The sequence below is a fragment of the Dipteris shenzhenensis genome, chromosome 30, assembly GCF_047967505.1.
Source record: "Dipteris shenzhenensis isolate YYH24624 ecotype China chromosome 30, Dip_SZ_1.0, whole genome shotgun sequence".
NCBI lineage: Eukaryota > Viridiplantae > Streptophyta > Polypodiopsida > Gleicheniales > Dipteridaceae > Dipteris > Dipteris shenzhenensis.
Window position 1 is genome coordinate 42068721 of NC_141625.1, and position 72089 is coordinate 42140809.

The following is a 72089-nucleotide window of genomic DNA, read 5'->3' on the forward strand; positions in this document are numbered from 1 at the left end:
TCGTATGTCGTGACCCCTTTGTGAGCCCTAGTCTAGGGACGAGTCAGGCATGAGCTATGCTGGTCCAGTCCTAGCCTCCACAGTCACAGGCCATGGCAAAGTAGTTCAGGTCACCAAGGCAAAGCGTTGCAAGGTATCCACCTAGCAACAAGTTGAGAAAAGGAGAATGTCACATGCACTAGAGTCAAGCCCAGGGTGCAGTGACAACTAGCTACCTTGTCAACCAATCGCAGCTCCCTATGCAGCGTATTTTGCAGGGTTTTTGGGGCATTCCAAGAGTTCATTGGTAGGCCCACCGACACGCCCAGGGTCAGCCTTCATGGCTGACTAAGTCTGGTCAATTGACCCGACCAAACAGGTCGGTCAACTGATTGGTCAGTCAGTCAAACCAACCTGCCAGGTCAGCCTGGTTCCAGCCCTATATAGGAGGAGGGGGGGGGGGGGGGGGGCTTGCCCCTCATTTGAGCATTCAGTCAGCCAGCTTCCAGGATAGCTAAAGCCCCCACAGTCATAGATAAGGGGAGTCTCTCAGCTCAATTTTGTATGCCGATTTGGCAATCATGTACAATAGTAGTCAGGGCATTTATGCGATTAGTATAAATAAAGCGATGTACTATAGTTAGGTAAATCTCTAGTGTCTCTCATGCTTGAGTTTGCCTTATATATTCATCTATTTTCCGTACAGCAAGTCCCCACATGTTACAAGTAGAGGGGGACTTCAATATGGTAGGGCAGCCTATTAACAACATGAGAGTGAAAGGAAGGTGGCATCTTTCCTTCTAAGAGAGCGACGTGGGAGGAATTAATCCTTAGGATCAAAGGCAGAGGCAGTTGGTTCGAGAATGAGCTTCAAATTAGCGAGGCTAGTCTCAAAAACTTAGGGGGACTATTTATGCAAGGATTGACCGCAATGACTGGGCTCTAAACAAAGGAGGTTGTACTTCCATTTCAGCAAGTACCACTATATCCAATCTCCTTCTCTAGTGCAGCCAAGACTTCACTATTGGAATGGTTCCATAGGTCTCACTACAGCACTTCCAACTTACTAATGATATTTACCATCAGATAGCAACAAAGAAGAGAGATGCGGTTCTTCATGCTCTTTAAGAGGAGGAGAAGCACCATGTAGATCCCTGGATACATGAGAGTCTCATTGTGACATGCTAGGAGCGGCAATATCTATTTAACCATTAGAGTATGAGAACTATCTTCAAGAGTCCTTTTTGACCTGAACTGGGGGAAGATGCAATAAACACTTAATTCTTCATCATGGGACAGAGACATGGTAGGGAGGGTATTAGGCAGCTTTAGGATCCTCATGAAGTTATTCAGAATACCCATTGATAGTCAAACGGATTGCTATGGATTTCTACTCTCTTTATGTGCCCAAGGTCTCCTCCCTAGCCAAATGCAGGGCTCAGTACAGAGTGTGGAAGTACATGGCCAGCCTAGTCATTGGACATCAATCCTTACCTTTCCAAAATGCAAGTGTCCACACGATGATGGCGGGATGGGGGGGGGGGGGGTGCATGGGTGCAAGGGGGGATGAGGGAAGGGGGAGGGAGGCATGCACACAAGGGGGGATGAGGGAAGGGGGGGGGGGGGGTGCATGCACAGAAGGGGGGATGAGGGAAAGGGGGGGGGGGGTGCATGCGCACAAGGGGGGATGAGGGAAGGGGGAGGGGGGGCGACAATGGGGGATGGGGTGCGGGCGGGAGGGGGGGGGGGGGGGGGGGTGCACAGGCGCACAAGGGGGGGAGGGAAGGGGGGGATGCGCACAAGGGGGGGGTGGGGGGGTACGCATGCGCACAAGGGGGGGTTGTTGGGGGAGGGGGGGGGAGGGGCATGTACACAAAGCGGGTGGGTGAGGGGATGCACGCAAGGGGGGAGGATGAGGGAGGGGGGGGACACATGCGCACAAGAGGGGAGGGGTGCGCACGTGCACAAGGAGGGGATCCGAGGAGGTGCATACGCGCGCAAGGTGGGATTTGGGAGGGGGGAAGTCGCGCACGTATTTAAGTCGTCTGTAAAGGATTCATCTCCCCGATCGTTTGGAATTACCATTCAGAGTCCACAAGGCGGCTCCTTCGGCCACCTCGAGAGAGGCTCTCGACACATGCTCTCGGGGACGCACAGGCGTCCCTACTATCAGTCGGGTAACAATCGGGGAGGTAGAGAGCGCCGCGTCTAGTACGGATTCTGACTTAGAGGCGTTCAGTCATAATCTTACACATGGTAGCTTCGCGCCACTAGCTTTTCAACCAAGCGCAATGACCAATTATGTGAATCAACGGTTCCTCTCGTACTAAGTTGGATTACTATTGCGGCACCGCTCATCAGTAGGGTAAAACTAACCTGTCTCACGACGGTCTAAAACCAGCTCACGTTTCCTATTAGTAGGTGAACAATCCAACACTTGGCGAATTCTGCTTCGCAATGATAGGAAGAGCCGACATCGAAGGATAAAAAAACAACGTCGCTATGAACGCTTGGCTGCCACATGAGGTAAATGTGAAGAAACATTCGCATTTGAAACCACTGGAGCTTTGCCTTTATCCTGAGTTCCAAAAAACTGTCTACTACCTTTGTTTTTATTTCCAATAGAGGTAGGAGCATCCTTGGTAGGCATTTGAATAAGCAAAGTAGCAAGAGGCATTTTATGCTGATTCATTGGACACTGCGAAGCCATGTGTCCAAATTTTTTACAGTCAAAGCAAGCCCCTGCAATCCCATTTCAATTTATAAAAAGCACTTCCTATGTCGACATTGTTCACCGTGATTGAATAAGAGTCAGGTGTGGGATTATCACTATCCCAGAGGATGCAAAATCGATTCGAGTTGCCATTAGGCCGCGGTGGGCAAACCACTTTGCCTAAAGTCGCTACAATTTTAGGCAAGAATGAAGCCATGCATTGCGAAAAGTCTACAACTTCAACCCAGACAAGACATCAGTGTCGGATCAAAGTCTGAAAATCCCTTGTGGGAGACCATGGTAATACGTGCACCATTTGCTGCCCAAAAAAGAGGAGCGAATGTTCCAAAAGCATTTGCCTGTGAATCTCATCTACCATAATGACCTCAAAAAAACCCCTGACTGCATAGTGTACCTTGCGAACAAATGAGCCAGCCAGTGTGCGAGTCAACCAGTTGCCTACCTCTGCAACAGGTGGCATCCGACCTGGGAGGGGAGGGGAAGATGGAGGGGGGAGGAGATGGGGAGGAAAAGGGGGGAGGGGGTGGTGGAGATGGAGATGGAGATGGAGGGGGGAGGGGAGAAGAGGGAGGGGGAGATGGAGGGGGGAGGGAGGAAGGTGGGAGGGGGTGGTGGAAATGGAGAGGGGAGGAAGAGATGGAGGGGGGAGGAGATGGGGGGGAAAAGGGGGGAGGGGGTGGTGGAGATGGAGGGGGGAGGGGGAGATGGAGGAGGGGGAGATGGGGGGGAAAAGGGGGGAGGGGGTGGTGGAGATGAAGGGGGGAGGGGGAAATGGGGAAGGGGGACATGGAGCGGGGAGGAGATGGGGGGGGAAAAGGGAGGAGGGGGTGGTGGAGATGGAGGGGGGACGGGGGGAGGAGGAAGGGGGTGGTGGAAATGGAGGGGGGGAGGGGGTGGTGGAGATGGAGGGGGAAGGGGGGAGGGGGTGGTGGAGATGGAGGGGGGAGGAGATGGGGGGGGGGGGGGAAGAGGGGAGGGGGTGGTGGAGATGGAGGGGGGAGGGGGGAGGGGGAGGGGGTGGTGAAGATGGAGGGGGGGGGGGGGGAGGGGGTGGTAGAGATGGAGGAGGGAATGGGGGGGGGGGGAGTGGAAATGGAGGGGGGGAGGGGATGGTGGAGATGGAGGGGGAAGGGGGGAGGGGGTGGTGGAGATGGAGGGGGCAAGGGGGAAGGACTTCAATCCATAAGACAAGCTCCTTCTCAAGTAGACGTTGTACTCGCATAAGAGATACTATAATTTGCTCATAGTCCCCAAAACATCTGTCATAAACAGTGCTCATAAGTTAGTAAATTGGTCAATGTGTTGATCATGGCAATCTACCAAGACTTACACCTACCTTTAGATACAACATAAATATATATGACTCTCCCACCTAGTCAACAGTGAACGCACCCATGACAAAACGCCTTTGTTTTTCTCTATATGTTTAGATACAATGTAAGCCAAAGCATAATTACAATAATATACATTTTACAAAAGAGAGATTAGCTCATAGAGGCAACAAGTATTGAAGTAACTTATCCTAGGTCAAATACTACATGAACCATAGAGGGAGCAGGGTATTTGATCTATCAGAAGCTAGTTAGGAATTGCACACCTTGGTGCATGGTGGGACGATTAGAGGGCAAATGATTTCTGCACATTAGAGCAAATTGTATTATTCTCTTCGCCACTTGTTCAGTCAAAGTTGTGGTGTCGAAAATGCTCAATTCATTATGTAAGTAAGCTGAACATGGTGGGTCTCTTGCCAGTGAGAAGCTCTAGCATTATCACGCCAAAGCTATACACATCTCCCTTAGTACTCACTTGACAATTGTATCCATATTCTGCAATCAAATCCATGATCAGTAGCACACACATCATGGGGAACTAAAAGAATGAGAAACATTAATCCTTCAATAAGAATAGCGCTTGAAAGTTAAATTTCGTTTGGCCTTACTTGGAGGGATGTAGCCCACAGATCCTCTTAGCAAAAGAGACATTGAAGCTTCATAAGTATCCCGAGAGAGGAGCTTGGCAATTCCAAAATCAGAAATGCGTGGTTCCAAATCAGCATCCAACAAAATATTTTCCGGCTTGAGACCACAATGCAAAATGGGTCCTTCTGGATGGAGGTCATGCAAGTAGTGCAGGCCATGCGCAACCCCTCTTCGCAGTTTCTCCTGCATACTCAGTGGATTCCTTTGCAGCTCCCTCCGGCCATAGCAATGCTCTGCCAAACTGCCATTCGGTTTAAGCTCCAGAATAAGTGCTTTGATATCCAAGCTGATGCAACATCCATATATTCTCACAATGTGCCGGTGTCGCACTTTGGCCAGCACCTGCACTTCTCTTCTAAACCGAGCCTCTACATTCAAGGCCACTTCATTCCTCAAAACCTTAATGGCCACTGCAATATTCTCTCGTGGGAGCAAAGCTTTGAAGACGATGCTGGCACCTCCAGAACCTATGATATTTTCATGGCTAAAGTTGTCAGTTGCTTGTCGAAGCTCTTCAGCAGTGACCTTCAAATAACTCTCTCACAACAAATTGTCTTGTAGATGACCTGTTGCTCTACACTTCGATGCCAAATGACAAGAATTGTGAAAATTGCCGCTGCAACGACGATTGACACAATGATTATAATCTCCACTGCCAATTTGGGTTTAGAATTAGACGTAGCTGTAACGGGTGAAGTGTTGTTACATGCTTTTTGAAGTATTCGGCCGCACAGGTCAGGGTTTCCAAAGAAGTTTGAAATTGATGCATTTTGGAACAGCGGGATTTGTGGAAGCGAACCGTTAAGTTGATTGAAAGACAGATCCAATGATTGTAGGCTGCGAAGCTGGGCAAGGCTCGCTAGTACATTTCCACTGAGTTTGTTGTATGACAAATTCAAGCTCATCAATTCCATGCAGCCACTAAGAGCGGCAGGAACTTGGCTGGACAGTCCGTTCCTTGACAAATCCAAGGACAAAAGGAGCAGAAGATTTCCAAGCTGTCGGGGTACTTGGCCAACCAAGCGATTGTGCGAGAGATTTAGGTGAAGAAGAGCAGGTAGTTGTCCCAGAGTATTTGGAATGCTCCTTGCATGGATGTCTGTCTTCATGTGTAGGTCTTGCTTGCTAATCCAAGGAATCACAACATCAGTTGCTCTCTTATGCACCACCATTCTAACGAGTGATTGGTGGCTTATTTCAGGACCGACCTCCAAGCGGCTGTTTTGGGCTGACTGAGTCGGTCTCCCGACTAGGTCTAACCAACTACGACTGGTGGCTATATAATAGTAAGCCCGTGAAGCCCATAATCATCACTAGCTTCAGCAACTCTGATTCCTTAGCATCCAGCCTCCGTCCTCTACTGTTTCCAGCACACCATTGAAGCTTCTCACACAGGAGCGCACGGTTGGGAGGCAGCGCCATCTATTGTATCAGTTCTACAGTAATCAAAATTTTTATTCTCCATACTATATGCTTTTCTCTCTTGCATACGAGATCCTGTTATATGTTGAGCATAGACGTTGTATTGCTTTCTTACACCTCTCTCTTTTCCTCTCAACAATTCTTCCATTTTAATGAACCCCTTGAACTTCCTCTACTACCATTTTCGACCATAATTCCCATCATCTTATACATATTCAAAGTTGAGGCATGCAAATTTGTTGTGAACCTTATTTTGAAGTAGGTAAAAAAGAAAGACTAAACTTCAGCTTCAATGGTTCTTCTTGAAAGACTATGGTGTATTTCATTCACATATTATGACTTTGTTTTCAACTATATAGCTTAATAATTTTCATATTTCTTCCATGAAATTTGAATTCATTTGTTATATTTCTTTTTTCCATGGATATTTATTCTACTATATTTGCTAAGATGCTTGTTGAGATGTTTTAGTTTTATGTGATTTGTTGTTTATAAAGGTTTTTATTTCATGTTCTAAAGTTTGTGCTATGGTAAAAAGTTTGAGGTTTTTGTATTTTTTACCGATGCTATTACTATGTTTATATTAGGTGAAATATATATAATACTAGAGTGGATATTGGAAGTAAGATAAAATGAACATTCATCTCAAATTGATGCCGAGAATGCTTTAGTTCTAAAGAGGAATGAATATTCTTTAAGTAAAAGTGGTTTCACTTATTGCCGTGAAAATGAAGGGAAATAACATGTGGTTCTTTTTTGGATGGGAAGATATATTCTTTAGATATAGCCTTTCTCAAGCTTCATGATACCATGAGTTGATCAATTTTATGAAGATATTTGTATATGAGGTGATAATGGCTTGTTATGATATTTCTAAGGTTACAAGCTCATGGAAATAATGTTCTTCATAGCCACCATCAATATTTAGTTTTTGAAAAAGATGAAAGGATCATAATGCTAGAGGCTTGGAATTAGCATTGCACATCATCTATGCAAGATCTAAAAAACCCCTAAAAAGATATAAATGTCATGATGATTGAGAAGGAAAGTGGGTATGCTAGTTTACAAAAGGAGAATAAAAAATTGCAAGGCAAGATTGAATCAATAAACGCTCATATGGGAGAGAGTATTGTAAAAATACTCTCTCCCATATGGGAGAGAGTATTGAATCAAAAAATACTCATATGGGAGAGAGTATTGAATGAAGATATTTCAAAGTTACCAAAAAAATCATTATACATGACAGACACTCCAATGGGTGCCTGCTTGCACAAGGAAATTATGTCCAATAGAAGAATTGGCTAAGAAAAGTGGGCATTGGAAGCATTGACTAAGAGCTTGTAGAGCTATTACAAAACTTAGCTCTTTCCACAATGAAGACTCTAGTGCTATAGTAGAAGTATGTTTCTAAAAAATGCTAGAATTTGTGATAGAATATCCCCTATCTAATGCAATCAGATCGTGTATAACATCTAAGTTGATGCAAAAAGTTGTGGAACATGCACTACAACTATCACACAAGGTTGTGTGATACTACAAACATAAGCATGATGTCATACCAGCTCATATTCAAGAGCTTAAAAAATACATGTTGCCTTTCAATTGGACCAAAAGGTATGGTCCCACTACCAAAACCAACGGATGTTAATAAAGCTTTCCATGCTCTCAATTTGGGAGTGCTTGAGCTAGTCCATGAGCCTCAAGATGTTTGTAGTACAATAACTATGAAATTATCTGACGGAAGGCGAACAAGCCAAGAAGTAATGAAGAACAAACTTTGTGATGGATATTTGAAGAATGTTGTAGGCCATGGTCAAGTTTTATGACATGCTAAATCTAAAAACCATTCGAAGACTTGATCAAAGTGAGGTGGTCAAGGGTCCAAAATTAGAAAGAGTATTCACCTTGAGAGAGTACATATTTCTTCACTTCATGCTATCATAATGATAATTGAGAAGTTTGTTCACTTCTACATCAATGATGCATATAGCATGAATCCAAAAGAAGAGAGTCAAAATATCATTGAAAATTTTGAGAAAGTGCTTTCAACTATGGAATTTCATTTTGGCCAAGTAATGACTTAAAAATATGAGGAAGTTTGAAGAAATTAGGCAATATTCCATGCAAATTAAGTTTTGGTAGTGTGAAATATTTATCTTTCAACTATGGACTTTCATTTTGGCCAAGTAAAGACTTTAAAATATGAGGAAATTTGAAGAAATTACGCAATATTTCATGCAAACTAAGTTTTGGTAGTGTGAAAGATTTATCTATAGTGAAAAAAAAGACAAACTCAAGTGCCCTAATGAGTTTGATATATGTACAATGCTTTCCTTAATAAGAAAGAAAAGGTAGAAAATGATCAAGGAGGACCACACAAGGTGAGAAATTGAGTCTTAAAGAGAATAGACTTAGTTATTGGGTCTCTAGCACCACAAAAGTTGCAAAGAAGATTCTATCCCATAGAAGGCCTCCCACATAGGAGGAGCTTGATGAGAGGGCCTAAATTCTAGAGCAACAATGAAAACAATAGTATCTCCTTGGTTAAATGGAATAAGAATAGTAGGAAAGGTTCAAAGAGTAGCTAGACACATAGACACCATGTCATCTAGCTACAAATCTCAGTTATGCCCTCATCCAATCTCTCTCCACCCAATCACCCTCCATCTATGGGCTATCACCCACCTGTAGTTATCCAAGTTAGGAGAATTGATTGTGAGGGAGATCTGCAAGTATCTAAGTCTATGGACCTCCTTATCCCAAAGGCTATCTTTGCAAGGGTGGTATGTGAGATCATGCACGAGCTCAACCTCAATATCAGGACTCACTTTTTTTGATGGGGAGACATGGAAGCCCCTTAGAGGATAATAGCTGAGCCCTACCTAGGAATATAGGTAGCTGATACCAATGTAAACTACTCGGTGCTTTCTATCAATTCAAACAACGGATTTTGCAGAGGCATTTGAATGAGTTGATTGCGAGTTGCCAAACACATATACTTGAACTTAAGAGTTTGCAATTAAGCTAGAATTAAGACTTATACAGCTTAAACACAAAGTGACATCATTGGAGAATGCAATATGATTGAGGGGCCAAGACGACCTATCTAGTGGATCTCTTTGATGACAGTCATCCTATAGTTATCCAACAAAAAGCATCTGACCATAGATGATAAGGACATGTAGATAGTGGGTAGGTCTAAAAGAGGCAAGGATATTCCTCCTATAGAAAAATAGAGTTCAACTACATCAATCTCTTCTTTGAGCATGTACATGTGCCCAATTGTAAAAATCTTCTTATGGAATCACAATGGAAATTTTGTATCTTGTTCATGAAGAATATAGATATGGACATAGATATAGATATATATACATGTACATACATACATACATACATACATATACATATACATATACATATACAACCAAGATCCTTCAACCTAATAATTGCTTGTGAGAATAATTACAGAATTATACATGTAGTAGCCTGCAACTAGCGCTAGCTGTAGTGATGGGCGTAGGAACCTTCTCTTCCCCTCTCTTCTCCTATTCCCTCTTCTTTTCCTCTCTCCCTCTGTTCCTCTTTTCCTTCTCTTCTTTTTCTCTCTTCTTTATCCCCTCTTTCAATCTCTTTTTCCCCTCTTCCTCCTTTCCTTCTCTTCTTTTTCCCCTCTTTCAATATCTTTTCAAGCAAGTCCCTATATACATTGGGGTCTAGTTGGGTCTATCAAGAAACAGATCGAGGTTTGTAAACAACCAAAAAGACCTACCAACATATCAGCTCAAATTACTTGTTGGGGCCATTTCTAGATCCACATGGGGGAATAGCCTATCAATGGCTCCTCTTTTCTCCATTCAAAGCATTAGACTTACAAAATTCATCAGCCTCATCAATATACCTTAGAGTACCACTAGTTGAGCTTGTTTGTATCAATCAAGAGTAGGAGAGAGGAGTAGATCTACCCCTCTCCACTTTCCACCCAATAGGAAAGCATGTCTATGATGGGTACTTGGTGCACTTTCTAAAAAGGAAAATGAAAAAACTATTCGAGAGGATATTCAAGTAAAAAACATGTTATTACACCCTTGAAAGTTTTTGGGTCGGTTGGGTTCTTGGTGTACTTTCTGAAAAGGACAATGAAAAAACTAGTCAAGAGGATATTCAAGTAAAAGACATGTTATTATGCACTTGAAAGTTTCTGATACTTTTGTGCATGTCCTTCAAGGATATAGTTGAAAGATAGGTCAAGTTAGATCACACGAGCAAGAACGCATCTTCATGGAGTACATTGAGGTCACAAGATGAGGATGAACAAAATGTCAAACAAGACCAAAAAGAAGGATTGAAATAGCAAGCTCAACAAGAGCAAGGAGAAGTGTCTTGTGCCCCCCCCCCCCTCTCTCTCTCTCTCTCTCTCTCTCTCTCTCTCTCCTCATGTATAAGCCATCCTTCCCCACCAAGTTTTGTAAAACCCGCGTGGGTCTTGGTGGTTGAGGCTCTAGTTCGTGTCGTTGGGTGTTGTGTGTTCGATCCTCAGGGGTCGATGTCGGATACCACATCAATGTGGTCTTGGGATTGTTCCTACGACGTTAAAAAACTCTCTCTCCTCGTGTATAAGCCATCCTTCCCCACCAAGTTTTGTAAAACCCGCGTGGGTCTTAGTGGTTGAGGCTCTGGTTCGTGTCGTTGGGTGTTGTGTGTTCCATCCTCAGGGGTCAACGTCGGATACCACATCAATGTGGTCTTGGGATTATTCCTATGACGTTAAAAAACTCTCTCTCTCTCTCTCTCTCTCTCTCTCTCTTCAAGACTTACCTCGAAGTCTTTCGTATTCACCACCTTCATCTCAAACTCTAATTCTTTTCCAACACAAACCAATAAGAAAGGATAGCAAAAAACATGAAAGGGTGGCTTATTTAAAGTGTTCCTCATTTTGTAGAATGCCTCTCACAAACATCATATTAGATAGTCTCAAATTGTCGAGACGAAGTAGCAAATTATGGCAAATTATGAAGCACAAGATGGACAAAATGCTACTTTGTCTTGACAATTTGAGACTATCTAATATGATATTTGTGAGGCCCATCCTCAATGCCAAAAGGTACTCATAAAAGATAAGGAGGTACTACTCAAAGACAAGGAGGTCTAAATTATTGCCCTCATATCTTTTGTAGCTTGAGGGCAAAAATTTAGACCTTTGTGTCTTGGAGCAGTACCTCCGTGTCTTTTATGAGTACTTCCTTATCTTTAATCTGCTCGTCCCTTGACGTCAAGAGGTATTTCGCCTCCAATGACAATATTGCCGTGGAAAAATGGCCTTAAAAGACAGCGAGGAAGGGAGAGGGGAAGGAGCATGCACTTACATTCGAAGCGATCGAATGAAAGCCCTTCTCTCTTTCACTCTCATAGGGTTTCACACCTGATGACACACATAAACACAACTTTTTATAAGACCTAAGTTTATTGAGAACTATAGAAAACTTTTAATGGTTTTCATTTTGTTCAAAAGCAAAATTTAAGTATCAAGAAATGTGGTGAACTTTTAATGGTTAAGTAATACATAACAATTACTCCACAAAGTATAATTTACCAGTATAAAGTATTTCATAAGGACTTGGTTATAGGGTCCATAAAGACAATCATTCTGAAGTCTTTTGTCCTCCCTTATTTGTTGGAGGCACGACCACAGTTGTAAAGATTAGCAGTGGATTGGAGTGTGCCTATGGCACTAGGATTCTCCTCATTGTTGTGTGCTTTGATATCATTTTACTTGTGCATATTTCTCAGTATGGTTGAATCTTCTTATCCTGAAACTTGATCATAGTGGTTGTAGTGTTGCTAAGTTAGTAGTTGTACACTCAACTGGTCTTCTCAGAACCACAATTGTTAATTTGTGTTTTTGTTTGGTCTTAGAAGTTAACACTCATTTTTCAATTTTGCATAACCAACAAATATGTGTGTAGGTATTGTCAGATCTATGTATTGGGAACCTTTTTCACGTTGTAAAGTCTTGCACATGGTACAAGTTTTAAGCAAAATGTTTCTTAGTGTGTGAACAAAACCCAAGAAATGCAGTCTAACATAGACCTAAAAGCTGGTGGATTTGAGTCTGCCCCTTGGGCGACACAAAGACTTTGAATCTAAATACAATGGATACAAAGTCTTTCATGTTGGAGAACCTATAGTTCTAGGTATAGGCAACAACAAGAGCTTGACAGGAGAAAGCAAGATTGTATCTTTCTTGTTTAGTGGTTGCTTATGCAATCCATCAAATCTCTCTCCCCCACCCTCTTATATACATGTATAGTGAACCCCTTCCTATCCCCTCTATATCCCCTTCTATTTAGGCCTAAGCCCTTATCCCCCTTTGTTCAGCATGAACAACATGACAAAGCAACATAGGGTGCTAAAACCATGTGTTGATAGGAGGAAAGAAAATTGAACACCATCACAACATAAGAGGCACCCAACACTAGGCATAGGGCAAGGGGCAAAACATCACAACGATAGGTGGGAAATCCAAGGAGAAGCCCTCCAAGAATCCTTTCCAATGTGTTGATAGGAGTGGCAGCTACCCTCGAATGTTCAACCAAGGCCTCTTGGTAAAAGGGGGACGAATGGGATGTAGCTCTAAGAATGAAACATCAAGAAACGAGGAAAGTTGCTTTGGAACATCGTCAAAAATAGAGATGTTCGGATAGAATCTACATCAAGACTAGCAAGGGAGGAGGGGGGAGGGGAAATAGCTATAGCACTTTATTGAATACCAAGAGGAATAATAGATGAAACTTGCATCCCAACTACAGTAGGGGAGAAGACAAACTAGCATCTCAAAACCCCCTCCTCAAGAAAGTTGCTTCAAGGCAAAAGGTAGGGAGGGGAGGAAGGATATATAAGAGCTATTGGAAATAGGGCTTAAGATTTAACAAAGGGGAATAAGGGTTTAGAATCCCTAAGCCATATTTCCAATAGTTCTTATATAGATGTACATGTGCATTAGAACTCTTGGAAACGATGTTCAATCCTAAGCCCTATTTCTAGTAGTGCTTATATAGATGTATATGTGTATTCAAACTCTTGGAAATGATGCTGATATACTAGTGCAGGTAGGGGAGAGGGATATGATGCAATGTCAGTATAGCTATTACACGATGTAGTACTAGTGCATCCTTCTTCCATTGGACTTTGCATGCAATGTATCTAGTATTGCATCATTCTTGTGTAGTGGCTGCTTATGCTCCATCATGTGCCACATCTCCCACTGATATATCCCAATGTTTCTAATCATTCTTAATTAGTATATGTGAGGGAAAAGAGTGAGGGAGTGGAACAAAGGAGACGGAGAGAGAGAGAAACAAGAAGTGTGGGTGTGTAAAAGTGTTGAGCCACACCACAAACTCATAGGTTTTATTAGGATTAGGGATTCACCCTATGACTGTCTTAAGACAATCATAGGTGTCATAACATTCTAAAGGGTGGCAATGTGCCTTTACCCCAACAACCTCCCACCTAAAGGCCAATGTGCCTAAAGGGGAGAAAAGAATAAAAATTACAGCAATATACAGTTACTGTATACAAGATCATAAAATAAGAATGGTCTCATCCTAATCCCATGATGTGGCGACAATGTGCAAACCGCTCTGTAGGCAAGCTCTTAGTGAGCAAATCTGCAGGATTATCATCAGTATGCACCTTCACAAGCTCAAGCCGCTTGTCTTCCAGTACCTCCCTGATGAAATGGTATTTCACATCTATGTGCTTGGTCTTCTGATGAAAGACCGGATTCTTTGCCAACATGATAGCACTCTGACTATCACAATGCAAAACTGGCATATCTCCTGTAATGCCCAAATCTCCCACCAGCCGAGTAAGCCATATTGCTTCCTTGCAAGCCTCAGTGGCTGCAACATATTCAACTTCAGTGGTTGACAGAGCAATGCATTTCTGCAACCGAGACACCCATGATATAGCACCTCCTGCAAATGTGAAAATATAACCGGTAGTAGACTTCCGGTTATTTGCATTCCTTGCATAGTCTGAATCTGTAAAACCATGCACCAATGCATCCTGCCTACCATAGCATATGCACAAGTCTTTGGTACCCTTGAGATACCTCAAGACGCCTTTCACTGCTTCCCAGTGCCGTTTGCCTAGATTTGCCATATACCTGCTGATGACTCCCACCGCAAAAGTAATATCCGGACGAGTGGCAACCATGGCATACATCAAAGAACAAACTGCAGATGCATACGGAACCTTGCCATTTCAGCCTTATCATCATCTGATCTGGGGCTGTCCTTACTGCTGAGTTTTAAATGTGGAGGCAACGGGGTACTAATAGACTTCCCCCCCTCCATTTTAAACCTCTGCAGTACTTTGTCAATGTACTCCTTTTGTGACAGAAACAGAAGTCCCTTGGACCTGTCACGAATAATCCGCATACCAAGAATATGGTTTGCATCACCTAAGTCTTTCATATCAAAAGACTTATGCAGTTGCTTCTTCAAAGCACTAATCTCCTGCTGAGATTTGCTGGCAATCAGCATGTCATCCACATATAGAATGAGTAGCATCAAACTGCCATCCTTTGCCCGTTTGGTGTACAAGCAGTGATCGGTCTCACACCTATGATACCCTTGGGACTGCATGAAGGCATCAAACTTCTTGTACCATTCTCTTGGCGCCTGCTTGAGTCCATACAAGCTCCTCTTGAGCTTACACACAAGCTGCTCTTTCCCTTTAACAGCATATCCCTCTGGCTGACTCATGTAGATCTCATCATGGAGATCTCCGTAAAGAAAAGCAGTCTTCACATCCATCTGACATAAATCCATGTCCTCATGAGCAACAAGAGCTAACACTGCTCTCAAAGTAGTCATCTTGACTACAGGGGAAAAGATTTCATCAAAGTCAATGCCCTTCTCCTGCTTAAATCCCTTGGCAACCAATCTGGCCTTATACCTCGGTAAAGCATTTGAATCCCCTTTGACTTTGTAAACCCACTTGCATGGCAAAACCTTTCTGCCTGCAGGTAGCTGCACCAAGTCCCATGTATCATTTTGAAGTAGAGAGTCCATTTCAGATTGCATGGCTTTCTCCCACTTCCTTTTCTCTGTTCTTCCCATAGCTTCCTTGAAGCTGGAAGGCTCACCACAATCTGTCAGCATGATAAAATCAGCCACATTATTGGCTCCTGGAACAAACCTGTCAGGAGGCCGTTGTACACGGGTGCTCCTCCTAACAAAATGTTCCAGATTAGGCTGCTGTCTAGCCTGTTCGTCATGCATGACGGGTGGCTGTACCACCATATTTGGCTGTTCTACAGCGCCATTTGCTGGCATATCCAGTGGTGCATCATTGGCAAAATTGTCTGGCTGATTTTCAGCCTGTATACCCTCTTGAACAGGGTTATCTACAGCAGCCTGCTGCTGCATATTAATGGGCATTCTTTGCTGTCCGACATCATCATAAACAACCCTCATGTATTCCACAAGTTGCACGGGTTCTTTGTGTACACTATCCTCTTTAAAGATGACGTCATTGCTGCGTATAATCTTCCGTTTGACGGGATCCCATAACCTGTACCCCATTTCACCTTCGTCACCGTAACCCATAAAGATGCATCTGAAAGACTTTGGTTCCAGTTTGGTGCGCAGTTCTTTGCGTACATGAGCAAAGCACTCGCAGCCAAACACACGTAAGTGCTTATATGAAGGTGGCTTGCCAGACCGCAACTCCTCTGGCACTTTCAACTCCAAAGCCTTGTTCGGCGACCTGTTAATTAGGTGAACTGCTGTTTGCACGGCTTCTGCCCAAAAGCCATGGGACAATGCAGCATAAGACAACATACATCGAACTTTCTCCTGAATAGTTCGATTCATCCGCTCACTCACACCATTTTGAGATGCATTATGAGGGGCTGTGAGTTCCTATTTAATGCCCTTAGCTTCGCAAAACTGTACAAAAGCATTTGACACATACTCACCCCCATTATCGGATCTGAGGCATTTCAGCCTGCGTCCTGTCCGATTCTCAACCTGAGCGACAAACTTCTTGAAAGCATCTAAGGCATCGCTCTTATGCTTCAAGAAATAGACCCACACTTTGCGTGTGGCATCATCAATAAAAGTAATGAAATACTTTGCACCCCCTAGTGATAGCTGTGGCATATCACACAAATCAATGTGCACTAGATCAAGCGGTGCTCTATTTTGGGGAGTTCTCCTCTTATGAGGAGTCATAGAATGCTTTCCAAAAATGCAATGATCACAAGTAGGCAAATCTGAAAATGAAAGAGACGGCAGATAACCCAAACGTGACAGTTCTTGCATTCCTTTAACGGACATGTGTCCCAACCGACTATGCCACAATGAAACCTTTGGCAGCTCGGTTATGGCAACAACATGATTACCTACACTGGAAACATAAAGAGGGTACAAGGTATCACTCTTATAACCCTCAGCCACTACAACCTGGCCATCAGTAATCACCCATTTGGAATCCCCAAATGTGGTGTGGTAACCACTGTCATCCAACAAGCCAGTGCTAATCAGATTTTTCTTGATTTGCGGCACATGGCGAACACCATCAAGCATAAATATGCGTCCATCAGGGAATACTATCTGTATACTGTCAATCCCTGCAATCTGACATGCATAGTTGTTCCCAAGGTGAACAACTCCATGAGTACCTATGTAGGAAGTAAACCACTCCCTATGAGGAGTAACATGAAAAGAAGCACCTGAATCCAAGAGCCAGGTATGCATGTCAAGGCCATCAACAACCAATGTATGTGCAATTACAACAGAAGAGCATAAAACATCATGTCTGTCACTGTCACTGTCCTCTGCTGCAACATTCATTGCATCCAAGTCATCTGCCTTGGCCTTGCCTTTGCCTTTGCTTCCACTGCCTGCATCCTTTGTCTCAGCCTTCTTGGCTTTCTGATCCCGTATAAACTTGAAGCACTTAGACTTCACATGTCCCTTCTTGCCACAGTAAAAGCATTCAATATCCTTTTTGCCACGGGACTGACTGCGGGATTTGGACTTGCCAATAGATCTCCCCTTTTGCTGAGTCCTACCTCTTTCATGTACCTGCAAAGCATTGGAAGACTTGCTGCCCGCATTATTCTTCCTGCTCATCTCCTCCATAAGGAGAGAGCTCTCCACATCAGCATACATAAGAGTGACATTTGAATTAGTCAGGGTGGTCTTGAAAGTGTCCCAACTCTCAGGGAGGGTACACAACAAGAAAGTAGCCTTGAACTCCTCATCAAGGTTCAATCCCTGTGCAATAAGCTGTGTAAAGATGGCATTGAACTCACTCAAGTGTGAGGTCATAGCTGTACCTTCCTTCATGCGAAGGTCGACAAGCTTCTTCAACCAATAAACCTTACTGGCTGAACTCTTTTGGGCATACAACTCTTCTAGCCTCTGCCATAGGCCATAAGAGGTCTTTTCAGCCTGAATATTGAACACAAGAGAATCAGTGAGAGTAAGCATGATAGCAGCCCTTGCGGACAAATCAAGCTCCTCCCACTCATCATCTGCCATCCCAGATGGCTTGACACCCTTCACCCTTATGGGCTTAGAAATCTTCTTTAGCAGAAGTACATTCAAACACTGTTCTGCTCATAATGCATAATTGTGTGCCCCTTCCAATTTCTTTATGTTCAGTATTGAAGATTCACTTCCCCCTGATGCCATATCAGCTAAGGAAAGTGCCTGACTCCCTGTAAGTCAAAAAATGACTAAATAAAATTCTGATTTCTCAGAAAACCTGCTCTATCAAGAGCCAGGAGCACTCACAATAGTGCTGTTTTTTACTGTCAAAAAAATCTGCAGCAAAACAGAAAATTTTCCCTCCAGTCACTGTACCTTCTGACACACTGTACCGTGCTCAAATAGGCATAAAACAGTAACTTCAGAATGCTGCAGCTGTTCCACAAGTGCTTTATCAGTGCATCATCATCTGACGAAGCACAAAACACTGCTGTCCTGGACACTTCTCCCACCTCAGATGAGGTATTGCACTGATTTTATATGCATAAACCACTTGTCATACACTGTTTTGTCCAACTGAAAAAGGCTCCAAACACCTCAGCAGTGTTTTGTGCTTCGTCAGATGATGATGCAGCTGTTCCACAAGTGCTTTATCAGTGCATCATCATCTGACGAAGCACAAAACACTGCTGTCCTAGACACTTCTCCCACCTCAGATGAGGTATTGCACTGATTTTATATGCATAAACCACTTGTCATACACTGTTTTGTCCACTGAAAAAGGCTCCAAACACCTCAGCCTATCACAAACCTGCAACAAAGTATGGGACAAATCCCAAACAATCACCCTTCTGCCAAGGGGATAAAAGGCATCTGAAGTTCTCAAACAGTAACTCAAGTGCTCACAAGCAAAATCTGGGCAAAAGCCCCTTTGTACCAAGTGAAAAACACCTCAACACTGAGGTAGCACACAAAATACAGCGCTCTCCTGGCACTTTCACCTGACAATGTAATGCATAAACGGCCCTGTGTACACAGTAACAACACAGATCCCAACGTACAAACACTGAAGAGAATCTTTTGAGCACTGTCAACTGGCCAAGCGTGGCTCAACTGAGATTTTCAAAGTGTCGTACACAGAATGTGACCTGCAAGAAATGTCACTGAATACACTGCGGAAACAAGACCAATGTGGGCACCCTGGCTCCACACTGCCTCAAGGCATACACTGCATACACTTCCAGGCAAAAGCCCTTTGAAATTGTCACCCGAAAACTGAGATTTGCACTCAGCAAAAGCATAAAAGCCCTCTGCAAATTAAGGCATCTGACCTTCCCGAAACAAAATAACTGTGCAACCACCACACACTGTGGCACTAGTCACCTCAAGCACGAGGGACACGAGTGTACTTGCTGTTCCTCAAACACACAGTTTTAGAACTGAACAAATTCCGGGAATGAAGAGCGAAGTGCTCTCTCTTTTCCTTCTTCCCCCAAAAAAAAATCTGTGCCTGCTGTACCTTCTGTACCTGCGCAGGGTACCTGCTGTACCCTGTACCTGCGAGGGCACAGATCCCCAAAAAAAAATTTCGACCTGTACCTGCTTGTCGCGGCGTCCGTACAGCCACGTCCGTACGGTACGGCTGCATGTACGACGTCCGTACAACCGATACGGATGGCCGTACCTGTCGCGGCTGCTGCCTTGCAGCCGGTCGACGGGCTGTACGCAGCCGGTGCTGCGCGCGCTGGCTGCGCGCGGCCGGTGCTGTGCGGTGCACGCACTGGCTACGCCCGCCTAGTAGCAGGTAGCAGCTAGCAGCAGCTAGCTGCTGCTGCAGCTGTAGCTGCCCGCGCGCGACCTGCTCCTGCGCGCTGCGTGCACGCTGCTCGCTGCCCTGCTCGCTGCTGCCGCTGCTGAGGGCACGAGGCCCGAGGGGAGAGGGAGGGGTAGAGGGAGGGGTAGACCGGAGTTGAGAGGGAGAGGTAGAGGCTCTGATACCACTTGTGAGGGAAAAGAGTGAGGGAGTGGAACAAAGGAGACAGAGAGAGACACACACAAGAAGTGTGGGTGTGTAAAAGTGTTGAGCCACACCACAAACTCATAGGTTTTATTAGGATTAGGGATTCACCCTATGACTGTCTTACGACAGTCAGGTGTGTCATAACATTCTAAAGGGTGGCAATGTGCCTTAACCCCAACAGTATATCCACTCATAATGACCCATAATATTGGCCAAAATATCTGCTAGTGTTGTCTCAAGTGTGTATATATGTGAGGGAGGGCATCTCAATTGCATCTTATTAACCATGTTGATCCAAATATTCTTAATTAGTATATCCACTCACAAATGACCCATCACACCCAAACCCATGGACTACACACATACCCCCTCAAGGACACCTAGAAGACCTAGGAGGAGTGGTGAACCAATAGGATGCATGGTATCATAAGGCTCATACTGCACATACCGATTCAACCCACATGGAGATTCCAATACTACCCCACAAATCCTGAGACGACCTTGGGAGACATTCTAGAAGAGTCAAATAATGGAGAGGCTAAACCCCACTCCAAACCTTGATTGACCTCAAGGGGAGAAGGAAGACCCCACAACGACCTCCCATTGATCCTAACTAACAAAGAGCTCAAGCACACTTTTGTAGTTCTAAAAGCCACTACAATCCAAGGCTAATGAAAATTGTTCATGTTTATTTGATGAAGTCTAGAATAAATAGAATCACTCAATATGGTCAATCAATAGAATAAATAGATGCTTCTGTCCTATGATCAATTTGATATGCTACATGACCTACTTTTGACTTATAAAATCAAAGTAAGGACTTAAAGTTTTCCTATTTTTCAAGCTTTTTCAATACCTACTTAATCAATGGAGTGGACCCATACAACAAGCTAGTAGGGATGAGTGCAATTTTTCAACCTAATAATATGTGAAGAATCAACTAGGACACGGACGGGCTGACCCACCAGAGGCCTGGGAGACCTTGCAGAGCTTGCTTCCCTCAACATCAGAGAGTCCTTGTGTGCTATTCAACACATAAATGAAGCTTTTTTACTCAAAAAAGAGAGAAGGTAATAAGTCATCTATATGTATATCTAGATGAATCTAGGACCATGCCTCAACAAAAGAATAAATCTATATGTATGTTATGGCCCAAAACAAAGGACCACGTCAGCCTGCTATGTGGTCGTGGATTCATCTATATGTACATCTAGATAAATCTAGGACCATACTTGATGATAATCATGCTCGAGGTTGGATAAACCATGACATTGTGAGGATGAAGGGGGAGAGCAGTGTGAGTAATGTGAGTTTGCAAGGTGAGAGAGCAGAGTGGGAGCAGAATGAGCAGAAAGAGTGAGAGAGTGTGAGAGAGCCAAAACAGTAGAGTAGATTCCGGATTATGGGTGAGTACAAATAAGAGGTGGTTTTGTCACCTAGACTAAACCACACACTAACTCACTAACTGTGGTTAGGGGGAAAAACCTCATTCAGAGAAAAGTGCCCCTAACCTACTTATTACATTACTTTGGTCACTGCTAACAATAATTCTAACACCCCCCCGCAGTGCCAATGTCATGTACAAGGAAATCATCAATCACCAAAAGGAGATAAGTTTAAGGCACGTCGACATGCCTCAAACTTCTCATGTGGAAGAGCTTTGGTGAAAATGTCTGCAACATTGTCATGTGTGGACACATAGATCATACTGATCTCCCTTGCATGCAACTTCTCTCTGACATAATGATAATGAACCTCAATGTGCTTCGTGCGAGCATGAAACACAGGATTCTTTGCCATTGCTATAGCACTCTGATTATCAGTGAGAATTGGAGGAGGACCCTTCAATGAAAGGTGAAGATCAGCAAATAAACGGCGTAGCCAAACACATTCAACTGTTACTGTGAAAGCTGCCTTGTACTCAGCTTCACATGAGAAAGCAGCCACAGTAGATTGTTTCTTGCTCAGCCAAGAAATACAAGCTTTACCCAAAAAGAAACAATTGCCACTTGTGGACTTACCTAGTGTCATAGTCTCCAACCCAATCTAAGTCACTGTAGGCATGCATCTGCAAGTCTCCCCCCCTGGGAAATATCAAGCCATAAGACTTTGTGCCTTGCAAGTACCCGAAGATGCGTTTTACAACCTGCCAATGTGAAGTCTTTGGGCTGTGCATGTATCTGCTCACCTGAGATACTGCAAACTGAATATCGGGCCTTGTATTGCATAAGTAAATGAGGCATCCAACAGCCTGGTTGTAGAGAGTGACATCAACTGATTCACCTGCATCATATAAAGCTTCAGCCCTGGCTCCATGGGAGTGGCTATAGGCTTACAATCCTGCATGTTGAATCTGTCCAAGAGTTTCTGCACATACTTGGATTAAGACATAACAATGCCACTTTTCTCTTGAGTGAACTGGATCCCCAAATAAAAGTGTAGCAGCCCCAAATCTGACATGTCAAAAGTGGTCTGCAATTCAGCTTTAAAATCTGCAATATTATCTTCATTTAACCATGTGAGCAGTAAGTCATCTACATAAAGAATGATGACCAAAATATACCCCCCCATCCTTCTTGATGTAGAGGGTGCTCTCAGTTGGACTGTTGTGCAGCCCCTTGCTGGTCAGAAAGGCATCTATTTTGGCATACCAAGCACGTGGAGCCTGTTTCAGCCCATACAAAGCTTTATACAGCTTGCAAACATGATGTGCTTGATTAGAAATTTCAAATCCTGGAGGTTGTTTGACATAAACCTCTTCCAGCAAGTCTCCATTGAGGAAAGCTGTTTTTATATCCAACTGATGGACATTCCATTCAAAATTTGCACCCACTGCAATAACTGACCTGATAGTAGTCATCCGGGATGTTGGAGCAAATGTCTCCTCATTATCTATGCCCTTCTTCTGAGCATAGTCTTTGGCAACCAGCCTAGCCTTGTACCTATCAATGGAGCCATCCAGCTTCCGTTTTAGCTTGAAAACCCATTTGGTACCTATGGCATCTCAAAATAGGCCACTGACCACATGATAGAGCCATCCGGGATCATTTGGGCTCCAAACGGGCCCCTCAACCCAAGAGTAGGTTGTATGAACTGAATCCTGCAAAATTGCCTTCCCAACACAAAAGCCCCAATTTGTGGCTTGAAATTGCAACCAAAAAGGGGCAAATTTACTAAAAGCCCAAATCTGCAATTTTTGAGCAAAAGCATTTGCAGATCTGTCTGCAATGCTTGCTCCAAGTGCAGCCCCAACTTTGAAAACACCCAAAAGACTGCAAAAATCTGCAAATGCCTGCACGACAGCGTAGATATCGAGGGTGATGCAGGTGCAAGTACAGCGTATGGCAGCACTGTTACGGCAGGCTCTGTTATGCAGTACGTCGTCGCGGGTACTCTGGTATGCTGGAATCTGTATGGCGTAGGTACCGTTTCGTACGGCAGATGCAGATTCGTACGGTGTACAGAATCTGTACGTATGGCTTATGCAGGAGATTCAATGCAGATACGCAGGTACGATAGGACTCGCAGGTACGCAGGTTACGCAGGTACGGTAAGACCCGTAGGTGCGTAGGTACGGCAGATTACACAGGTACGGCAAGAATCGTACAGCGCAACAGCAAGTACGTACGACTGTTATGGCGTCACGACAGCAGGTACGAGAATGCGCAAGCTTGCTGATTCGGCACAGTTGTATGCAGCAGGTGTATCCTGCTCTGATACCAAATGTGAGGATGAAGGGGGAGAGCAGTGTGAGTAATGTGAGTTTGCAAGGTGAGAGAGCAGAGTGGGAGCAGAATGAGTAGAAAGAGTGAGAGAGAGTGAGAGATCCAAAACAGTAGAGTAGATTCTGGATTATGGGTGAGTACAAATAAGAGGTGGTTTTGTCACCTAGACTAAACCACACACTAACTCACTAACTGTGGTTAGGGGGAAAAATCTCATTGAGGGAAAAGTGCCCCTAACCTACATTGGTCACTGCTAACAATAATTCTAACAGACATTGGCTTGTCATTTACGTTTCTAGGAGTCAAACGTGTCATTAGAAGATGGTCAAAGGTTGCTATGGTCATGACCTGCTGCCGATAGTCAGCAAAAGAAATTTCACACATGCCTCGTCCACAATTGAGAGTTCTAGTTGAGAATCCAAGGTGTTTGCTCCTCTATTGTATCTACACAACAAGCTAGTAGGGATGAGTGCAATTTTTCAACCTAATAATTGTGGGAGAAACAAGCTAATAGGGAGATCCTTCAACCTAATAATTGCTTGGAGATGTAGCGCCTTGGAGAGTCTACCGAATGGCTACTCCAATTATTAGACAACCAAGATGGGATGTTATTTTCCACATGCATGTGGATGCTTCAGGTTATGCTTTGGGTATTATTCTAGCTCTCAACTGGATGGTCTATTGGTCTATCTAGTATATTATGCTACCAGATTGCTAACACCTACCAAATCAAACTACAACAGCATCGATAAGCTTCAAGGATGGATTTTAGAGTTCAAGGCATTATTTACTTGGAAATCCCTTTGTGTTCTATGTGGACCATCAAGCTTTGCTTTATCTTATTGACAAAACTATCATTCAAGGATGGCTTGTGCTTTTGTTGCAAGAGTTCAACTTCAAGATTATTCATAAACTGGGCAAGATCGCTGATTGTTTTTCCAGGTTATTGGCATCCAAGAAAACACATGGAGCTGACATGGAATTGTCAAATGCTGATTTTTTTGCAAATGACTATTGCAAGAATGAATATGCCGAGTTGGTAGATTACCTATCTAAAGGAACATTCCCTAAAACTATGCCTCGAGATAAGCGTAGGCAATTAACTCTCAAGGCTTGGAAATGCACTCTCATTGGTGGGTAGCTCTATCGACAGTGTGTAGATGGGATTCTTCGATGTTTGGTGTTACCCCATGTCTTCGTTATCTTTGTGCAGCTTGGAAGTTTCATAAAAATACTAAGAAATCTAGATTCGTTGTAGCGGCTTGTAAGCCTTCTCTAACTGATGTATGAAAGTGGTTAATTTATTTTAAGGCCATTTTACGCACTGTCCATGAACTTTGGAGAAACTTATTGAGAGAGGCTGTTGTTCCAATAGATTTAAGTTGGATTTTGAAATAAAGAATTCTCCTAGGGTTATAAAATCTTTAAGATATTTGTCTCCTTTATTTCCAAACAAAAATGGCACTAATTGTGCTGTTTTCTTAGTAAACTTCTACCTTTTCACTTATGAATTTAAGTTTATGCAGTGATTGATCTCTTGTGGGTCTTGTCCAATCGCTTTTCATAAACTTAGTCGGGTTAGGAGATTCATAGACGACTTATTTGTCCCTAACATTTGGCTTACAAATGGGGAGGTGACCAGATAAATCCCAATACATTTGCCATGACAATATTTGTTAGAAAATAGAGGGTAATCCCAACTACCCCATGCAGCAGAAGATTGATTGATAGTGGACCCAAGAATTCACATAGAAGTGTTATATGTGTGTGTGCACACATATGGAACTTCTTCAACTTATGACTTCAAACACTTTTGTGCCTGAGAGGCTCCTGCTCACGCTCCCGCTCCCGCCCCCTGTCCCGTCTATCTTGCCCCTTCCCCCGCCGCCATCCTCCTCCCCGCCTCCTCCTCCTCTGCCCCGCCCCCTCCTTCCTCCTCGCTACCATTCCTCTCCTCCGTCCGCTTCCTTACCTCCCCCGCTCCGCCGCCACCCCCTTTCTGCTCCCCGACCGCCATTCTCCTCCTCCTCGCCGCCGTCTTTCTCCTCCCCTCCGCTCACCTCACCACTGCCACCTATAAAGAAAATACTTGGAGACAAATAAAACAATACTGAAGACAATCAATGGCTGAAGAAGATATATATATCACAAACGGAACTCAGTACAAGTGAAGATATGAGAGAAGCTCTGGAGGAAACAAACGTCAGTCCTGACAACTGTAGTGGACTTCTGCACTAGCTCCACAAGTTGGAACTGAACCAAATCTGAGACAGCAAACTGATGCAGGGGTTGCTGCAGATTTGGAATAGAAAGAACAGAATCTGGAGCGGAAGTTGGAGGTAGATCTGGAGCAGAAGTTGAGGGCAGATCTTGGAGCAGAAGTTGGGACAGATCTGAAGCTAAAAGAAGGCAGATCTGGAGCAGAAATTGGAGCTGATCTGATGCAGAAAGGAGAGCAGAACTGAAGCAGAAAGGAAGGCTGTTCTGGAGCAGAAAAGAGGGCAGATCTGGAGCTGAAAAAGGGGACAGATCTGGAGCAGAAAGGAGGACAGATCTGAGCAGAAAGGAGGGGCAGATCTGGGGCAGAAAAGAGGGCAAATCTGAAGCAGAAAAGAGGACAGCAGAGGAGGCATCCAGGAGGCAGAAGTTGAGGCAGCAGAGGAGGCAGCCAGGAGGCAGAAGTGGCTCAGGGTGTGCAGGAACCTCTGGAGCTGGAAGAGAGATTGTGTTTGAATACCTAGCCCCCCCCCCCTTTAAATAGGAAGGGGCTTTAAGTCGGTCAACCAACAGGTTGACCGACCTGGTCAGATTTGACCGACCAGGTCAATCTGGTCGGCCAGATCTGGTCAGACCAGAAAAAAAACATTTTTTAAATAATTTTTTTATTTTGTTTATCCTCTGAACCGGGGCTTTTGACATTTCTTTGGTTGTGGTTTTTGCCTCCGATTCGGGGTTTCTTTGACAGAATTTGGAGAGGCACCAGTGGTGTTTGTACCTTACCTGTTTATCTGGTCCTGGAGAATTGGAGATTGCCTGGCTTAACACCCCCTCTCAATGTCCAATGCAGACAGGAGAAGCAAAGAGGTGTTCCATGAGTGATCTATCATCTTCATCAGCCTTTGTTTTTTTTTTTTTTTTTTTTTGGGGGGTTTTCATTTAGATGGAGATGCCTACAGAGTAGGTTTTCATCTTCACTAAATGCCCAGATGATGGTACAAAAAGAAAGACTTGAAGGAGTGCCCTCGCAGGGGATTTGTTCACTTCCTTAAGTATACAAAGAGAAAAAAAACTGTTAAAGAGGAGGAGGTAAACCAATCCCCAACCGTGGGCAGAGATGCTCAAGAGTAGGGTGATTAACCGGCTTGGTAAGAATATCAGCACGATTATCGGCAGCTGGAACATAGATCAACCGAATAGTACCTAATTCCACTTGCTCGCGAGTAAAATGAAAGTGAACACTGACATGTTTGGTGCGGTTGGAAAAAATGGGATTGCCTGCGAGAGCAATGGCACTTTTGTTGTCGACGTAGAGGATCGTGGGTTCAGTACAAGGAAAGTGCAATTCTACCAAAAACTGTCGGAGATATATGGCCTCTGTGGTACAATCATACAAGGCCCGGTATTCAGCCTCAGTAGAAGAACCAGCAACAGTCTCTTGTTTACGGCTAGACCAAGAAACAGGTACCGAGCCAAACGAGAAAATATAGCCGCCATGAGAACGACGATTGTCCGGGTCACCAGCCCAGTCGGAATCAGTGTATCCCTGTAGGGTTAGTCCTGGTCTGAAATGTAAACCATAAGAGTAAGTACCATGAATGAACCGCAAGATACGAATACATGCATGCCAATGAGTGAGCTTGGGTTCATTAAAATACTGACTGAGAATAGAGACGGAGTAAGCAAGATCACGACGAGTGTGAAGGAGCCAGAGGAGTTTGCCAACAACCTGGCGATAGAGATGTTCATCAAAGGGAGGAGACTCCAAGTCTTTTGAGAGCTTTACGGTGGGATCTAAGGGAGTGGCAGCCAGCTTAGGCTCATGAGGAATGATTTGATCAAGGAGTTGAAGAGCATATTTCTGTTGAGAAACAAAAGTACCACCAGAATGTTGTACAACTTCCATGCCTAAGAAATAGGAGAGCCGACCAAGATCAGTCATTTCAAAAGTGATGCTGAGTTGAGTTTTAATGTACTGAAGTGTAGTGGGAGTGGAGCCTAAAAGCAAAAGATCATCGACATAGAGTAAAATAAAGCAGACCCCCTCTGACGAATGATGGATATATAAATTTGGATCAAAGGGAGTAGAATGAAAACCATTAGTTTTGAGGAAGGTGTCTATCCGGTGGAACCATGATCGAGGTGCTTGTTTGAGTCCATAAAGAGCTTTGCGGAGACGGAAAACCTTATTTTCATGGCCAGGAGGAGAAAAACCTGGTGGGGGAGTCACATAGACTTCTTCATCAAGGTAACCATTGAGAAAGGCACTCTTGACATCCATTTGATAGATAGTCCAGTGGTGATGAGCAGTTAAGGCGAGAAGACGAAAGGAAGTTAACCGAGCAGTAGGGGCAAAGGTTTCCTCATAATCGATACCATGTTTTGGCGAAATCTTTGCACTACTAAGCGGGCTTTGTATTTATCCAGGGTGCCATCGGCTTTGAGTTTTGTTCGGAAGATCCACTTGGTTCCGATGACCTTTTTGTGAGTGGGTCGATTAACCAAGATCCAGGTCTGATTGCGATCAATACTTTCAAGCTCCTGTTCCATAGCACGATGCCACGCAGGATTTTTAACTGCTTCCTGCCAAGTGGCAGGTTCAGAATGTATGATATAGGCCGTGGTAAAAAAAGAGGCAGTGGCAGTAGAAGAAGTTATTCGAGTAGAGCAGCGAGGACCAAAAGGAGGAAGTTCGACAGGAATAATTCCGGAATCCTTCATAGTTTGACGATACCAGCGTGGCAGTGGGTCGTGAGGAGAAGCAATGGGTGGGGGGAGAGATGTTTCGGAAGGAGAGGAAGGAATTTCGGGTGGAGAATTGTCGGAGGGAACTGGAGTGGAGACGTCATCAGTAGAGAGAATAGAGGAATTTTTAAGCACTGCTCTTTCATCGAAGACCACATCTCGGCGAACCAAAACTTTGTTTGTACGAGGATCAAATAATCGATAAGCTTTGGCTTCTGCCGAGTAGCCAACTAGAAGAAAAAGTTCAGCACGAGGTTCGAGTTTACCGCGAGTATCATTGGGAGTATGAGAGTACGCGCGGCAACCAAAGATACGAAGATGAGAAATAGAAGGACGATAGCCATAGAAGGCCTCAAAAGGCGTCATGTTCAGGATGGGTTGAGTAGGACAGCGATTAAGGATATAGACAGAAGTATTGACGGCTTCGGGCCAGAGACGTTTAGGCAACTCGGCTGCAAAAAGCATAGAATGGGCCATGTTCATGACAGTACGTTGTCGCCGTTCGACACGAGCATTTTGGGAAGGCGAATTTGGAGATGTAAGATGGCGTTGGATACCATGCTCTTGAAGGAAGTGAGTGAATTCATGGGAAATGAATTCACCACCATTATCACTACGAGCAATCCCAATAGACTTGCCTGTTTGATTCATAACCAAGCGAGCCCAAGTAGCAAAGAAAGAAAAAGTGTCGGATTTCTCTTTCATGAAAAACACCCATTGATAGCGAGAGTAATCATCCACAATTAAGAAGAAATAATGTGAACCATTGAGGGAAGGAACAGGAGATTTGCCACTAGACGCAAAATCTCACTGGCTCGAGAAGTGGAATGAGAAGGAAAAGGAGTGCGGCTTTGTTTACCTAATTGACAGGGATGACAAATATCTTTAGCGCGCGATAATTTAGGTAGGCCATCAACTAGATGATCCCGAGACATTTCATATAAAGAGTCATAGGACAAATGTCCCAGACGATAATGCCATAATCGTTCTGTGTCAGTTGGATCTTTTAGGGTAGCATTACCGTAAAGCCGATGAAACTCAGAACCGCAATGGAAGGGAGTCGCAAGAAATTGATTTATAAAGTACAGACCATTAGGTTGAGCATCACCTCGAGCTAGAAGGAGTCCCGAGGACTCATCTATGATGTCAACATGCATCTTTGTAAATAGCACTGTGCGACCAAGGAGGCAAAGTTGATGAACAGAAAGAAGATTGACCCCTAATTGGGGCACATAAAACACTTGATCCAACTGAGCAAGATTGGGACCTTTGTCAGTATCAAAAGTTATTGAACCAACACCATGAATAGTAGCAACAGAGTTATTGCCACAACGAACTCCCCCTGTTGCCGATTGGCGAGAAATGAAGAGATCAGGATGAGGGGTCATATGATGAGTGGCTCCACTATCCACAATCCAAGAAGATTTAGAGTCACATGAAAGAGTATGAAAAGCTGACCCAGATAAGGGAGAGGAGGAGTCAAGCTCGGTGATATGGATCAAGGCTTGAGAAGTGAAGTCTAGAGAATCTCCGATGGACCAGTCAGACAGACCTTCAGGAGTTATAAAGGGAGGAGATGGAGTGAAGTGATTAGTGACATGGCCCTGGGGTCTCCAGAGACCAATGTTCGAAGGAGGAGGAGGAGGACCACCCCTAGGACGCCAACGAGGTGGCTGAGGAGTCGTGGTAGGGGGCTGTGGAGTCCAACGGGGTGATTGAGGAGTCGTGGTAGGGAGCTGAGGAGTCCAACGGGGTGGTTGAGGAGTCATGGTGGGAGGCTGAGGAAGAAGGCCTTTGGCTTTGGAGCGACATTCATCGTCAATATGCCCAACTCTCTGGCAATGCTGACAAAACCTATTCTTTTTGGGAAGGGAGTGCCAGGCGGGTTTACTACTAGAGGGGTTAGGAGTAGGAGAGGGCTTTCCGGAGCTAGGTTGATCTTTTGGAATCCCGGAGAGAAGAGCCCCCTCTGAAGCAGGAATGCTATGTTTTTGGTGGACCTGAGAGTAAAGACGAGCATAACGCAAAAGTTGACATTCAAACTCATAAAAAGTAGGAAGAGAAGGTTGAGAAATGATTTGTTGCATAAAACTGAAATACTTGGGCGGAAGTTTATTTAAAAAGAAAGTAACTTGGTCATCCTCGGATTTGGGAGGACCAGTTGTGGCAAATTCAGCAACTAACCGCCAGTAATCGGCTAGTTTAACCTTGAGATCATCGTCAGCAAGAATCTGGAATTGTTGGAGATCATGGTCAAGATTGATGCGACGAGTACGATCTCGAGCTGCATAGCGGTCAGTGAGATGTGCCCATCGCTCAGAGGCAAGATCAAAATGCTGTAATTGAGAGTGAAATTCAGGTAAAAGACCTTGCATAATTTCAACAATGGCAGTGGCATTACGATGTCGCCACGAACGAACTACCTGAGGAGGATAAACATGAGGATCAGGTGGCGATTCGGTACCTTGAACGAGTTCCCATAGGTCTTGAGAATCAAGCACATGGCGCATAAGATTTGACCATGTGGTATAATTAGACCCGTCAAAACGAGTCATATCAGTGAAAGCATGTTTGGCTGTTGCAGAGACAGGGTGAGGGGAAGAAATAGAATGATAGGGAGAAGCAACCGGTGGAGGCAGAAGAGAATTTGGAATAGTAGCAGAGTGAGAAGAAGGGAGAGGTGGCATCACCGGAGGAATAAAAGAATTTGGAAAAGGTCCTGAGGGGGAGGGATGAATATGAGAGGCGGGATAAGACATGAGAGGTGAAAAAGAGGCAGCGGGAGAGATAGAGGGAAATAAACTATAGGAATCCAGTGGCATGGGAGAAGGAGGAGGATGAGAAAGAGTTTGGAGAGGTATTCATCACCTTCAATCCTAGCAGACTCTCTCTCGACATATGTCGAAGGTGATGGTTGAATAGAGGTTGATTCAGGCTGAGATCGCTTCGGAGAAGAGGGAGAAGACATCTTCTGGTGATGATTTATCTTCCAAGCTTTCCAGATCAAGGCTCAGGTGTCGATTGGCACACCTGGCTCTGATACCATATAAAGAAAATACTTGGAGACAAATAAAACAATACTGAAGACAATCAATGGCTGAAGAAGATATATATATCACAAACGAAACTCAGTACAAGTGAAGATATGAGAGAAGCTCTGGAGGAAACAAACGTCAGTCCTGACAACTGTAGTGGACTTCTACACTAGCTCCACAAGTTGGAACTGAACCAAATCTGAGACAGCAAACTGATGCAGGGGTTGCTGCAGATTTGGAATAGAAAGAACAGAATCTGGAGCGGAAGTTGGAGGTAGATCTGGAGCAGAAGTTGAGGGCAGATCTTGGAGCAGAAGTTGGGACAGATCTGAAGCTAAAAGAAGGCAGATCTGGAGCAGAAATTGGAGCTGATCTGATGCAGAAAGGAGAGCAGAACTGAAGCAGAAAGGAAGGCTGTTCTGGAGCAGAAAAGAGGGCAGATCTGGAGCTGAAAAAGGGGACAGATCTGGAGCAGAAAGGAGGACAGATCTGAGCAGAAAGGAGGGGCAGATCTGGGGCAGAAAAGAGGGCAAATCTGGAGCAGAAAAGAGGACAGCAGAGGAGGCAGCTAGGAGGCAGAAGTGGATCAGGGTGTGCAGGAACCTCTGGAGCTGGAAGAGAGATTGTGTTTGAATACCTAGCCCCCCCCCTTTAAATAGGAAGGGGCTTTAAGTCGGTCAACCAACAGGTTGACCGACCTGGTCAGATTTGACCGACCAGGTCAATCTGGTCGGCCAGATCTGGTCAGACCAGAAAAAAAAACATTTTTTAAATAATTTTTTTATTTTGTTTATCCTCTGAACCGGGGCTTTTGACATTTCTTTGGTTGTGGTTTTTGCCTCCGATTCGGGGTTTCTTTGACAGAAGTTGGAGAGGCAACAGTGGTGTTTGTACCTGTTTATCTGGTCCTGGAGAATTGGAGATTGCCTGGCTTAACACCACCCCTCCCCGCCCCCATCCTCCTCCTCCTCCCCACCGCCATCCCCTCCTCCCCGTCTACAACGTCGTCTCCTCCGCCCCGCTGCCATTCTTCTCCTTCTCCCTGCCGCCTCCTCTTCCTCCCCACCGTCTACCTTCATTCTCCTCTCACCCCACCTTCAAAGCGTCCCCCTCACACCTTCATCTCCGGATTGAGTCACACCTCATCTTCATCCTTTCCCCCCACGGCTTCAATCCCTTCCTCCTCTTGCGAGAGCTAGCAGTAAGTCACTTCTCGATATGGCGGCTCCCAGCCAGGAACCGGTGGCCCAGCAAGACCCCCCTACATCCAAAGCCTATCGAGTCACTCTGACAAAGCAGCAGATCCCTATGGTGATGGTCAGGGAGTTCTTTTAATGGTCAAAGAATTGACTACGGTCAAAGATACTTGACTCTGGTCAAGTAAGCCTGACTTCAGTCAGGAAAACTTGGTTTATTTCCAAGAGGGTTAACTGCAGTTAACCAGAGAACTACAGAGCTGACTACGATCAGAGAGTGTTGACTTCGATCAACGAGACTTGGCATGCGCCAAGAGGGTTAACTACGGTTAACCAAGATGTGCCAACTTCGGTTGGAGAGACTTGGCTATAATTAAGGCGCCTCGACCTTTGGTCAAAGCCCCCTTAATTATGATCAAGAGCGTTGACTTCGATCAACGAGAGAATAAATATTTATTTATTTATTTATTTATTATATTTGTTATGTGCGCACATGTGTTCAGTGGGGACGCCCACCGTGACTAGGATTAGTCCACAGTGAGTTATTTTGCATGCAAAGCGCTAACAATTAATGGGTGCCATGGTGGTCCGCTTTAATTATGCCCTAGGGAGGGGGGGGGGCTGAGGAGATGAGGAGGTGAAGGGAGGGGGGGAAGTCATAGTTATAGGGGAGGAATCCGAATGGAGAAGGGGAGGTGAAGGGAGGGGGAGGCAATTTGGAACAACAAGAGGAGGCCAAATGGAGGAGGGGAGGTGAAGTGGGGAGGGAGAGTCGTAGTTATAGGGGAGGCTCATATGGAGGAGGGGAGGTGAATTGGGGGGGGGGGGGGGGAGTCACAACAGCAAGGGAGGGGGGAGGGCCAAATGGAGGAGGGGAGGTGAAGGGGGGGGAAGTTGTAGCTGTAGGGGAGGGGGGGGTGGCCGAATGGCAGAGGGGAGGTGAAGGGGGAGGGAGAGTCATAGCTGTAGGGAAGGCCCGTATGGAGGAGGGGAGGTGAATTGGGGAGGGAGGTCGCAACAGCAACAAGGAAGGAGGGGAGGACCTAATGGAGGAGGGGAGGTGAAGGGGGAGGTGTATCATAACAGCAGGGAGGGGGGGGGGGGGGGGGGGGGGGGGGGGGAATTGGAGGTGGGGAGGTGAAATCGGGGGGGGGGGGCAGAATTCGTAAACAAAAGGGGGGGCGAATGGAGGAGGGGAGGTGAAAAGGGGGGCGTATTGTAACAGCAGGGAGGGGGAAAAGTTGGAGGTGGGGAGGTGGAGGGGAGGGGGGGCATATGGAGGTGGGGGAGAGGGGGGACATGTGATGCAAGTGAGGGGGGTTATGGCTGGGGTGGGGGAGAGGGGGGTCGAGATGGGGGAGAGGGGGATACAACCAAGGTGGGGAAGGGAGGGAAGGTGGGGCGGGTGATGGGGGTAGGGGGGGAGAGGTGGTGCAGGTGAGGGGGGTATGGCCGAGGTGGGGGAGGGGGGGGAGAGGTGGTGCGGGGGTATGGTGGAGGGGGGGGGGGGGGGGGGGGGGGAGAGGTGGTGCGGGTGGTGGGGGGGGGGGGGGGGGGGGGGGGTGGGTATGATAGAGGTGAGAGGGGAGTGAGAGGATGGCGCCGGTGAGGGGGGGGTATGGCCATGGTGGGGGAGGGGAGAAGCTGGGGCGGGTGATGGGGGCGGTGCAGGGTAGGGGGAGAAGGTGGAGCGGGTGAGGAGGGAGGGGCGAGGGGAATGGTATGGTCGAGGTAGGGGGGGCGGGAGGTGGTGCAAGTGATGGGGGTAGGGGGGGGGAGGAGGAAGGGTGAGGGGGCAAGGGGGAGAAGGTGGGGCGGGTGATGGGGGTAGGGGTAGGAAAGAAGGGTGAGGGGGAAAGGGGAGAAGGTGGGGCGGGTGATGAGGGAGGGGGCGGGGATGGTATGGCCGAGGTGGGGGGGCGAGAGGTGGTGCAGGTGATGGGGGTAGGGGTGGGGAAGAAGGGTGAGGGGGGAAGGGGGAGAAGGTGGGGCGGGTGATGAAGGAGGGGGAGGGGGGGATGGTATGGCTGAGGTGGGGGGGCGGGAGGTGGTGCAGGTGATGGCGGTAGGGGTGGGGAAGAAGGGTGAGGGGGGAAGGGGGAGAAGGTGGGGCGGGTGATGAAGGAGGGGGGGGGAATGGTATGGCCGAGGTGGGGGGGGGGGGGGGACGAGAGGTGGTGCGAGTGATGGGGGTAGGGGCGGGGAAGAAGGGTGGGGGAAAGGGGAGAAGGTGGGGCGGGTGATGAAGCAGGGGGTGTAAGAAATCCTAGATTTACTATATTTAGAATTGTGCTAAGGAACAGAAAAGAGACTAAGATAGCAGAGAGCAAAGGAATAATGATATTGCTTGAATGTCTGTAGGGTGGATGTGATTGTCATCCATACAATTTGGCCTCTCTTATATAGAGAGTGAAGAGTCACACATGAAAAGGTGTGAACTTCAAAGGGTATGTGCATGAAGAGGTGTGTACCCCTTGTGAAGGGTGTGACCCTTGATGAGAGGGTACATTACAATAGGAATGTCTCTTCATTAGAATGCCTCTTGTGAAGGGTTATGCCTCATTAGGAAGTGTCCCGTCGAAAGGGCAAGTGTCCTGTCGAAAGGTCATACCCTTCCACAAGTGTCCATTCATTAAACCATCCATAAGTCTAGAAAGAGAAAGGAATACGTCACAGATCGTGACATCCCCTCCCACTCAAAAGAAGACCCTGGTGGAGATAATGAACTGATGTAGAAAATATCATGGTAGATGCTGAACATACTGCTGTAAAAGATCAGGGTACTGCTGTAAGTCTTCATCAAACTGCCAAGTAGCGTCGGAGTCGTCCAGATCTCGCCAAAGAACAAGGAATTCCGTGATAAGTCGATGTCGAGTCTCTCGCTGTCGATGGTTCAGAATATGCTCAAGAATAAGGAGAACATAATCGTCTTCGATTTCTGGGACATAATCACCTGCAGGAGGTGGGGAGGTGAAATCGGGGGGGGGGGCAGAATTCGTAAACAAAAGGGGGGGCGAATGGAGGAGGGGAGGTGAAAAGGGGGGCGTATTGTAACAGCAGGGAGGGGGAAAAGTTGGAGGTGGGGAGGTGGAGGGGAGGGGGGGCATATGGAGGTGGGGGAGAGGGGGGACATGTGATGCAAGTGAGGGGGGTTATGGCTGGGGTGGGGGAGAGGGGAGTTGAGATGGGGGAGAGGGGGATACAACCAAGGTGGGGAAGGGAGGGAAGGTGGGGCGGGTGATGGGGGTAGGGGGGGAGAGGTGGTGCAGGTGAGGGGGGTATGGCCGAGGTGGGGGAGGGGGGGGAGAGGTGGTGCGGGGGTATGGTGGAGGTGGGGGGGGGGGGGGGGGGGGGGAGAGGTGGTGCGGGTGGTGGGGGGGGGGGGGGGGGGGGGGGTGGGTATGATAGAGGTGAGAGGGGAGTGAGAGGATGGCGCCGGTGAGGGGGGGGTATGGCCATGGTGGGGGAGGGGAGAAGCTGGGGCGGGTGATGGGGGCGGTGCAGGGTAGGGGGAGAAGGTGGAGCGGGTGAGGAGGGAGGGGCGAGGGGAATGGTATGGTCGAGGTAGGGGGGGCGGGAGGTGGTGCAAGTGATGGGGGTAGGGGGGGGGAGGAGGAAGGGTGAGGGGGCAAGGGGGAGAAGGTGGGGCGGGTGATGGGGGTAGGGGTAGGAAAGAAGGGTGAGGGGGAAAGGGGAGAAGGTGGGGCGGGTGATGAGGGAGGGGGCGGGGATGGTATGGCCGAGGTGGGGGGGCGAGAGGTGGTGCAGGTGATGGGGGTAGGGGTGGGGAAGAAGGGTGAGGGGGGAAGGGGGAGAAGGTGGGGCGGGTGATGAAGGAGGGGGAGGGGGGGATGGTATGGCTGAGGTGGGGGGGCGGGAGGTGGTGCAGGTGATGGCGGTAGGGGTGGGGAAGAAGGGTGAGGGGGGAAGGGGGAGAAGGTGGGGCGGGTGATGAAGGAGGGGGGGGGAATGGTATGGCCGAGGTGGGGGGGGGGGGGGGGGACGAGAGGTGGTGCGAGTGATGGGGGTAGGGGCGGGGAAGAAGGGTGGGGGAAAGGGGAGAAGGTGGGGCGGGTGATGAAGCAGGGGGTGTAAGAAATCCTAGATTTACTATATTTAGAATTGTGCTAAGGAACAGAAAAGAGACTAAGATAGCAGAGAGCAAAGGAATAATGATATTGCTTGAATGTCTGTAGGGTGGATGTGATTGTCATCCATACAATTTGGCCTCTCTTATATAGAGAGTGAAGAGTCACACATGAAAAGGTGTGAACTTCAAAGGGTATGTGCATGAAGAGGTGTGTACCCCTTGTGAAGGGTGTGACCCTTGATGAGAGGGTACATTACAATAGGAATGTCTCTTCATTAGAATGCCTCTTGTGAAGGGTTATGCCTCATTAGGAAGTGTCCCGTCGAAAGGGCAAGTGTCCTGTCGAAAGGTCATACCCTTCCACAAGTGTCCATTCATTAAACCATCCATAAGTCTAGAAAGAGAAAGGAATACGTCACAGATCGTGACATCCCCTCCCACTCAAAAGAAGACCCTGGTGGAGATAATGAACTGATGTAGAAAATATCATGGTAGATGCTGAACATACTGCTGTAAAAGATCAGGGTACTGCTGTAAGTCTTCATCAAACTGCCAAGTAGCGTCGGAGTCGTCCAGATCTCGCCAAAGAACAAGGAATTCCGTGATAAGTCGATGTCGAGTCTCTCGCTGTCGATGGTTCAGAATATGCTCAGGAATAAGGAGAACATAATCGTCTTCGATTTCTGGGACATAATCACCTGCAGGAGGAACTGCTTCATCGCCTGGAATGTACGTCTTTAGCCAAGAAATATGAAATGTTGGATGGATTTTACCCCAGGATGGTGGTAATTCCAATTTATAACTTAAAGGTGAATTTTTCTTGACGATCCGGAAAGGTCCATAGTATCTTGGTCGCAACTTAGGAAACACAGACTTAACCGTCTTATAGCGATGTGGGGCTACAAATAATAGCACCATGTCACCAGTGTTAAATTCCAGGTGACGTCTATGTTTGTTGGCAGACTGTTGATACCGCTCTTGCGCTTTTCGCATATGATCCCTGACTTGCAGTAGAATGTCTTGCATTTCTTGAACCAGTTGGTCAGCTAGGGCCACTCGATGTTGAAGTACAAAATTTGTTGGTACAATCGGAGTGTGTCCATAAGCTGCTTGGAATGGAGTCATGCTGATGGCACTATGGAAAGAGTTATTATAAGCAAACTCGAGGAGTGGTAGATACTCTTCCCATGCTGCGAGGCGTGACTGAACATAATGTCGAAGCATTTCTTCCAGAACTTGGTTGACTCTTTCAGTCTCTCCATCTGATTCTGGGTGGTAGGCTGAACTGAACAGTAGAGTAGTCCCCAAAGATTCGAACAGGGAAATCCAAAAGTGACTGGTGAACTTAGGATCTCTGTCGGATATGATATTCTTGGGCAATCCATGGTGTCGGAAGATGTGTTGTATGAAGAGTTTGGCTATGTCCGGGGCCTGTGCACTGCTTTTGCAAGCAACAAAGTATGCCAATTTGGACAAGCGATCAACAATTACCATAATCTGAGTGTTACCTCGGGAAGATCGTGGTAGTGTTGTAACAAAATCCATGGAAATACTTTCCCACCTTTCAGTTGGAACTGGAAGAGGCTGAAGAAGTCCTGTTGGAAGTCGTCGACTTGCTTTCATTTGTTGACATGATAAACAAGATGTAACCATGTTGATAACATCTCGTTTCATCTGAGGCCAGTAGTATGTTGCACTGAGTAACCGATAAGTCTTATTGATGCCTGGATGGGCAGCATAAGGAACTACATGATGCTCTTTTAACAAAAGACGTCGAACATCCTTGTCATGTGGTACACAGACGCGATCTTGATAATACAGAAGGTCGTCCGTATAAGAATAGGATGAGAAAATCTTTTGTTCGGAAGTCGAAGGTTGATCTTTGGAAAGAACCTGTACTGCGGTGCCGAAGTCTTTATCATTGAAATACTTTCCTTTGAATGAATTCGGAACATCCACAGATAATGTAGAGATTACCATGGCTGATGCTAGAGGTAACCTACTGAGAGCATCTGCAACTACATTGCGTAGTCCTGGTATGTACTCAATGGTCATGTGAAAGTTGGCCAAAAACTCAACCCAACGTGCTTGTCGAGCATTCATGACTGGCTGAGTAAAGATGTACTTTAAAGAGTGATGGTCTGTTTTGACCACAGAGTCGGCACCCATGAGATAATGTTTCCAAGAGCGATAAGCATGTACAACAGCAAGAAACTCCTTATCATAGACCGGATATCGGGTTTGGATATCAGAATGTATATGGCTGTCAAAAGCAATAACTCTGCCTTCTTGCATCAAGATTGCTCCTGTAGCGATGTCGGAAGCGTCGGTCATGACCTCAAATGGAAGGTTTGGGTCAGCAATAGCCATAACTGGTGTGGTAGTGAGTGCTTGCTTGAGTTGTTGGAAACTATACTCTGTTTCGGGAAGCCACTGAAAAATTGCTGTGCTTTTCAATAATTCGGACATAGGAGCTGCGATTTCGGAAAACTGATAGACCTTTGTATGGTAGAAGTTTGCCAATCCGAGAAAAGAGCGGACATCATGAACATTCTTAGGAGTAGGCCAATTTCGGATTACCTCGACCTTCTTGGGATCCACAGAGATACCTTGAGCTGAAATAACATGTCCCAAATATTCAAGTTGGGTCTTGAAGGACTCACTCTTCTCAATGTTGATGTAGAGAGAATTCGCACGGAGAACTTCAAAAACTTGGTGAAGATGTTGTTTGTGCTCAAGTAGGGATCTGCTGAAAACGATGTCATCGAGGTAAACGATGACGAACTTATCGAGGAAAGGCCTGAAGATGTCGTTCATTAATGTCATGAATGTGGCCGGGGCATTGTTTAACCCAAAAGGCATGACCAAACATTCATAGTGTCCATACTTTGTTCGAAAAGCTGTCTTGTATTCATCGCCTTCTCGTATACGAATTTGATGATAACCTGAACGAAGATCAATCTTGGAGAAGTGTGTTGCATGTAGAAGTTGATCGAAAAGGTCATCAATGCGAGGCAATGGATACTTGTTTTTTATAGTGAGCTTGTTGAGGGCTCGGTAGTCGATGCAGAGGTGCATAGACTTGTTCTTTTTTTCCACAAGTAATACAGGAGATCCGAAAGGGCTGCGACTGGGCCGAATGTGACCTTTGTCGAGTAGCTCGGTGACCTGTCTTTGGATTTCTTCATTTTGAGTGTGAGAAACTCGATAAGGAGTTTTCGACGGTGGATTACTGCTGGGAATAAGTTCGATTGGGTGATCCACTGGTCGTCGAGGTGGTAACTGCTGTGGCAATTCCTGTGGAAAAAGATCCAAGTAAGGCTGGAAAAAAGGTTGGTTGAGGTATTCAGGAGGATCCTTTGTTGGTGTCTCCTCTACTGCCGTAACCAACAGAAGTGAAGTCTTTGCTTGGCGTTTACGAACCCACTTCTTTACTTGTAGGGCAGAGGCAACTGGGGTTGAAGGAGAATCCCTAGAACCAGTTAGCTCAATAAATTTTCCCTGGTGGACAAACTAGATAGTATGGCTGCGAAAGCTGATTGATGGATCATAGTCGTAGAGCCATTGTTGTCCGAGTATAACGTCGTACCGAGAAAGAGGCATGATGTCGAAGTTCAACTTGTCCGTATAATGTTGGATGCGAAAAGACAAGTTTTTGATCCTGGCGTTGCACAAGAAAGTAGTTCCATTTGCGAGTTCAATCTGATAGTCCATGAGACTAGGACTGGTGGTCAACCGAAGTTTATCGACCACAGAACTGGCTAGGAAATTATGAGAACAGCCACTGTCGATGAGGATGGTGACCGTTGTTCCACGAATCGATCCTTGAACACAAAGTACTTGAGTGGCCAGGGAAGGTTCGGGGTTGCTGGCAAGGCTAAGGTGGATGGTATTCGCCATTCGAACAGCTTTGCCTTTCTTGTCTTGTGCTGAGGTAGCATCTTCTTTTGGGGAAGTGATAGGTTCCATATTAGAATTTTGCTTTGGTCGCTTGGGACAATCGAACCATCTATGGTCGCCGGTACAGATGGTACAAAGTCCTTTGAGCTGGAGTTGTTCTTCTTGTCAGTGGCCGCACCTTTATGTTGGGGCTGTCGGTAATGACTTTGTGAAGAAGAAGAAACACGATCCTTGGGGGAGTGCTTCTGTTGGAATCCAGCAAATGATTTCTGAGGCTTCTGGGGATCTTGAGATTGTCGCTGACCTTGATTACCGAAGTTTTTGCGAAACCGGGTGTTTTCTTGAGGGCGAGCACCTTTGGCCATAGGAGAGTTCTGTGTGCGATTAGCACTCTGCTTCCCTGTGTTTAGGAAATCTGTAATGCGCTCTGCGTAAGCAATAGCGCCATCTGTGGTGGTGATATTGGCTTTAAGAACATCAATGCGTAACGAGGGTTGTAGGCCTGAGATGAAAGCATGAAGGCGATCATCCTCAGTTAAACCATCAATCTCTAGCACCAATGTGGTGAACTGAGAGATATAAGAAGACAGGGAACCCATTTGCTCCAACTGTCGAAATTTTGATCGTGCTTGGAAGTCCGCATTGGCAGGTACAAACTGCTTACGGAGCACGTGTTCAAAACGTTCCCAAGTTAACACACATTTTCCGTCCTTTAAGCGTCTTTGCCACCATAGAAATGTTGTATCCTTCAGGAGGGAGGCTGCCAAGGCGATCTTTTTGCCTTCCGTGAGGTCAACAGTGTCAAAATACATGCGCATTTTAGCGAGCCATTGGTCAACAGTTCGGCGATTACGTTGACCAGTGTAGGCTTCCGGAAGTTTGACGTCAAGTCGCTTTGTTTTGGAAGCTTGAAGTAATCGGTAGAGAGTACGCAGTTCAGTATTTTCTACCTTTGGTGGGTAGTCCGCATCGTCGTCGGGTTGCGTCACGTCGTCCTCTGTATGTGCTGGACTTCGAGAATCTTGGAGTTGTTGAACTTTTTGAACCAGGTCGGAGATGCTGTCCTGAAGCTGAGATATTTGAAGTTGTAATAGAGATTCACTTTGGACATTGCCTTCAGGGGTCTTTTTGGGACTTGATTCTTTGATCTCGGGAGAGGCTTCACGCGATCGGTGCGACATGTCGAATATCCCTGTAAGAAAAGCGCGAACTTGCGCTCTAGTTTGGACCATTCCTGGAAGAGGATTCGGGCTGCTCCCTGAGGTTGCTCATATTGGAGGGGGCAGGCGAGGCAGGATGGAACCACCCGTGGAAATCTGGTAAGGGAGGTCCTGTCGAAGGTAACACTGGAGATTCTGAAAAAGGTGTTACTGCTCGTGATAAGGGGTAGGTAGCAGAGTCCACGGATCTGAAAAAGGGTAAGGAGCTGCTGTCGGAAGAGGAGGATATCCAGGGGAGGGAGTGCCTTCAGGATGTAAATACTGACTTGGAGAAGGTACACCCTGTAGAGGAGGATATCCGGGAGCTGAAGGAGGTGGAGAGTACCCTGGGGATGCCGAAGGTGAAGGGTAAAACTCTCTCCAAAAATGAACAGCAAACTCCTGAGGAATATCGTGTTCCGGATATCTTCGTGTCTCGTGGAACACAACCTGTACTGTGCTGAGGAAATAATGTAATTGAGGTGCCTCACGCAGAAGGTAGAGGATGTGATCCAAGTCACTTGGAGGGCACGTGACACAGAAGACCCAAGATGCAAAGGCTCCAAAATGGGCTTGCTGTGCAATTTGAACACGATATTGTGTAGTAGCAGGTGCCTGCGGTGTCCTTGAATGGCCGGGTGAATTACCAGGGGTTTCCATGCTTTAATGTGGATTCTTTCATTTGCTGTAATTTGTTAAAGAGAATCCGTAAAAAGCAGATTGGAAAGACTCCACCTGGCAATACTTTAATCTGCCAAATGATTGCGTAGAAGAAGGCTGCAAATCGTTGTCCGGAGGTCCATGTTGCAGTGTTTTGCGAGGAGTGCTCGAGGCTGGTCTGGTCCGGGCTGTCAACGGGCTGTCTTCATTGCGAGAAATGTGGCAACTGGTGCTGAATTGGCAGGGTGTAAATGGCGAAACAAGGAGAGGGCAGCAGACTGTCAGGAAAGCTGGTATGCAGGGCTGCAAATAAGGAGTGGACTGTCAGCGAAAATGGCGAGGTAAGGGCTGGCTGGCAGCGCAAATGACGAAACAGGGCTGGGCAGCGTAGGCTGAAGGATATGTGCTGTCCGTACAGCGTGTACGGGACAGGCTGTACGGCCTGTACGGCAGGCTGTACGGCCTGTACGACAGGCAGCCAAAAAGATCGTACAAAATGTACGGACTTCCTGCGCAGGGAAGTACGGCTGAATTGCGCAAGCGTACGGCTGGCTGCGAAAGGGGCGCAGGAGGAGACGGACGAGATGGCGTAGGAGGGTCGTGATGGCGCAGGTACGGACGTCCGTACGGCTGACGTAGGCTATTGCGCAGGCTGGCTGTCCAGGAATTCGTACGTTGCAGTTTGTGGGCTAAATGCTGCGACGATTCGTTGGGCTGCCTAAAGGGTTATTTGCCCCAAATTAATTTGGGGGTTTAGTTAACCCTAGGGTAGTTAGGGTAAACCTAGGGGTAGGGGATGGGTTTAATTTTTGTCCCTTTTTTACCCCTCTAGGTACCCTTTTGTAGGTACTTGGGCCTAGGAGGTGTGCCTATTCGAAGGGGTGTGACCCTTGGAATAGGTGCACCTGTTCATGAGGGGATATGTCCCTATTGTTAAAAGGGGTGCGACCCTGCATGAATAGGTATGTCCCTTTGCCCACGATGGGGTATGTCCCATGAGTGAGGAGTCGAGACTCGTCACCAAAAGGTGTCCCCCATGGTGGAAAAGGCGCGTCCCTTGGTTTTGGGACAGCCCAAGCACCTGAAAGGACACGATTTTGGTCGTGTCCATTCACATCAACTTGTGATGTGAGGGAGATGGAGAGGCCAGGATGACTTTAGGCGTTTAAAAATTTTACGCTCATCCTCTCCATCTCTTCCATGCACTATGTGCACGGATGTCCTTCTAGCGGCAAAAATGTATCAGATTAGCGCTAGAAGGTGGGGGGCATTTCCTACAGGCAAGAGCGAATTTTGCTCTGATACCACTGTAAGAAATCCTAGATTTACTATATTTAGAACTGTGCTAAGGAACAGAAAAGAGACTGAGATAGCAGAGAGCGAGAGCAAAGGAATAATGATATTGCTTGAATGTCTGTAGGGTGGATGTGATTGTCATCCATACAATTTGGCCTCTCTTATATAGAGAGTGAAGAGTCACACATGAAAAGGTGTGAACTCCAAAGGGTATGTGCATGAAGAGGTGTGTACCCCTTGTGAAGGGTGTGACCCTTGATGAGAGGGTACATTACAATAGGAATGTCTCTTCATTAGAATGCCTCTTGTGAAGGGTTATGCCTCATTAGGAAGTGTCCCGTCGAAAGGTCATACCCTTCCACAAGTGTCCATTCATTAAACCATCCATAAGTCTATAAAGAGAAAGGAATACGTCACAGATCGTGACAGGGGGGGAGAATGGTATGGCCAAGGTGGGGGGGGTAGGAGGTGGTGCAAGTGATGGGGGTAGGGGAGGGGAAAGAAAGGGTGAGGGGAGGGAGGGGAAGAAGGTGGGGTGGGTGAGGGTAAGGGGGGAGGGAGGGGGGGGGGGGGGGGGGGGGAGAAAGGTATGGCCAAGGTGGGGGAGCGAGGAAGGTGGTGCAGGTGATGGAGGTAGGGGCTAGGAAGAAGGGTGAGGGGGGAAGGGGGAGAAGGTGGGGCGGGTGATGAAGGAGGGGGGGAATGGTATGGCCGAGGTGGGGGGGGGGGGCGGGAGGTGGTGCAGGTGATGGAGGTAGGGGCGGGGAAGAAGGGTGGGGGGGGAGGGGGAGAAGGTGGGACGGGTGATGAAGGAGGGGGGGGGGGGATGGTATGGCCAAGGGAGGAGGGAGGCAAGAGGTGGTGCGGGTGATGGGGGTAGGGTGGGGGAGGGGAAGAAGGTGGGGGCGGGTGAGGGTAAGGGGGGATGTGGGGGAGGGAGGGGGGAATATATATATATATATATATATGGCCGAGCTGGGGGGGCGAGGGAGGTGGTGCGCGTGATGGGCGTAGGGGTGAGGGAAAGAAGGTGGGGCGGGTGAGGGTAAGGGGGGTGCGAGTGAGGGGGGGGGGGGGGGGGGGGAGAGGTATGGCCGAGGTGGGGGAGGGGGGGGGAGGTGGTGCCGGGTGATGGGGGTAGGGTGGGGGAGGAAGGGTGGGGAGGGGAAGGGGGAGAAGGTGGGGCGGGTGATGAAGGAGGGGTGCGGAAATGGTATGGCCGAGGAGGGGGGGAGGTGGGAGGTGGTGTGGGTGATGGGGGTAGGGGTGGGGAGGAAGGGTGAGGGGGGGGAGGGGAAGAAGGTGGGGCGGGTGAGGGTAAGGGGGGATTGGGGGGGGGGGGGGGAGGGGGGAAATATGGCCGAGGTGGGGGGCGAGGGAGGTGGTGCAGGTGATGGGGGTATGGGTGAGGGGAAGAAGGTGGGGCGGGTGAGGGTAAGGTAATATGGACATTGAAGTAGATATATTGGCAAGGGTTGATCTCATTGAAGATGAGATCAAACCCTAGCCCATCATTGTATCATTATAAACTATTACATTTTGAAAAAACTATTTTACATATCGTCTCTTTCTCCTCGCCTTGATCACTTAATTTATGTATATGTGTGCATTTGAAAAAATCATACAATTCTCATACAACTGTTTGGTGTATGATATTTTCACACAAGCTTGTAGATACATTGGGAATAATGGCCAATCTTCTAAAAGTCAGAATGCATTTCATTTAGCTCTATTTTACGCGTTTATAGGAGTGTCTATTACTTAGCTCAGATGCGCATATAGACGCTCTAGAGACTATGTATATAGCTGGGACTATAGACGCACTTGTAATTTGCAAAATATTGTAGTGCATATAGACACGCCCGTTGTTTTGCGCATCAACTAGACGCATCAATGGCCAATTTGTGTTGTTGCATTAGGAAAAAAGGGAGCTCATTTTGGGGCCCTGAGAGAAATTCGTAATTTCTTCATTTTTTGCTCTTCCAAAATCCACAGAAACAATAGAATAACATGTCAGACATGGAAGAATATGTTACATTAAAATACACAATAGAATATGTAAAGATGTCAGAGATGAAAGAATAAAGATATTCTTCTTTATTCAAAACTTATGAGACACGAACTCTTGTATTTATTACTCCCACAACCCACTCTCTTCCCTCAATCATTTTTCAGCCTGCTCCATGGCCCCCTTTCACTCTATGCAGTCAGACCATAACTAATCCAAATTCTACTTCATTTGTTAAGCTTTTTGTCCATGTTTCATTTTCAGATAACCTATACACCAGGAACTCAGAATAGGGCAGCAGATGCTCTATCAAGGAGGCCACAAGTTCACAATGTCACAATTGCCTATCATCAGGATCTCCTAGATATGCAAGGGCAGTATGCCACAGATCCAGAGTTTGGGGTAATATATCAGCAGATACAAGAAGGGCAGTCTAGTAGTCAATATTCTATGAAAGATGGATATTTAATGAAGGATGATTGCCTATGTATCACTAGAGGATTGAGGCAAAAGATTATGGATGAATGTCGTGCACCACCATATGCAGGACATAGGGGAATTGCCTCGACCACCCAAGATTTGGAAAGATATTTCTTTTGGCCAGGAATGCTAAAGCAAACATCAGTTCGTCACGGAATGCTTTACCTGTCAAAAAGTTAAATATGATAGACATAAGACACCTGGTCTTTTGGTACCCCTCCCAGTGCCCCAGGCACCGTGGGAAGATATAGCAATGGATTTTATATTTGATTTGCCAAGGTCAAAGAACGGGAATGATGGTATATGGACAACTATTGATAGATTCAGTAAGCAGGCCCATTTCATTCCAGTAAGGAAGACAATCAAGGCAGATCATATGGCCAAGGTTTTCATGGCACAGATTTTCAAGCATCATGGTATGCCAAAGTCCATTGTTAGTGACCGTGATCCTAGGATAACCAGCCTATTCTGGGCAGCATTATTTGATAATATGGGGACGAAACTGAATTTCTCTTCTTCTTTTCACCCCGAAACAGACGGTCAAAGTGAGATAGCAAATTCCACAGTGTTGGATATGCTAAGATGTTATGTGGCTGAACAGAAATCAGAGTGGGAAAAGTATCTCCCACTAGTGGAGTTTGCATACAATAATACGGTGCATAGCTCCACAGGAAAAGCCCCATTTGAGGTCATATATGGGAAGGTGATTTTGCCACCTATCCTCAGGACAAAAGATGAGATATTTGCAGCCGACGAGTATGTCAGAGATCTTGAGACAGCTTTCAGCCAGGTTCGGACAGCCATTGAAAGATCTCAAGAAAAGTACAAGAAAGCTGCAGATAAGCATAGACGTCAGATGGATCTCAAACCAGGAGAATGCGTGCTTTTGAGGTTCCAAAAAGCTAGGCTCCACAAGCTAAAGGGCAAAGAAAAAACGTATGCTAAGCTGTCTACCAGAAGTTACGGACCTTTTCAAGTAATTGAAGAGATCAACCAGGTAGCCTTCAGATTGGCTTTGCCACCCAGTTGGAAGATTCACAATGCCTTTCACGTGAGTCTACTAAAGAAGTATCAGGGGCCTATACCAAAGGAACCAGTCCTGGAAGAGCCACCACAGGTGGAAGAGTTGGAGGAGATCCTTCAACCAGAACAGATTGTGTACCATACTGTACAAAAGGGACAAAAGGGCAAGGTGTCATATAGATATCTTGTCAAGGTTCAAGAATTATTCGGCTTTAAATGCCAAGTGGATGGACGAAGACATGTTGTCTGATTGTCCAGAGCTTGTGAATGTTTACAAGAAGGCTTTTCAGTTGAGGACAACTGATTAGAAGCCGAGGGGATGTTACCAAGATGTAAATATTCAAAGATAAAATAAAGAGTTGACCAAAGTTGACTTCAGTCAAAGCTGAGTTTTATGGTCAAAGGAATCATTGACCATGGTCAAGGATTTGATCTGGTCAAAGAACTTGACCGTTAGGTCAAGGAGTATGGACTTCGGTCCAAGGGGTCACCACATTCAGCATACATGCTCACCAATGCATTGCCTAGCACGATATTTTGATTTTCCGTCAGCCCCAACCTGTGAACCTCCCCCCTTCTAGGTTGCTCCTATGCTCTTCAAAAATTCAAGTATAGGTGCTGCATTTTGGGGGAGAGGCCGTTGTCTCGCATGCACCCAAAGCATTTCAAATGCTCCATCACCATGTGCATACTCGGCATACCCACTGTGTCCCCCCCCTCTCCCTCTCTCATACTACACCATGGCCTGCAACCTGACTACATCCATGGAAAGACCCTCGTCTCACATGTGCCCAAAGCATTTTCAAAAATGTAGATGAGTTTGCATATTTTGCGCTTCTCCATCTTCGAAATATGCAAAGTAGAAAAATGGCAGTCACCACAAACACACATGTTCGTGACACGTGTGCGTGCATGTGTGTGTGTGTGTGGGTGGGTGGGTGGGGGGGGGGGGGGGAAGAGATAGAGAGAGGCATGTGTGTCCATGAGAGAGAGAGAGAGATTGCCTGCCATGGTGCGCGCCCTCGATGAGCTGTGTTGTGGTCTCCTCCCCTTCCTATGCGCGCCTCCTGGTCTCATCCTCTTCCTATGCGCGCAGCATGCTTGTCTCCTCCTCTTTTCAAAATAATATAAAAATCTTCCTCCTCCTACCATTTCAGGGTGAAGGGGAACATGCCACGCGGCACCTCGCCATGTGGCACCCTTCTTGCTTTTATATGTTCTATAGATACGAGCCACCTTCTTACTTAACTGCCCACAGTTTCTCCTGAAGGTGGACGCAACATCCTTGACTGGCTGCCCTCTCCTGTCATCTGCATGATGTCGCCCCTGCTGGTCACCCTCATTTACTGGCTGTCTCTATCCATCTGCTGCAAACCACCTTTTTCATGACTTAACTATCAACTACACTTGAAACTGCCTTCTATTGCAATGAAAGTGCTGCTTAAGCTCTCTGAAGTCTCTTCCCTAGCAACCCAAAAAACTTGGATTGAAATTAAGTTACCATGGTTTTTCTGAATAAAATTAAGATAGAATTATCCCAAAATCAGCAGTGGATTGAAATTATAGCAAAAAGATATGCGTCTACACATAGTTTCACATGAGTCTTTAAAGCTCATGCTAGGTAGACTCAGCCATAATGAAGACTAGAACTTTTCCTCACCAAACAAAGGTCACAAACTCCTCGTCCCAAGCTACAACGGGTTGTGAAGACACACTGGAATTATTTCATTTCAGTGATTCCTGAATAAAAAGTGTAAGAGATATAAATAATTTTCATAAGGCATATAGCCATGGACTTTGTCACAGATCTGCCTACCACACAGCGATGGTGCCATTATTCTGTTGTACTAGTAAGCAAGCCCTTGTATCCTCACAAAAATGTAACACCTAGTATATCTCGGTCTTCAAATAGCTTCACAAACCAAAAACAGTGAACTTTATAAGCGTGGGTGCCACAAGAAATTATATTTGATGCATCTGCAAAAAGAAACATTCTGAAATGACTTCTTTACAGCCCATGTAAAATCTGAGAGAGTCAAAATCTGAGGAGAGGAGTATTTTAAGCACTTCTGCCATAATTCTAAAAAAAATGGTTGTGATTGGCTGAATCTTGGTAGAATGAGCCGCTTGACAAATTATATGGCTGCAAAATGCTATTTTGAGACAATAAAATATGAAACGGATTAAGCAAACATGAAAGAACACACAAATTTGGGTTTTTTTTTTTTTTTTTGGGGGGGGGGGCACAATTCAATAAATGAGATCGTATATCTGAGATTACCAAAAAGAAATGTGCTTCCTTACCAACTAGCTCACAAGGGACCATTCAGGGTGGACACTTATACGAGTAAGCTGAGATCCAAACGGCTTTTCAAGCCATTATGTTTCATGATTCCCTACTCAAAAGAAAAGTGAATTCTAACAGTTTAGTGTACTCAAAGCCATAGTCACAGGGAACAGCCATTCCGGAGTCCTGGATATAGAGAAACGATAGGGTTTGCAGTGGAGCGATAAAAATAGACGATACTCAGACACAACTGAAGAACGGAACTCAGAAAACATAGTGCCTGTTTGGTAATATGAAAAACTGAATACAAGAACCTCAAGCTGTCGTGTCTCAAGGACCGTGGCTGAGGCGAATCAGAAAGATGATTCCATGTAGAGAAACTGTAGAAAAGATAGCAGCAGAGGGAGCGAAACGCAGTCCTTCGTGTAGCTCGATGATGACGAAGATGATGAAGAAAAAGGAGCTCATCTGGCTGTAGATTTGGAGGTGTATGAGCAGCAGAGGATGAGGAGACGTGGAAGCTTGTCAGGCAGCAGTCAGGAGCAGATCTGGAGCAGCAGCTGGAGGTCCAGGGCTAGATCTGGAGGAGAGGAATAGAGAGACAGAGAAGTTGGGGCAGAACTGGAGCGGAGGACGCAGAGAATGAGTTGGGGCAGGCTTAATAGCCAGTTCTGGAGCAGGAGGGGCTGCAGCAAAGGATGGAGGTGGTGAGGAGCAGCTGCAGGTCCTGTCATTGAGAGTGAGGGGGTAGGGAGTCTTTTATAAACCTGACCCAGGAGGTAGGCCAGCTGGTCGGTCAGTTCCTAGGTCGGTGGGCTGGCCAGCGGTCGGCCAGCTGGTCGGCCAGTTATGGTCGGCCATTTTTGGCCTTTCTGGCCACTTGTTTGGCCCTGCTGGCTGTCCTTTTGGCTGGCCTGTTTGGTGCCTTTTGTGCCTTTGGCTGGCCTTAATGCCCCTAAAATAGGGATTGCTGATAGGTGGTATGTTTGCCCCTAAATTGGGGATTGTAGTTGCTTAACACCCCCTCTCAATTGCCAATTTGGAGGGGCAGACATTGTGTGCCTGGAGCTTCGTTAGAGATGTCGACGGTGGTGGTGGCTATCCCTGCGAAATGCCCAAGAGATGCAATGCAAAAAATGCAGAGAAGGTCACAAGAGGAGTGCCCTTGCAAGGGAATTGTTCACTTCCTCAAGTGCCTGAGTTACACGTATGATCAGCAGAAGTAAGAACACTGTGAAGCTCGAGAGAATAAGCCACCCCCTCTCACCGCCGAAAGGTGGAGGAAAAACAAAGGTAAAGAACAAATATCTCCAGCATCTCGATTCTTCCAAAGGAAGAGGTCGTAGCTGAATAGTGAGCCAGTGTGTGCCCGATCTTGGACCTCGGGAGAGAGGAGTCTATCCCCGCCTCCATGAATGTAGAAGATTCGAAACAACAGTCATCAAGACACATTTGAACAGAAAGGATCCCTTAGATCACCATGGTTTTGATACCATATAGAGAAACGATAGGGTTTGCAATGGAGCGATCAAAAATAGACGATACTCAGACACAATTGAAGAACGGAACTCAGAAAACATAGTGCCTATTTGGTAATATGAAAAACTGAATACAAGAACCTCAAGCTGTCGTGTCTCAAGGACCGTGGCTGAGGCGAATCAGAAAGATGATTCCATGTAGAGAAACTGTAGAAAAGATAGCAGCAGAGGGAGCGAAACGCAGTCCTCCGTGTAGCTCGATGATGACGAAGATGATGAAGAAAAAGGAGCTCATCTGGCTGTAGATTTGGAGGTGTATGAGCAGCAGAGGATGAGGAGATGTGGAAGCTTGTCAGGCAGCAGTCACGAGCAGATCTAGAGCAGCAGCTGGAGGTCCAAGGCTAGATCTGGAGGAGAGGAATAGAGAGAGAGGAGTTGGGGCAGAACCGGAGCAAAGAGGCAGAGAATGAGTTGGGGCAGGCTTAATAGCCAGTTCTGGAGCAGGAGGGGCTGCAGCAAAGGATGGAGGTGGTGAGGAGCAGCTGCAGGTCCTGTCGCTGAGAGTGAGGGGGTAGGGAGTCTTTTATAGGCCTGACCCAAGAGGTAGGCCAGCTGGTCGGCCAGCTGGTCGGTCAGTTCCTAGGTCGGAGGGCTGGCCAGCTGGTCGGCCAGCTGGTCGGCCAGTTCTGGTCGGCCAGTTCTAGTCGGCCAATTCTGGTCGGCCAGTTATGGTCGGCCATTTTTGGCCTTTCTGGCCACTTGTTTGGCCCTGCTGGCTGTCCTTTTGGCTGGCCTGTTTGGTGCCTTTTGTGCCTTTGGCTGGCCTTAATGCCCCTAAAATAGGGATTGCTGATAGGTGATATGTTTGCCCCTAAATTGGGGATTGTAGTTGCTTAACACTGGAGTGGCGAAGCGCGTTCCCGAGGGGGGTCCCGTTCCCAAAACGCCATTCAAGAACAGGAGACGTTCCGGGAACCGTTCCTCACAAGGGGGAACTGCGTCCGCGCGTTCCCGGGATGGCGTCCTTGGTTTCAAGGCAAGGAGGACGGACCCTAAAACCCCCCTTTGTAAAAGAAAGAAAAAACTTTTCTATACTTACTTGGTTTGAATTTACTTCTTTACTAAGTTCCTATGTTTACTATGTCCTATAGAAATGTAACTCTTGTTATGTCCAGAGATAATATAATTAGATATACTTAAAAACTCTGAAACAAAAATCTTACCAGAAAATTCATTGGCTCTATTTCCTTTGATGACTTGAACATGTCCCGGTTCATCCAAAATTATGATAGACTGATCGTTGAGACACCTAAACAGCACAAAGATGAATGAATCTGGTCCTTTTTACATTCATCTTTTCACAAGTGTTTTCATCGCTGCACATGCAGCTGGGTTAATGGCCATCAAGTACTCAACGTCTACTCCTTTCTTTACATCAAAATCTTTATACTTCATCCCTGTCCTCCAAAGCCTAATATGGATGAAGTTCCTCTGTATAAGCTTTTTTATTACTGCACTTCCCTTGACTCGATCACCGCCGAAGACCCGTCCGATCACATCACGAAAACCGGCCACACCATTGCCACGGACAATCATCTCCATAATGCTCTGCCACTCAGCATATGTCCAATTATCATCAGGTAAAGCTGCCCCTTCCAATTCCATCACTTTGTCTTCTATCATAGCATTGGCTGCATCGACCCACGAACCAAGCTCAATGGCGTCACTCACTATTCTTTTTAGCAACTGTGGAGAGCCTCCTGTGACATTATGGACAACGTCCCATGTTGTATCGTCAAGGACACATGGTACAGCCGGATACAAGGGCATTACATGATTCATGATGAACTCTTTTGCCTCGGCTTTGCTGAAGTAACCGAGTGTCACTGTCTTCACCTTGCTGGATTCCATTCTATTTCTTATCCAAGCCCGAAAAAATTCATCAGAGCTTGCCAATACCACGTGCCCTTTCCCCGTCTCCTTAGTCAGCCACAAAAAGAAATGTGTAAGGCTTTCAAGCTCCGATGGATACGCTTTCTCCCACACCTTCAGTCTGTTGGCCTCATCAAATATGATGACTGGCCTAACATCTTGATGCCGTTTCAAATACAGTCGAATGCTATCCTCAATCGCAACCAGCTCCTCCTCCTCTTTGAAAGCATCCCAAAATGTAGTCAGACCGCTGGAAATCTGCCCTATGGGAATCCCAAAAATAGTTCCTGCATTCTGAAGGCCCTTTACCAAGGCTGTGGCCGTCTCATACCAGCCCTCCACTTCGCCCTTGATGGCCTGGGCTAAGCCATCAGGGGTGGTGCATTCTCGCTCCCTCATATTGATGAGGAGAAACGGTGCTAGGACCTGCCGCACCTGTGACTCAGCCAGCCAAACGCTTCTCAAGTGGGACAGCATCTTTGACTTACCAGAATCAATGGGACCTATGAGCAAAGTGACCCAGGATGGCTCCCCTGCAAGAATGCTCAGCAGCTCGGTCATTTCGTCCTTGCGATTGAAGAAACCATGACGTGTATGTCCTTCTTCCTCTGATTTCTTCATCAGCATCCTAATGCTCTCCAGTAGATCTTCATCAATCGGTGGCCATGACTGAGAGAGGTGTGTTGTTGAAGGAGTTGTTGTCGCAGGAGGAGGAGGAGGTGCAGAAGACGACGAAGCAGAGAGAGGAGTTGTAGGAGGCAAAGTGGTAGCAGGAGGAGGAGGAGCCTGTGCAGAAGGAGCAGCCTGTGCAGGAGACGATGACGAAGCAGCTGCACCCATAGTTCAGAAGGGTTTTTAGCAGGTTTTAGCAAAACTCGACGCATGAGCAGAGCAATTGAATATACACTAACACACAAATAAATCCTTCCTAAGCTTGAAGAAATTCAACCTTAGTTTTCTTCATCCTTTAGGGCCTCTACCTCAAGGTACATACATCTATATAGAACACAATTGTCTATATAGATCAACAAATAGCCATCCTTTAGAACCTCTACCCATAGTTGCGCTCAAGGTACATACATCATGCATCTGTATAGAACACTATTGTCTCTCATGCATGTGTGCAAAACCCATCCTTTCTTCTTTAGTTGATAAGAAATGCAAGGCCAAATTCTTCTTCTTCTTCTTCTCTCTCTCTCTCTCTCTCTCTCTCCCTCCCTTTCCACACACGCGCGCGTGCATGCTAGCTTTCTCATAACAAAGCTTGTCAAGAATATAGCAATAAGGTCCCCAATGTGATAGTCTAGTGGTAAAGCTTGGACTTTATAACCTTGAGGTTGTAGGTCCAATCCCCATTAGATTCATCATCGGTAGGGACACCTTTTTTCACATGGTGTGTTCGTGTGGTTGAGGCTTTACCCCCACTGAACACTCGAGTGAACCCTCTTCCTCCCGGGTGGGTGGTCCCTAAGGAGGAGGATCCCGTTGCGATCAGGCTTTTTCGCTCTAACTTTTCCAAGGCATTGTTCATGCCGTTGTGGCCCCCTACAAGGGAGTCGTGAGCATCATGTAAAAGTACCCGTCGTTGGTTTGGAAGAACGCACAAACGGTGTTTGTAGAACAACCATCCATCTTGCACGGAATAATTGTCTCGCTCCAGGCTACATGCTAACTGATAAGGCGTACCAAAATCAAGAGAATCGGCGTACCTGTCTTTCATTACCTCAAGGCCCTTACCTGCGATCTCGAGAACCATAGAGCCCTAGACTGTTTGGATCATGGCTTTGCAACTAAGAGCGTCAACAATTGAATTATTCTTACCAGGTAAGTATTCGATCATTCCCCCAAACTACTGGAAAATCTAACTCCACTTGGCCTGTTGGTCACCCCACTGGGTACTAGGCATGGTCCGAAACCACTTTAAGGCTTGGTGATCCATGCGCACGATGAATTCCCTTCCATAAAGAAAAGGTTTCCAATGCTTAAGTCCCTGGATCACTCCCAGGAGCGCTCCTCTATCTCCATCGACCACCACCCTACTCCCATCCTCACACGTTGAGTTATTTCAAGACCTTCTCATAGCGATAACCTAGCCATCCACCCACTGTCCATTCACCCTCAACAATCTTGTTACATCGAGAAAGACTTGGAGAGCGTTGCAGGTGACCATCTACTCCTCCCTTTGAATTTCTGTCGAATTTTTCCGCCCGTCAAGTTTCCACCACCACCACCCCCTTCTCCACCTCCTTCCCCACCCCCACCCTTCCTCCCCCACCCTACCCCAAATAGACAATTTTATCTTTAGCAAAGAAGCATTTACTCCTTTTTCCATATAATTTATGATCCCTTAATTTTTCAAAATTTTTTCTAAGATGCATCTCATGTTCTTTCACGTCCTTTGAATATACGAAAATATTATCTAACAAGATCAAAATAAAATCATTATCTAACAACACATCATTCATCAGGAACATAAAAGTGGTAGGTGCATTGGTAAGTCCAAAGGCAAGCATTACGAGTTCATAATGTCCATATCGGGCTTACCAATGTGCCAGCCACCTTCTACAAAATGATGTCGAGGGTATTCAAGGAGTATATTGGTATGTGCCTCTTTATTTTTCTGGATGACATTCTCATTTTTTTTGCTACTGCAGAACATCACATCAAAGACATGAGGAAGGTGTTTCAATTATTGCGCGAACATGTACTTTACATCAACGCTAAGAAGAGCGCATTCAGATTACTGAAGATACAGTACTTAGGGTATGTTATCAGTGTAGAGTGCATAAGCCTTGATCCTGAAAAGGTTCAAGCGATCCTCGATTGGGAGGTGCTCCACAGCTTAGGAGATTCGGTCGTTTGTAGGCCTTTGCAAAGCCTATAGCTTGCACATGGATCGCGACTCGACACTTGCACCTCCTCTTACCGATCTACTCAAAGGGGTCAAGACACGTCAACATAAAATTTCAATTACCGGCAAAGCGCTTGAGGCTTTTCATGCATTACAATGATTGGCTTCCTTAGTGCGAGTTCTTAAGTTAACATCTTAGGAGGATCCTTTTGAGGTCATCACAGAGGCCAGCAACCTTGCCATTGGCACGATCCTTTAGCACGAGGGACATCCGGTGATATACTACAATCGCAAGTTGAATGCCGCAGAGAAGAACTACTCGGTGTACAACAAAGATCAATCTATCTCCAACTATCTGCCTACCTATCTATCTATGTATCTACACACACACACACACACATACACTACCCTCCTTCTCTAGTCCCCCCCCCCCCCCTTTTTTTTAATTCCTTGCTTCCCTTAAAATTTTTTCCTTATTTTTTTCTTATCTCCTTAAAATTTTTCCCTTAAATTTTCATGTTTTCCTATTTTTAACTCTTTTTTTAATTTCCTTTATTAATTTCCCCTTTTAATTTTTTTCAAATTTCATCTTTATTTCCTTAATTTTCTTGTATTTTCTCTTATTTCTTATCTTCTATTTTCTTATTTTCCTTGTTTTTAATAAAAATCTCTACTTAGTTTTTTATACTATTTTCCTTTTAAATTATTCCTAAATTCTTAGCTCTTGTCTCCTATTTTTTTAATTTTTAATTTTCCCCTAATTTACTCCTTATTTCATCCCTTTGTAGTTTCCTTTCCTTTTATTTTCTATTTCCCCCTAACTTATTTCTATTTTTTTCCTAATTTTATTATTTCCCTTTTTACTAATACTTCACAAATTTTTAAAATTTTACTAGTGTTCCCTTTATTTTTTTTCATTATTTTTATCTCCTTTATTTTGTCTTAACCCTTCATAAATTTCCCCCTAATTTTCCATTCTTACCCCCCAATTTCCCTTAGCCCCCCCCCAAATTTTCCACCCCCCCTTTTTTCCCTATATTTTCTATCTTATTAAACCCTTTGTTAATTTAAACTAAAGAAAACCCCCCGCCCCCCTCGTTGCAATTTATGTTGACCCTCCTTTTGATGCACCAGTGTTTTACGATGCATGACCTCTCTGACTCCCTCAAACTCCCCACCTTCCCAAACTCCCCATGTTCTCGACTCTCCCTTTCCCGACTACCCTGGCTCTATAACTTCTCACTTTTATCTTGGCTTTTCTTTTTGCATTGATGAACAATTTGTTGCAATGCCGTGTACCTCGTCAATAAGTGTCCTTGTACAATTTCTCCTTGCCCTTTCCTTTTGATCTTTCTTTTCAAGCAATGGTAGACATCCTAGTGTTTGATGGTCGTATGGATGGAAATCCAAGTGAATATCTTGTGGTATTTAAGCATCGATGTGTTTGCCTCAATTTTGTAACAGAAGACCATTGGTTGTTAGTGCTTCCCACATTTTTGGAAGGGTTAAGTGTGGTACGAGAGCCAACTAGAGACAATTCGTCAAAGTTGGCCAAGGCTGATGAAAGTTAAGATTGAGTATTTTGGCTATCATAAATAATAAGAGACATTTTATTGCTACTATGTTCAATAGAAAGGATTCAAATGCAAACATGTATTAAAAGACATGCTACTATATCTTCCTATGATGGACTATATCAATCTAAAAAATCATAAAAAACACGAAGGGACATGCAACTTGAATCTTAGCTTGGGTAATCTAATGGCAAGCAAAAGCAAGCCCACCACCAAGGATGACCCTATTCTGAAACTAATAAGATCAAAAGAGAGACCGCCCCATGCACCGGACCTCGCCGCTTCTCTCTCGGGGAGATCTTGGAAGCCACTGGGCTCTTCAACAATGGGGAGATGCTGGGATTCAGAAGCCATGGATTCTTCTTTAAGGGCATGGTGGCAAATGGAGCACCAATTGCCATAAAGCACTACTCACCACTCTTCTTGCAATAGATAGGCCGCCATCAAAAAACGCTTCTGAAGGAGATAGAGATATTCGATTGGCTTCACTACATGAATCTGGTACCTCTGTGTGGATGGTGCCATGAGAAGGGAGAGTTGTTCTTTGTGTATGATTATATGGCGAATGGGAGTCTCGACAATTGGCTATTTTCATGCAGAGCTCTACCATGGGTGCATTGCTACAAAATTGCAAAGGAGATTGCTAACACCGTGGCATTTCTACATTTTGGGTGGGAGAAGCCGGTGGTGCACAACGCCGTTAAGATAAGTAATGTGCTTTTGGACGTAATGTTTAGGGTGAGGCTAGGAGAATTTAGGTTTTGGCACTGATCAAAGATGAAGGTTATGAGGGCTGAAGGAGTTTCAACAAAAGATGGCAGGAGGCGAGATCCGAGATCCATGAGTAGGATGTTGTGTGTCCTACTAGATAGTGACAAGTGAGGGAGGCAATGAGGGAGATGGATGTGTATTGTTTTGAAGTGCTCTTTTTGGAAATTGTGTCAGGAAGGATCTCACTAGAAGAGGATGTGGTAGAATGGGTATGAAGGGTGCACGAGGAGGGATCGGGAAGCGAGTTGATGAAGGTGGTGGATGAGAACCACTAAATCTCCATTGATCTCTCAATTGAGTCCATGATTCTCTCAATCACACCTACTAGAACCTAAGTTGGTCACACTAACCATCATGTGGTGACACACACAAAAACACACTAACCTTGTACCCCTTGGTACCCATTACATCAATTTGTCCCAACATACCACCCCACAAATTGATGACCTCACCCGAGCAGTAGTACATGGGAAGATTCAAGTAACAACACTCATGACCCCAACCTGTGACTGACTCTAGTTATGGCTCTTAGTTTACAATTAGGAGAATGGACAATGACTATGCATGGGAAGTTCCCATAGGTCTCACAAGATTAAACTCACACATAAGACTAACAATGATTGGGGACATCCCAGGGTAGAGAAACTTTATTGAGCACACACAAAACAAATTAGAAGATAAATGGGTCATCACCCTCATCAAGATTGACTTGGGTGGTGAAAAGTGAGAGCTTTAATCTCCTTTGGCTCTTCTTCTTTGTCTAAATCTTCCACAAGATTTGCTGAGAGTCTCTTCTTTGCATAGCACTCCTTGTCAAAGTGACCAATATTTCCACAGAAATTGCACTTCCTTTTGCTCTTGCTTGTAGATCCTTTGAAGTTGCTTTTGGCTAGATTTGCCTCACTTCCTTTGTAGTCATTCCTTTGTTTGATTTTTCTTTCTTCTTCCAAGAGAGATGTATCTATATCTACCAAACTGGACTCTGGTACATTAGTGAGAGTACTTACAATGGTATCATACTCTTCAGGTAGACTCTTAAGCAATATAGCAATCATAATGTCATCATCAAGATCAAAATTTATTCTAGCTAACTGAGTCAATATACTTTTCATGGAGCTAGATGTGAGGATGTTGATTCTCCTATGTCCAGCTTCATATCAAAGAACTTAATGAGTAGGCTATACTTGGAACATTTCCCTGTGCTCCAAAGATAGTCTCAAGGTGCCTCCACGTAGCATGTGAAGTTTCACAACCATCAATGTGATGAATAAGTGTATCACTCAACCCTAGTGCAATTATAGCCAATGCCTCTTCATCCATAGGTAACCATAATGCTTCTCCTTCCCTAGTAGTAGGTCTCTTCTCTTTCCCATTAGCAATATTCCAAATCCCCTTTTTCATGAGAACAAATTTGAGTTTGTTTTACCATGTGTTAAATCCCTCTCCCACAAACTTCTCTATCTTTGTTTTGGTAGTCGTAGGGAAGGTCTTATGAAAAATGGTAGTGTCTAATCCCTTTACATCTCTTAGAAAGAACCATCACTAGAGAAGCGCATATTGCAAGCAAAAAAGTCTGAAAAACCAAGGTTCTTTGTACATTAACAGTAGTTGGGAACTTGAGATTTAGTTGGAAGCTTTGTGACCTTCCTATTGACAAACTTTGGCTTCTTCTTGAGAGGTTTCTTTACTCTAATGTATTGAAGATTAGACGACTCACAATAAGTAGCCATCTAAGTTGCATTAATTCGTTCGATTTTTTTTTTTGATTCGAAAAAACGCAAAAAATCATGATTTTCTCGAATTAAAAAGAATCTAACATTTTTTTTAATTTATTCGTACGAATAGATTATTCGTATGAATAACTTTATTGGTACGAATAAATGAAGTTATTTGTATGAATAAACATAGTATAAACTTGAAACAATTGTTATCTTTAGTATTCGTACGAATACATCCAGTTGTATTCCTGAGCCACCTGCTTGCCTACTTGCCACATCCTGCTTGCCTACCTGCCACCTTCTGCTTACTTCCATACCTACCAGCTCTCGTCGTAGGTACCTTACTACATCTTACTTCTGTTATAGTCTTTTGTTAGTAATTAATGTTTCTCTCTCTCTTGCTTTATTCAGGACTGGCACTCATCTCTCTTAGAAGAGTTGTTGTTGTAGTCTTTTTAAATTGTTTAATATTTATTTTGTATTGTATTTAAGTGTGTAGATAGGCGCCACACTCATCTCTCTTGTGAGAGTTATGTGTTGCAATTTGTTTTTGTCGTGTGTTGCAATTTTAATTATAATATAAATAATTATCTTTTAACTGAGATTGGCACTCATCTCTCTTAAGAGAGTTGTGTGTTGCAGTCTCAGTTTGTATAAAAATGTTTGTTTATAGGAACTCTTGGGCTGGCACTCATCTCTCTTAAGAGAGTTGTGTGTTACAGTCTAAGCTTAGTGATGTTTTCATAAATGCTTATTTTGGCACTCATCTCTCCCTTGAGAGTTGTGTGTTATAGTCTAAGTTTAGAGATGTTTTCAAGTACTTAGTCTGGCACTCAACTATCCCTTGATAGTTGTGTGTTTCAATCTAAGTTAGATATCATGCGACATTGTCTTAGACACTTAGTCTGGCAGTCAACTATCCCTGATAGTTGTGTGTTGTAGCCTAAGTTAGAAATTATGCGATGTGCTTTTAGACACTTAATCTAGCACTCAACTATCCCTTGATAGTTGTGTGTTGAAGTTGAAGCCTAGTGTTAGATGGTGAAGTCCACGATTAGGTTATGCCTAGGTCATTTTTTGTGTTTTGATTTTCTATAGTATGTTACATGATTTGAGCTTGAGTTCAGAGGTTATACGTAAGTAATTTCTTAGACTGCTTGCATTGTTAACTGAACTGCTTGCATTTCTTAGACTGCTTGCATTGATTTTCTTATTGCACTTGGCATTGAATTCTTTTTTGAATTCTGTGTTGCAGCTTACTGCATATGAGATGGCTCACATAGGTGAGAAGAGGAAGTGTTAGCAACCTAATCTCACAAAGTCTCAGAGGAAGGTGCTGATAAATGAGAATGTAAACTTCTTAATGAATGTCGATTAGGACATCATTGAGATAGCTTTCCAAAATGGTGAAAGTGGTGTACAAAATTTGGTGAAAACACTGGCAGACATGGAGGGAGGACCTTGCATGATCAATTTCTAGATGTTTTCACAGGTAGAGTCTATAGACCAGTATTTGTACCACTTAGTGATGGAGGGTCGATGATGCCTCGGTCAAATATATCAAGACATAAACTCATGTAACACAAAGTGGGAGGGTCCTGCTGTAGATGCCACACGTACATCAAGAATGCGTGGCAAGGCTATAAAGGCAAAGGAGCTGCCTCGACCTCCCTTCCATCAATGCACCCATGCCCCCAAGCACAGCCGTAACCACAAGCATCAATGCACCCATGCCCCCAGTCAGATGCTGCATTACATCCACCACAACCATAAGCACCAATGCACCCACGTCCCCAATCATATGTCGCATTCCACCCATTACAATCGCAAGCACCACTGCAGCCACACCATGCATATGCACTAATGCATCGACTGCAACATGTCAAACCCCATATCCCTTTTTTCCAAGATCTTTCATACCTAGAAGTTCCTCCTCCTTTTTCACATCTCCCACCACATGCATGATCACATTTCACATCTTTTGTGCCTCCATTTGTGCCTCCTACTGCATGCGCAGATCAGTTTTCATCTCCTGTATTTTCACCTGTAGATACATTCCCATCTTTTTCATTCTCGCCTGCACAAGCACCACGCATATCACATGGCTTGCATGCTCATGTAGAAGTGCCAAGACCCATGCGACCCATACTACTTCAGCGACGAGACATCCGGATTCATGCCTAGTGCAGCTGTGGGCACAGGCACGAAAGGAACAGTTAATATGTGTAATATTCTTGTCACTCCCTTTGAAAGGGACAAGATTTATGCATGTAAGGTGTTGAGGGTTTCTGTGCCCATTGATGCATTGAAGCCCAGAGCATTGGAAGAAGCCACATGCTTGGGCGATGTTGTACATATGGGCATCATCCGAGCAATATGTCTAGTCCATGATGATAACCCAATGATACTATTTCCGTTCTGGAATGGAAATCATTTGGAAAGATGGCTAACCTATTCGCACATGACGGAAAGCGACCATCTCCAGTGTTTCATAGAGATGATGCGGAAATGCCTGCTAGAGCTTGCATGCTACAGACAATCCTTTGGAGATTTGGATGTAGCTGAGGGTACTGATATTTTTGATTTTGAGGACCTCACTAATATAGATTCGCAAGGTGCAGGACCAAGCACTCAGGGAACGGTAGATGTGGATCCTACTACATAATTATGTATATTGTAAACTTCATATATAACTTTATAATACTCTTCTTCTGCAACGATGCCCAAGTGATATAAGTGAGTTAAGTGGACTAAGTGATTTAAGTGATCTAAGTGACTTAAGTAATTTAAGTGGACTAAGTGATTTAAGTGATCTAAGTGAATTAAGTGGTATAAGTGATTTAAGTGGTATAAGTGATCTAAGTGGACTAGGTGATTTAAGTGACAAGTGATTAAAGTGATCTAAGTGAAGTAAGTGGTATAATCGATTTAAGTGATTTTCTATGGATCAGGTGGACTTGTAAAGTTAATGCAGAAATATTAAAATATATCGACATAAATTAGTGCACATAATAGCTAGATCAACCCTTGAGACTTGAAAATATAAACTTCGATTACGCATATTCAATTATTCTTTTCAACTTTCTGATGTTCCCTTCGATGTTGCCTTGAAAGTATTTGCAAATCACAAGGTTGTCTCTAACTATTATGTATACCAAAATCATCCACAATCTCAATAATTACAACACATCACTTGTAGCTTACAAGGTTCTAGATTTTAAGTACAAAAAGAGACGAGATGGATACGAGCATGTGTGCTCTCCCATCGCTTGACATATTCTCCCATCCATCCAATCGCAAACAACATTATATTCGATATAATTAGAGCTTTATCCACCACTTCTATCACCTATCATATTCTTCCATCACTCTATATTGTATTCAACATAGGTACAATATCGTCTATCTCTTCGACTTCGTTGTTGTCACTGAGTAGCTCAAGCTCATCTTTCTCTTCGCTGAATGCACCCTCAGCAACTAATTTTGTAGTCAATCATTGTCTAGCAATTCTCATTACAACGGCTTTGCTTGCTGCCCTAGCTATAACATTAAATCCTTTCAACAATCGTAGATTTCCAAAGCAAAAAACCAAATCTATAGCTCTTGATGGCTTTAAGCGATTGCGTCTCTTAGAATGAATAAAATCATATGCACTCCAATTTCGCTCACATGCACCCGATGATGTAGCAATAGAGAGCACACGAGTTGCAACATGCCGCAACTCCAATGTCTCTCCACCATATTCCTTCCACCAAGTAGGTGCAATAGTCATCTTAATAGCATCAAGATTCCAAGGATCTCCAAAAGAGCCTTCGCGATTTGTATACCTCACTCGTTACTGGTAGGCCAGTTTTCCTTGATCTCCAAGAAGTAACTTTTTACAAACCTCTTGAAAGTTACTTATGACTTTAGGATTCTGTGATTGAGCATGCATTTGATATTATGGATGTACTGTAAACACAGCTCCATGCAAAGGGGTGTGCATTTGCTTCCATCTCTTATCGGCTAAATATACCACTTGTTGCTTCTCCCTAGGGGCAAAGCGCACAAATTCTTTAACTTGTCATATTGCTTTTGACATCTTCCAATACACTTTACCCATAACAAAGGCATCAACATCAACCATCCTCAATACTGTTACAAATGGCTCTACACCTTCTTTTATTCTTTCGACATTTTTCCAGAATAGAGATGATTGTACAAGATGCACACATTTAGAGCCTGGTATTACGTACTGCATCTTTTTTTCTAGCCAATTCGCCCATCATCTATCAGCAACAGTCTCGCTTGATGCACTTCCAACAATCTAGCAAGAACTAGAAAAGAAGTGGCAAATCTAGTTTGACAAAATTGCCTGAGTTGCTTCATAGAGTGCTCTCTAATACTGCCTGCAAGTATTGATGATTCTTTATAAAACTCACTACGGCGTTAGCATCTTGCAATACTGGTTGCACAAATGGCAATTGTCCAATATCCTTCAAAAATAAGTTGAGAGTATGAGTGCCACATGGCACCCATGTGAGAGTGGGATACTTTGCCATGACCATCTCACCTGCGGTCTTATAATTCGATGCATTATCTGTTACTAATGCAGTAACATTCTCATTGCCACCAACTTTGCGAATTGCTCTTTCGTATATTTTTACAATATATGCTGAAGTTTTTTCTTTTAGAGACGTATCAATACTCTCCAAAAACATAGTTCCCTTGGGAGTAATGCACATTACATTTATCAAGGGTCTGGCCTACTTGCTAGTCCATCCATCAAATGCAAGAGTGCACCCATATGTAGGAATAAAGTCCAATATCTTTTTTTTCAAGAAATCCACCATAGTTTGTTTGACTTTATTAAGATGATCAATACACATTTTATTATAATCTAGAAAAATAAATCCTAGTCTAGCACATGATTTTAAGGCATTACGAAATGTGTCATCTCTCATGACATTGAATGGTATACCATTTTTTAACAAATGCTTCTGTCCATCTTAAGTGCTCTTCATGCACTTGTTGTCGAAGAAATCCATCCTCCATAGAAGATTGCTCTCCCTTTTTTTTTTCTTTACCTGACAGACATTAGTCACATCAAAACTCACCTGCGATCCACTTGCTAGCATATCTACATCACCTTCATGTATGGATACACTTCTTGTATTTATTAGTGCTTCTCCTTTAACCATCTCATCAACCTCAGTGGTCACATCTTGTTGATTTGCACAATTTCTTATTAGAATCGGATTAAACACTTTCTTCACTTTCTCTAAATATGATTTGCATAACGGAAGAACATCAGATGGAGTGCATGTGCAAGGTCTAACATCACTGCCTATTTTGAGAAAATGTTGCTTGATGCGAGTAGAACCACCTGTGAACTTGTGTCCACAATATTTACATTGCAAAAAGGAGATCGAGGCATGAACTTTTTGTATCTCCGTCACGTATGACCAAATCTTGCCTTTACCATGATTTTGAAGTTTCCAAAAATAAAATGCAAAAAAAATTAATTTGAGTATAGAAGAGAAACATATTGCAATATATATTTTATATAAAACAACACATATCCTTTGAAAAACATGTTCAAGCATGTAATATATTAATTGTCATTCAATCATGCTCTTTTAAAATAATTCACATTCTATTGAAATAATATTAAATAATCATTCAAAAGCAAGTATAAGAATGAGACAACTCTTCTAATAACTTTTAAAACTTTCAATTCATACACTTTAAAACTCTTCGTATTCTTTCACATTCTATTGAAAGAATATTATATATTCATTCAAAGAAAGTGTGAGAATACAAACACAAAATAAAATCATAATTCTCACATGAGGTCTAGGGAACTCAACGAGATCCTAGAACTCCCACATACAAAAATTCCCACAAGAGATCTAAGAATCTCAACAAGGAGATCTTAGAGCTCCCACAAACTAATTTAATAATTTCATAGACATGAAAACAAGCCCATTTCTCACAAGAGATCTAAGGAACTCAACAAGGAGATCCTAGAACTCCTACATACAAAAATCCTCACAAGAGATCTAAGGAACTCAATAAGGAGATCCTAGAACTCCCACACACAAATTTCATAGACATAAAAACAAGCCCATTTATCACAAGAGATCTAAGGAACTCACCAAAGAGATCCTAGAACTCCCACGTATAAAAATCTCTTCACATGAGATCTAAGAAACTCAACAAGGAGATCTTAGAACTCCCAAAAACAAATTTCGTAGAACTCAACGAGGAGATCCTAGAACTCCCACATACAAAAATTCCCATAAGAGATCTAAGGAACTCAACAAGGAGATCTTAGAGCTCTCATAAACTAATTTAATAATTTCATAGACATGAAAACAAGCCCATTTCTCACAAGAGATCTAAGGAACTCAACAAAGAGATCCTAGAACTCCTACATACAAAAATCCTCATAAGAGATCTAAGGAACTCAATAAGGAGATCCTAAAACTCCCACAAACAAATTTCATAGACACAAAAACAAGCTCATTTATCACAAGAGATCTAAGGAACTCACCAAAGAGATCCTAGAACTCCCACATACAAAAATCTATACACATGAGATCTAAGAAACTCAATAAGGAGATCTTAGAACTCCCACAAACAAATTTTGTAGACACAAAAACAAGCCCATTTATCACAAGAGATCTAAGGAACTCACCAAAGAGATCCTAGAACTCCCACATACAAAAATCTATTCACATGAGATCTAAGAAACTCAACAAGGAGATCTTAGAACCCCCACAAACAAATTTCATAGACACAAAAACAAACATATTTCTCATAAGAGATCTAAGGAACTCAATAAGGAGATCCTCAAATTCTCACAAATAAATTTATCCCACAAGAGATCTAAGGAACTCAACAAGGAGTTCCTTAAACTCTCACAAATAAATTTATCTCACAAGAGATCTAAGGAACTCAACAAGGAGATCCTCAAATTCTCACAAATAAATTTTTCTCACAAGAGATCTAAGGAACTCAACAAGGAGTTCCTCAAACTCTCACAAATAAATTTATCTCATAAGAGATCTAAGGAACTCAACAAGGAGATCCTAGAACTCCCATAAAAAAATTCCAAACACATGAACATCTAAATTATTTTTATCACAAGAGATCGAAGGAACTCAATAAAGAGAACCTAGAACTTTGACAAACAAAAGAAAAAAGATCAAAACCAAAATTCGAACAAGAGATCTCAGGAACTCAAAATTCCTAAACCTCCCTCACAAAAATCCATCTTAGCACGGACCTTCTAGATTGCTTTCACAACCTTGAGGCCCATTCTGCTTCTTTTTCTTTTTAGATCTCTTATGCTCGGCTGAGGAACCAAGCATGAGATAAGAGAAATAAGCAAACAATGAGGTTATATGCAAAATCATAGGGACGTATTCGTCCTAATAATTTTATTTGTATGAATACTATTCGTACAAGTAAAAGATATTCGTACGAATATGTGGGGATGATGTGGCAATTTATATAAAAAATGTGACGTGTCACCATCTTTTGAATCGATTTTTTCTTCCATTTGAATCATTCGAGCGATTTTCTCGATTTTTTCAAATCACGAATTCAAAATTTTCTACTTAGGTAGCCATTGGACAAGCATTTCATCAATCACAATCAAGTAAGAATATCACCCTCATGAATGGACATGAACCTAACTTCTATAAGTATGTTGGATGTCTGAGCTGGTGCTGTAAGAGAGCAAACTGGTCCTTGGAAGTATGCTGTCTCAGTGGAGCAACCTTAACACATATTTAGACTTGCTTTTAGCATCTAATGCTCAAAAGTCTCAAAATTTCTTGCAAGAAGTAGAGGAAAAGTGGAGGCTCAATTTCTTACTCCATGGATTCTGGTGGCAAATGAAAGCCCTTATACTAAAGATTCAACACAACAAAGGATAGTCACAATGTTGTGCCTAGATGCCATGTAGGGTGTTGCCATTTTTGACTAGTTTTTTGGTGAATTCTCTTGGCTCACTAGACCATTTTTCCTCAAACTTGAGCTGGAGATAGCTTGACGTGTCTCCTAGCCTCCCTAAGAGGAATTAGAAAGATATTACTATAGTAGGCCACATTGCATGAAATGGCACCGACTAGTCTCACAATGACTATGCATGGGAAGTTCCCATAGGTCTCACAAGGTAAAACTCACACATACGACTAAAAATCATTTAAGGGGGACATCCTAGGGAAGAGAACCCTTATTCACCACACACAAAACAACTTAGAAGATAAATGTGTTTTCACCCTCATCAAGATTAACTTGGGTGGTAAAAGTAGTGAGAGCTTTAATCTCCTTTGGTTCTTCTTCTTTCTCTGATTCTTCCACAAGATTTATTGAGAGTCTCTTCTTTGCATAGCACTCCTTTTCAAAGTGACCAAGCTTTCCACAGAAATTGCACTTGATCTTGCTAGATCCTTTGAAGTTGCTTTTGACTAGGTACTACCCAAGGTTGGCCCTTTCACATCTAGCCTTTGGATGACGAATCATATGGGTCTCATTGCATCAACCACATTAGATATTTTCTTCCAATAGCTGATAGATTCATAGATCACCTTCATTTTGTTGAAATCGGCATGAGTGTCTTGTGAAGTTGACTCAACTATCCACTTTGCTGCTTCTACACTATAGAATGTCTCGGTTACAACCCCTTGTATCTTGAGAAAATGCTCCAGCATTTTACAGTTTGTTTTGAAGTGTGTTTTTCTAGGCTTCAAAAACTCATGTGGATTCTTTCTAGGTTGGTGGCCTCTAAATATTCCCAATAATATTTCATGTGGTTAACAAAGTACAACATCACTTAGTGACCCCCATCTACAGCTGCCTTCAACTATGGTGACTTTGGAGATTTGTGCCAATCTTCAAGTACAATACTAGGAAATGTCAAGAGCATGTTAATGCCCAAATAGTTGCTTATCTTTTGCCCTACCTTGCAAGGGAAGGGGCTAATGGATGGAAAAACTAGTTTTTTGCTATTTCGGTCCATCCACTCCTTTCAGTTCATTTGGTCAACCTGACCAATTTAAGTTTTGGTTTAATGGTTGTTTAAGGCTCTCCAATCTTTGCCAAATGTGTTGCTAGGGTCAAGTTTTTGTCATCTTATGGAGATTTTAAATGCTTTTGTCTTTTGTTGGGTATTTCTCTCTAGAGATGGAGGCTCTCTTTGTCTCTTGTATGACACCACTCTTGCCAAAATAGTTCCCCACTTTTATTTAATGGTCTATCCACCACACACACACACACACACACACACACACACACACACACACATCAATGTGTCAAAATTTACACCTCTACCAGAGCCCATTAATCTAACTACCAGCACCAAAGAAGCCATAAGGTGTTCTAATCTGAAATCTAATCCTAACAGCACCAAAGATGACATAGGGCCTTCTAATCAAGAGAGAACGCGCCTTAGCAAAAGGCTTAGAGGAACACAATGCCACATCAATTTGACAAATTGTCATCAATTCCATTCAGTCCCTTCTTTGTCGCCTCAACATTTGAATAGCACATTAGTAACACCCTAAGAATATAAATCTAACAAAGGCACTCGCACACACCTCAATAAGTATTAGATTAAAGGTCCATCAATGACCACCTAACATTCTTTTAGACTCCGATGAGAGTACTACTCCAAGGCTCCTTTTACTAAACCATGGATTAGTAAATTTTAAAATTTTAAAATCTAAGATTATGTATCCACTTTAAGTAGATTAAACAATCATTAATATGACTCTCTAGCCCAACCAATAATCTCATAAGAGATTACCACATGACCACACTAAAATTAATAAATAAATCAAAGCTTAAATGGCTAACAACAAACATTACACTTATTAATTAGAAATATTATGAAATCTCATCGTTAAAAGTAAATAGTCTATGCTAATTCCTATTAGCAACTTAAAATGAAAACCTACTTACCTCGACACATCAATTAAAACCAAATAATAGTACTCACAACTCATCATCCTTTATCAGGAACTTATAGGCTAACTGTTTAAAGAGGAGCCCTAATATACACACACAAAAATAGCAAAGAAACAACCACACACACACACAAACACACACATGTACACTCCATGTACACATCTTTTAATATTACATGCCACGATATGGATCTATATTAACAAAGTCTACATAGAAAATGTCATCCAAAAAGTCCACATCAAAAATTTCATTCTTTAATTTTATGTCATTTTAATCATTTGATTCTTCTTGTTAAGAATCTACTTGTTGCTTATGTTTACATGTGTATGTAGTGTCCTTCCATGTCCTTGTTGAAGATAGAAGCATGAATACATATATCCCTACTATTGATGAGGGGTAGACATAGTGCTGGTTATGGACCTACCATAGGCTTAAGTTAGCCAAATATATGTTGGATATAAGGCCACACATTGGTCCAATTAAGGTACTGATTGAGTACTGAGTTTAAATTTGTACTATCTTGAATATATTGGCTACAATAGTACATTGCATTTACATTTCCTGCAATATCAAATGGTTTCATGTTCAAATAGATAAAACCTCCACATTATTATCATTCTAGCAAACATTAAATGTTAACACTAGATTGTACTTAATTGCACAAGTCTTCTTTTGGTGCTTAATTTTATGGATCTAGCCATATTTTTAAATTTTAAATTTAATATGCTGGCACAATTTTTCAAATATATTTATTTATTATATAAAACTTTGGCAAATTTTCATGGACTTTATTTATAATTTTATAATCTTAAATGCTAAACCTACCTCTTTTTTTAATTTTAGTTTTAAATTGTGGAGAATATACTGAGATGTTATTTTTATAAAAGCATATAAACTTTCACAAGCCATATAAAACTTTTGCTTATCAATGAAACTAACGCAAAAAAATCATTCTTGCTTGCAAGCATGTTTTTTGACGATGATGCATGACACTAGGTGAAAAACATAATTTAACACATGATTGACGATACAAACCACATCCTATGGGCATGATACTTTACACATGCCTCAAAATAAGTGCTATTGACATGCATGCAAATGGGGATGTCCACTGAATATGTGCAGCATGTTTTTTAATGATTATGCATGACACTAGGTGAAAAACATGATTTAATGTGTGATCAACCATGAGAACCACATTTGATGGGCATGATACTTTGTACATGCCTCAAAATAGGAGGGAGTAACATGCATGGAAAGGGGAATGTCCATCCGATATGTGCAAGTTTGAATAATACACTTGCAAGTGTGTTTTTTTACGATTATGCATGACACTAGGTGAAAACATGGTTTAATGCGTGATCAATTGTACAAACCACGTCTGATGGGAATGATACTTTGAACATGCCTTAAAATAGGTGGAATTGATATGTGTGCAAATTGGGATGCCCATCAGATACGTGCGCCTTTGAATAACACACATCGAGGCGTGTTTTTTGATGATAGTGTATGACACTAAGTGAAAAACATGGTTTAATGCATGGTCGACCATACAAACCACATACGATGGGCATGATACTTTGCACATGCCCCAAAAGAGGTGGTATTAACCAGCTTGCAAAGGGGGATGCCCATCGGATATGTGCAAATTTGAATAACACACCTTTAGGCATGTTTTTTGATGATTGTGCATGACACTGGGTGAAAAACATGGTTTAATGCGTAATCCACCATGAGAACCACATATGATGGGCACGATACATTGCACATGCATAAAAATAGGTAGGATTTACATGCGTGTAAAGGGGGATGTCCACTGGATATGTGCAAGTTTGAATAACACACCTGCAAGCATATTTTTTGACGATTATGCATGACACTTAGTGAAAAACATGGTTTAATGCATGATCAACCATGCGAACCACATTCGATGGGCATGATACTTTTCACGGGCCTCAACATAGATGTTATTAACAAGCTTGAAAAGATAAATATCCATCAGATATGTGTAGGTTCCAATAGCACACCTACAAGGATGTTTTTTAACGATTATGCATGACACGGTGAAAAACATGGTTTAATGCATGATCGACCATGCAAGCCACATCCGATGGGAACTATGCTTTGTACATGACTCAAAATAGGTGGTATTTACTAGCGTATGAATTGGGATGCCCATTGGATATGTGCACCTTCGAATAACACACCTTGAGGCATGTTTTTTGATGATTATGCATGAGACTAGGTGCAAAACATGGTTTAATGCCTGATCGGCCATACAAACCACATCCAATAGGCACAATACTTTG

General features: G+C 44.3%; 2 protein-coding genes across 2 annotated transcripts; both read right to left on the reverse strand.

Moving 5' to 3' along the window:
• Positions 1–4426: 4426 nt before the first annotated feature.
• LOC147882147 (putative leucine-rich repeat receptor-like serine/threonine-protein kinase At2g24130) lies at positions 4427–28802 on the reverse strand. The gene is made up of 3 exons (XM_087401523.1): positions 28592–28802; positions 4653–5231; positions 4427–4539 (listed from the first exon to the last, which is right to left on the reverse strand). Exons 1-3 carry the CDS (start codon positions 28800–28802, stop codon positions 4427–4429), a joined length of 903 nt encoding a protein of 300 aa, XP_087257649.1.
• A 20044-nt stretch (positions 28803–48846) lies between these two features.
• Positions 48847–53828, reverse strand: LOC147882148 (uncharacterized). The gene is made up of 2 exons (XM_087401916.1): positions 52201–53828; positions 48847–49124 (listed from the first exon to the last, which is right to left on the reverse strand). The coding sequence occupies exon 1, from the start codon at positions 53747–53749 to the stop codon at positions 52328–52330; it is 1422 nt and encodes a 473-aa protein (XP_087258042.1). The 5' UTR covers positions 53750–53828; the 3' UTR covers positions 48847–49124; positions 52201–52327.
• Between the last annotated feature and the right edge of the window lie 18261 nt (positions 53829–72089).

Bases quoted from the DNA above. Each gene is read 5' to 3' on its own strand.
- LOC147882148 (XM_087401916.1), bottom strand. From the start codon at position 53,749: ATGGGTGCAGCTGCTTCGTCATCGTCTCCTGCACAGGCTGCTCCTTCT.
- LOC147882147 (XM_087401523.1), bottom strand. From the start codon at position 28,802: ATGGCCCATTCTATGCTTTTTGCAGCCGAGTTGCCTAAACGTCTCTGG. The intron at 5,232-28,591 runs GTAAACTCGAAC...ATTTGTTGTGAG, and splicing joins TACTCCCAATGATACTCGCG to AGAGTTATTTGAAGGTCACT. The intron at 4,540-4,652 runs GTAAGGCCAAAC...ATTTGATTGCAG, and splicing joins TGTGGGCTACATCCCTCCAA to AATATGGATACAATTGTCAA.